Here is a 72089-nt window from a genome sequence, read left to right as displayed (position 1 = left end):
AGGACTCGACTCACCTCATGCATAGTCTGTCGATCTGAGGGTTGTTTCTTGGTGCAGAGAGGATCAAGCTGGAATACCTTCTTTACTACTCCAAGATCTTTACATATACTACTGATATCCGGATTTCTCATAAATGATATCCAAATTCTTCGAGTGGGAAACCGCTTTACGATAAACCAAAAATGGAATTCTGGCATTTGGAGCATTCTCTAGGTGACAATAAATTGCTTTGAACTTAACCTTTCAAAGCATTCCATTTTGGGTTACACCTGATCTACTAAACCCATTATAGAATCACCCCAGGAAAAAATCATAGAAAATCGAAACAGATCATGTTGGACTGTGGAATTGCAGAGAGATTGGATTTTAGCTAAGAGAATAAAACCAAATCAAAATGCCTCTAAATTCTAGGTAAAAGTGTAAACCAGTTTAGCAAAGGGAGTGACCTACTGTTACCGTAGCCCGTCTCCAATAAAATGAGAGAGTAATGAATCAACGATTCAGATTTTATGTTATTAAATCGAGGGTTAAGAATAAAGAACGTCTTGCCAACACATATTTTGGCACATGCACCATGACAATTTAGCCTTCCAGCCAAGGTTCTAAAATTTGGTTTTCGATTAGGTTTCGACCAACCAGACAACGAGTTCGTCTTGGGTTCGACCATATCTCGGTTGAAACTTGGGACTTTTTCCAGACTAACTCGAACCTTGGTTTTGAGACCCAAAAGTTTTTTTTTTTTTAATTTTTATTTTTTATCCTGATTCGTATTGTACTGCCTATTTTTGACATTTTAAACTCAATCCATGCATTAGTTTCACATAGAGAACACAAAAAATATTACTTGTGGTTTTGATCCAAGTTTGATACTGTATATTGTTCTTGGACATGGTATCAAATAAAGTTTGACAGGAACATAACTCCTTCAATATAAATGTGATTTAAGCATATTTTGGATTTGTTAAAAAGCTTTGTTTTGATAGCTTTCCAAAAAGTCCAAGATTGCTTAAATCTGATTTATATTGAAAGAGTTAAGTACCGATCAAACTTAATTTGGTATGCGCGAATGCTGTCAAAATCGCTCTGAATGAAAATATTTTTTTTTACATCAAAACAAATGAATATTTTACCTCACTTTTGGATTTTAGCAATGTTTTACCATATTAAGATTTATGGAATTTTTAGATTTGAGAAAAAATCTCAGCATTAGAAAGTTAAAAATTACACTTACCATCGAAAATCCAGTTTTTGTTCTTAAATTGGGTGGTTGACTTTTTTTCCTTTTGGAATTTGAATTTTTAACTATTTTCATTGGATTAAAATAGGGGGTATTTGCCTATTTATTAATAATATCTTAAGAAATGAAATACAAATACAAAAACATTTACTTGTCTGTCCTGGTTTCTGGCATAAATACTTGTCTGTCCTTCTAAGTTTCCTCTAGTTTTGATGGGCATATGTATCGAAACCACCGAAATATGGTCGAAACCAGTTGAAACCATCGAAACCCGATCGAATCCATGAATTTTATAAAATCCCCTTTCAATTCATCTCGAAAACCTAGGAAACCGAGTTAATTCGGTGGTTTCGATCGAGTTTTTGTTCCATGCTTCCAGCAAAGATTGATAAAGAAAGATGAGAAGACCACCAAACATATTAACTGCTTTCTTCTTTAAGTAAGTCCTTTTTTTTTTTTGGTTCAAAGATGACTATTCATTAACACGTGAATTGCTCATAGTTGATGAGTACATAGACTCAACAAACCATGGAGTGGTACCCTTGGTTGCTCCAATGGTCAAAACCTTTGTGTGGTACTTTGGAAACCAAGGATCAAGTATTGGTATGGTGAAAACCCTCTCCTCTCAAAACAAACCATGGAGTGGACACCGGCCAATCTATCGTACACGGAATAGACAAGGCCTTCCTTGCTAGAGTGTCTGCAATGCAGTGAACAACCCTAGGAACATAAAAAAAGGTACAAGAACAAAAGAAGGAAGAAAGAGATACAATGTCTTCGATGATGGTCTGAACTTGGATTGAAGAAGAGGACCCAAGCTCCAATTCCTGCCCACTGTAATTCCCTCCAATCCCTCACATAGGAGTAGACATGACCACCTTACCCACTGCCCGAACACACTGCCCAAGGTGGGGTAGGGTGCTCATTTCTGTTCCTATGTGAGAGATTGGAGGGAATTGGAGTGGGCAGCGAATTGGAGGTGATAAAAATTCACCCCAGAGTGGGTTGATTGATCAATTGGATGACCGTCTCATTATCAGATTCCACTAGCAGATCATCGATACAGTATAAGTAAGTCCTTCACTCACGCGTTTGCAATTTATGAAAAGAATAAGTTACACATTATGTACCTGTACCTCTACTACTATGGCTACCTGGGTAAATATGGACTATTCAAAAAGATTACGTATTATCTAAAACTACATATTTATCCTACCTAGAAGAGTAAATGGGAATCTACCAAAAAAAAAAGGAGTAAATGGGAAAGCCCACTTATCCTTACCCTCCATTTTTTTCTTGTAATCTGCGTGATCCCTAACAGAATATGACATGGCAAATAAACAATCAGCCTTTACCAATGCTGTGGAGGAATCAAATTGGTAATTTTTTTGGGGGGAAAAATATAGGGACACCCCCTCAACTATGACCTGTTTTCATGTACATCCCCTTATTTTTTAAATTTTTCAAACACACCTCTTCTTCATCTATGACACCGTTATCTAACTAACAGAAAAAATAAAGTTACTAAAATACCCTCTATACTTTAATAGATTAAAAATCAAAAAGACCAAACTACCCTAAATCCTCCCACCCTTCCCGTTACCCTATTTCCCGAATCTCTGACAAAACCTCTTCATCGCTGCTGTCACCTCGACCCCCCACCTTCATCTCTGATCGCCTACGGTCCTTGCATCTTTGGTAGCCGCTGCTACTCTTCAGGTTAGCTCTCTCTCTCTCTCTGCTACTCGCCTCTGCATATGAGAAAATTGCACAGTAAAAAAGAACAAAATAGATGACCAACAATTTGGAAAACCAGTAAGGGGCCAGGCTATGTACACAAAATATTTGTAAATGGGAGATTTAAAGGTGATATGGTATTCCAGAAAAATAGAAGGTACCCTGTTATGGAAGCATAGATCACAAAACTCTCCTCCTTCAATAGTCAAGATAGCAGAAGTTGCACTTTCTGTTCGGCTTTGGATTCACCCATTCTCACCTCAAAATCAATTCAGCCTAACAGAAATCAATTCAACCTCTCTACCCATTCTGTTTGGTTTTGGAAATTCCCTTTGCAGTTGCTGAAAACACTTCCCATTTGCTATGCCTTTGAATCCTGATGTGTATCAGGATCAGAAGAAAAGTGGCACCTGAGCCCCTTTATATTTCTTGACCGGAGCTTGTTAGCAGTCTCTTGAGTGGTTTATATCTTCAAAATGATAGGTATGTAGAGGAGGCAAAATCAGATGGACCTTTCCCTTACAGGATTATTGTGCAGTTCAATTGCCTTGTTATTGTGCTACACTTTATTGTATGGACTTGTTATATATCCTTGTATGCTTAATCTTAGCTTTAGTGTAACTGTATTTCTTTTCTCTATTAAATTAAATTATTTTTTTTGGGAATATTAAGTGTGTTATTACTGAAAAAATAGTAGATGTAGAATGCCAAAGTTATGATCTCTATTCCCACTCCCACAAAGTGGATGTAGAATGCCAAAGTTATTACTGAAAAAATAGGCGCTGCTGTGTGCATCGTGCGGCACAGCAGCGGCCATGTATGCACAGTGGGGCCTGCTGTGCACACATAGTCGCTTCTGCACCGCACGATGCGCACAACAACACTCCAATTACAGCAGCAGATAAAAATTCAAAAAAATAGTAGATGAGCGGTACAAGGGAATGATGGGGAGTGGTGAAGTAAATTAATAGAGGTGGGTGGGGCAGTACAGGGGAGTGATGGGGTGAGGAAGATAGTAGAAATGGGGGGGGGGCGTTACAGGAGAGATGTGCCCAACCCTATGGCAAACTAGGGGGAAAAAAGCATGATTTGTATTTAGTATTTACCCCTAAACGGTATTTGTGTCTTCAAACTTTTAATTTGGTCAATTTGATCCTAAAAAATGCTTGGGTGGTATTAACGTTTAAAACTAAACGGCAATTAGTTTGATGGATTAATTTACGTACTTTCAATAGATGAGGGGGTGTGTTTGAAAGGTTTTAAAGATGAGAGGGTATATATGAAAAAAAGTCATAGTTGAGGGGTATCCTTATATTTCCCCCCCCCCTTTGTTTTTCATTTTGTAAATGTAGGCCATGATGTGGACATGTCCACTAAAGAGAAATCAATCAATAATGAGTATACCCATACTATTTTATCCACGTGGCAGCCCATTTAACAAACTAAGGATAGGGGTGGGTGGTGGCTTGATTTATGCACTCTCATACTACTATCCCTTCCCCACCACCAAGATTTGTATCATTTTGGTCATTTTAGTGGAGAGCATTGCCTTGTGTTTCTTATTCTTTAGAATAAATTTCAGTACTTATTCATGCCTGATTTGGTATGATTTCTATTTCAAATTCAGGTGGTGATTTGTATTTCGAAAATTGTTTGGATTGATTTTTGCACCTTATTTTAGTGAAATAGAAATCAAGTAGAACAAAAATTTTGAAATAGCTGCAAAGTGGTTTTAGAATTTCTATTTCATTTGATTTCACTCTTGCTCTTTGTTGCGTCAGAAAATCGTTCAAGGGTCCTTTCGAGTGCCTTAACCTGCAAAAGAACCAGGGGATGACAAAGGAGAACCGGTGTGGTTCCGCCCTAGGACTCTCCGATGCCAAAGTCAGATCTCCTGAGCAAATAGATGAATAATAGTATTCAAGCTGAGTTTATGGGGTAGAGTACCTTCCCTTTTATAGTGGAGTGCGGCGATGTGGAGAGTCCCGGTTGATGGTGAGTAGTCTCCGTAGTTGATAGAGTCCCTGAGTAGTAGGGCTCATCCTTGATTGGTCGTCTTCCAGTGAGACGTAGTATCATGATAGACTTGGTAGTTGTCTTCCCGTGAGATGTAGTGTCATGATAGACTTGGTATCCTTGATGGATAGACCTATCTACGTGGTAGCTGAGGTTCCTAGTGTATGAGTCCGTCCAGACTACGTGACTGGTAGGTGGTGGCCTAGAGTCCTGGAGATGGTGCGTGTCTTGTAGATGGTGATGGTGGTACTCTAATCTACTTCTGCCTGGAACCAGCGCCTCAATCCATGCGTCTGTGAGTGCACATAAGGGTCCGCGCCCAAGGGAGGTCGACGCCCAAGGGGGGTTGGCTCCCAAGGGTGGTCCACGCCCCAAAGGGGGTTGGCGCCCAAGGGAGGTCCACGTCCCAAGGGGGTTGGGGCCCAAGGGTGTTCACGCCTGAGGGGGTTGGCCCCCAAGGGTGGCCGCACCCAAGGGGGTTCGTGCCTGTGGATGTCGGTGGTCGGCGCCTGCGCTTGGTCTTCTCTTGGCCCCGATATGGTCCACCTCCTTGGGCTAGGCACATGGCAGCCTCTGATTGGTTGGTGTGATTTTGGGTTTATCATTTGCCCCCCACTCTCTTGGATCAGAATGTCCAAGAGAGTAGATTTTGCATTTTTGCTTTGAGCCTTGGTGGTTGTCAAACCTTGGTGGCTTCGAGCCTTGGTGGTCTATGAACCTTGGTGGCATTGCGCTTGATGGTCTACGGACCCAAATGGCCTTATGCCTTGGTGGTCAACAGACCTTGGTGGCATTGTGCCTTAGTAGTCTACAGACCTTGGTGACCAACGGGCCTTGGTGGCATTACGCCTTGGTGGTCTACAGACCTTAGTGGCCAACGGGCCTTGGTGGCATTACGCCTTAGTGGTCTACGGACCTAGGTGGCCAATGGGCCTTGGTGGTATTACGCCTTGGTGGTCTACGGACCTTGGTGGCCAACGGGCCTTGGAGGCATTGTGCCTTGGTGGTCTACGGACCTTGGTGGCCAACGGGCCTTGGTGGCATTACGCCTTGGTGGTCTACGGACTTTAGTGGCCAATGGGCCTTGGTGGCATTGTGCCTTGGTATTCGAACCATCTCAAACTCCATGAACTTCTCATACTCTGCCTCTAAACCTCGAACTCGTGACAAATATGATGTCTCGTACTTCCCATTTTTTTTTTACTCGAATTGGTCTTTGGCCACAGACACATCTTCGCTCGAACCTCGACTTCGAACCTTCGCGAACTCTGACGTTGGACCTCGGACCTTGATCCTCGATCTTGAACATTCGCAAACTCTGATCTCGGACCTCGAGCCTTCGCGAACTCCGACCTCGGACCTCAGACCTCGAACCTCATCCATGCCCATGGTCTGTCGATCGCGATCCTTGGCCGTGGCCAAAGACCCCCGACCCTTTTTATGTTTCTTTCTTTCTCTCTTGCTTTTCCACTTTTGCTTTTTGAGTCTTCTCCTCTGCCTTGCACTTGGTCTTCATCTTTTGTTGCCCCCAAGGTGTTTGTTTTTGGGTGGCAAAGAGTTGTGTGCCACCTCTTTGTTTCTTGATTGTTGCCTCTTGTTCTTGCCCAACCATTGGGCTTTGGCTTGTTTTGTAGCGTGCATGCTTGGTGCTTGGCCTTTTCTTTGTGCTTACGTTCGTGCTCGTTGGTCTGTGCCTAGCTCACCCTGGTTGGTCGATCAACGCGTTCGCGGTCCGCGCCTGTACTCGATCGACACCCGCGGTTTGCACCTGCACTCGATCGACGCCCATCTGTCCACGCCTGTACTCGATCTGCGCTGTCCCTATGGTCCGCGCCTGCTCGATCGATGCCTGTCTGGGGTCTGCGCTTGGGCCTCGATCCGCACTCGAGCTTTGACCGCGCCCTTGCTTCGACCGCGCCTGTGCTTTGACCGCGCCTGAGCCTCGATCTGCACCTGGCCTCGATCTGTGCCTGGTATGTTCTCTTTCTTCTTTTTCTTCTTTTCTCTCTCCTACTTTTTCTTTCTTCTCTCTCTTCTTCTTTTCTCTCTCCTGCTTTTCTCTTTTGCTTTTGGGCGGTGTCCATTGATGGATGGCGCCCACTCATGATTTTTTTTTTCACTCTCTTGCTTCTCTCTCTTCTCTCTCCTACCTTTGCTCTCACCCAAGAGTCCGCGCCCATGGTCTTTTGGGCGTGGACCCTTGGCTTTTTTTTTTCTTTTTTTTGCTCTCCTTGCCTAAGGGGTTGACGCCCTAGGCCGTGGCTTCTTGGCCTTGGTCTCTTGGCCGTGGCCTCTTGGCCCAATTTTTTTATTTTTTTAATAGGTGATGCCCATTGATGACGACCATGGCCCTTTGGCCGTGGCCTCTTGGTTGTGGTCTTTTGGCCGTGGTCTCTTGTCCGCGGTCATTGGCGATCGTCCTCGGACCTCAACCTCTTGCTTTCTTTACAGTCGTCCGACACTGATCTCTTGTTATCCTGTGGCTTGGCATTGATTACCTTCTTCTGAGCCTGTAGTGCCTCGGCCATGTTGGCAAACTCGTTACAGCGCTGCAGAAGCTCCTTCATGGTCCTGGTCTCATGTCGCGATAGGTCCTTGATCAAGTCCAGGTCTATGATACCCCCAGCCAAGGCTACGTGCTGGGTCTGGTCGTCTAAGTCTCTAACCTCCAAGGACTCCTTGGTGAACCTGGTGACGTACTCCCTGAGGGACTCCCCAGGGTTTTGTACCACGTTCAATAGATTATCTGTGGTCCTCTTCTGCTTGACGCTACTTTGGAAGCGGGTGATGAATTGTCCACATAACTTTGCAAATGAACTTATCGACCTTGGTCGTAGCATGGAGAACCAGGAGGTAGTTGCGCCCTTGAGGGATGTAGGAAATGCTCGGCAAGAGACCACGTCTGATCCACCATACAGTGTCATCATAGCATTGAAATAGTTGATGTGATCATTGGGGTCCGTGGTACCACTGTAGAGTTCGAAGGTGGGTAACCTGAACCTAGAGGGGAGTGTGCCTGCCATGATCTCTGCCGAGAATGGATGTTGCCTGGGTGTCGAGTGTGTCTCACTGTTGGTCTGTTTCTTCAATCCTTCCAGCTTCTCATCTAAATCTCGAAGTCTCTTGTCTAGCTCCTCTTCTCGTGACTGTCCCTCACGTCTGGCTGGATGTTCACTGCGACCTCGCTCTCGACCTCTCCTTGAAGTTCCCTCCAGTCTTGAGTGTTGGCGGGATGGCGAATGGTCATGTTGTGATGACCCCTGGCGTGAACGTGAGGGGCTTTCTTCTCGATAGGTCTGGCTCCGCCCTGGTGTGTGACTTCCTCCTAGTCGACCTTGGAATGCCGACCTCCTAATTGAGCCTTCTAGACTGGGTACCACGGATCGGTGTGATGGTGTTCTCCCATGGTCTGACGGTACTGGGAGGTCTGTTGTTCTCCTAAGATGCTGGGAGGGATCTCCCCGCTGTCTGGTGTGCCTCTCTGACCTATCACCCCTGGGAGGTGTCCTCCTAGGGCTCTGCTCCCGTCGAGGATCTATCCTACGACGGTGGGATGTTGCACGCTGCCTCAGGTAATCGCGGAAGAGTTGTTGGTCACAAAGGATCTGGCGCTGCAAGTCGTTGATCTGACCTATAGTCGTCGGTGCATTGGGATCAGGTAATGGCTCCGCGGTGGCTTCGATGGCTGCTTCGGGGTTGAGGTTAACTGCCTCAGCCTGGTGGTTCTCTGGGATCTCTTCCTCATGAGAGATGTGGTCATTGACCCTGTGACGTGAGCCCTCTGGAGGAGGTGATCTATTTCCCTCCCTCGGGGCATTGTTGGTGGAGGGAGCGGTCTTCTTGCCTCGTGGTGCCATTACTGAACAGGTATGGAAACAAGCTAGTAGATATGATGGCTAGCATCGTTCCCACAGATGGCGCCAATCTGTTGCATCAGAAAATCGTTCAAGGGTCCTTTCGAGTGCCGTAACCTGCAAAAGAACCAGGGGATGACAAAGGAGAACCGGTGTGGTTCTGGCCTAGGACTCTCTGATGCCAAAGTCAGATCTCCTGAGCAAACACATGAATAATAGTATTCAATCTGAGTTTATGGGGTAGAGTACCTTTCCTTATATAGTGGGGTGTGGTGGTGTGGAGAGTCCGGGTTGATGGTGAGTAGTCTCCATAGTTGATAGAGTCCCTAAGTAGCAGGGCTCATCCTTGATTGGTCATCTTCCTGTGAGACGTAGTGTCATGATAGACTTAGTAGTTGTCTTCCCGTGAGACGTAGTGTCATGATAGACTTGGTATCCTTGATGGATAGACCTATCTACGTGGTAGATGAGGTTCCTGGTGTATGAGTCCGTCCAGACTACGTGACTGGTAGGCGGTGGCCTAGAGTTCTGGAGACGGTGCGTGTCTTGTAGATGGTGACGGTGGTACTCTGATCTACGTTTGCCCTGCACCCGCTCCTCAATCCATGCGTCTGTGCGTGCACATAAGGGCCCGTGCCCAAGGGAGGTCGACGCCCAAGGGGGGTTGGCGCCCAAGGGAGGTCCACGCCCCAAGGGTGTCCGTGCCCGAGGGGGTTGGTGCCCAAGGGTGGCCGCACCCAAGGGGGTTGGCGCCTGTGGATGTCGGTGGTCGGCGCCTGCGCTTGGTCTTCTCTTGGCCCCGATATGGTCCACCTCCTTGGGCCAGGCACGTGGCAGCCTCTGATTGGTTGGTGTGGTTTTGGGTTTATCACTCTTTAATGAGAATAAGGTTAATTCCATGGACAAATTTACAAATAAAAACATTACCCTTCTTCTTCTTCTAATGTTCTCATGACCACCATGCTGCCACCAACACCACCACCCCGGCCACCGCCACCATTGCCACCACCACCCCACCACTGCTACCACCACGACCACCACCGTCACCACCACCACTACGACCACCCTTCCCAAATAAATGTAGAGAATCTATTCTCAAAAATTGAACTACCAAAGGCATTTTTTTATTTTTGAAATATTTCATATTGATACAACCAAAACAATTTCAGTTTTTTGACCAAAATTCTATTTGTTGATTATTTTATGAAATCAATCCGTAATTGAAATATAAATCATACCAAATCTGGCTTGAGAAAGCAGAAGTTTTTCTTTAGCATGGAAATCCTAGCAAACCATTGAGGTATCTCTATTTCCGTGGCCCCTCTAATGTACGAGATCTGAAGTGCCCTCATCATTATTTTGAGTTTACACCATTGAACAAGAGAAGGCAGTCAAGGTATGATGGTTTCTTACTGTTTTAGAATACATATTTACTATTTTATTCGACTCAGTTTCAAAGTGAACCAGCTTTATAGTCTTTTAAGAAAAGGACTAAACTTGCAAAGATTTGTCATGACTGAGATAAAAATTTCAAGTCATAACTCAGGGCGACTTATGACCGAATCTCGTCATTTTTTTTTTACCTTGCACATATATGGAGATGAACTGAACTCGTCAAGGACTATTCTGCACAATAATTTGGGGTATTAAGGTTTAAACATACATATAAATCACCCAACAAACTAATGCTCTCTTTCTCTCCCAAAAGCTTTCACGTTTTATGTTCACACGGTCTCTACTCTAAAACAGTCATGTGTCTGAATTGGAATTGGGAATTGACAGATTTCTACCGTTTCTAATTGTTATTACCTGAATTAGAATGGGATTTGATTTATGAATGGAAATTAATGGCCAAATGTTCTTTGTGCCTAGGGCGTAGGCTGCGCCCAGACACATGGGGGTGGGCGAAATGAACACCCCACCCCCCTGATGGTAGAAATACCCAGCCCATGTGTCTGGGCGCAACCTGTGCCCCCACATAGAACATTTGGCCATTAAGATAAGCGCAGGTTACACTCAGACACATGGACTGGGTATTTCTGCCATTCAGGGGCATGGTGGTCATTTAAGGAAATTAATACAGCCGGGAGATCTTTTTATAATGTCATGAATAAAGTAACTAGCAAGTAAGTGGGATTCCATTAAGGTAAGATTAAGAAGGAAAGATTTTTACCAAAAAAAAAAAAAGATTCAGAAAGAAAGATGAGAAGACCAAACATATTAACAGCTTTCTTCTTTAAATAAGTCCTTTACACGTTTGCTATTTATGAAAAGAATCCATAATATGTACTTCTACTACTATTGGGCGCAGCAGTATCTTTTTTTTCTTCACAAGTTCACATCTTTTCTCTCTCCCCCATCTCACCGCTGCAATCCTTGGGCGCTCCATCTCCTCCTCTCTCCTACCATAGTTTACCAAAAATAAAAGGATTGATCGAATACAACTACCATATTTCTATTTTTTATTCTTTGGGAGTTACCTTTTATATATAAAGAAACTTTTCATCCTTGTAGACTGTAAGCTTATTTTGTTTGCAAGAGTTCCACTATCTCAATCACGAGCAAGGCAAACATTTGGGTTGATCAATAAAAACTGTTTAAACAATTTTCATATGACCTCTTGCTGATGCCAAATGAAGAGGAGAGTGCCTTTGAAAGTCGAACTCACCATCAAGTTTGGACTTCCAACTCAAAGTTTGTTTAGCAAAAACAACATGTCCAAGCATTGCACCAATGTGCAATGGAGTCTCCACAGACCCAACAACAACTCTATCAAATATAAGGTGATCTTTTAAAAACATTTCTAGCAAAGAACTTACATTTCCCTCCAAAACCGCATCATAAAGTCTTCTCTCCATTCTCCTTTGTGTGCTCTGCAACTAAAAGAAAATGCTCACAGTGGAGGGAGGCATTCAAACTCAAAAGAAGATGCTTTTAGAAGACGTTGAACCAAAGTCTGAAAAAGAGAGAAGCAGATGCTCTTAGAAGACGTTGAACCAAATTATGGAAAGGGAGAGAATAAAATGCTCTTAGAAGACTGGCATTCTATTGCTTCCTTCCAATTAGGCCTACTCTAAAAAAGACACAAGGACTTAATGTAACATTACAGTTAATTGTGTGGATATGGAGGAAACATTTTGATTTTGTTACTTTTAAATGAGTCAATGTCATGCTGCATATAAAGAACAAGGACTAGTGAAAGAATTCAACTCTTAACTTTAATAACCTATAAAGTTTATACTAAAGAGCAAGGACAAGTTATCAAAAATGAAGGTCTTTTAACGGCTTCGATCCATTCTAATGGCCTAACATCTGTACCCCATGTTCCTGCTATGAGAAGTGCTGGTACAAATTCGGATATGGAACCAGCGGCTACTATGAGGGCGTTGGAGTCTTATAATCCCCATTTGCCATTTTTGAGGACTGATGCGTCGCCTGAAGACGTTGAGGTCAACTCCGTGTTTTCTCAAATGTGTCTGAACTACTCCACAACGTAGCTTTCTTCCCCCAACATCTTCTTTCCACTCCAAGGACCTGTCACGCAATCTGTCCCATTAGTTCCTATTGTTAGGTATGTTGTTGTTTCGGATTTGGAACCTATTCCAAGTCTTCGGATATAGAACCAATGGCTACTACGAGGGCGCTAGAGTCTTATAATCCCTATTTGCCATTTTTTAAAACTGATGCGCCACCTGAAGACGTTGAGGACAACATTGTGTTTTCTCAAATATGTCTGAACAACTTCACAATGCAACTTTCTTACCCCCAACGTCTCCTTTCCATTCCAAGGACATGTCACACAATCTGTCCAGTTCATATAGTTAGGTATGTTGCTATTTTGGATTTGGAACCTACTCCAAGTCTTCCAATATGAAACCAACGGCTACTATGAGGGCATTGGAGTCTTATAATCCCCATTCACCATTTTTGAGGACTAATGGGTTGCCTGAAGATGTTGAGCACGACTCTATGCTTTCTAAAATGTGTTTGAACAACTCCACAACGCAGCTTTCTTCCCCCAACATCTCCATTTCATTCCAAGGACCTGTCGCGCCATCTGTCTCCTTAGTTCCAATTGTTATGTACATTGCTGTTTCGGATTTGGAACATAATTCAAGTCTTACCATATGGAACCAGTGGCTACTACGAGGGAGTTGGAGTCTTACAATCCCCATTTGCCATTTTTGAGGACTGATGCGTCGCCTGAAGACATTCAGCAAAACTATGTGCTTTCTCAAATGTGTTTGAAAAACTCCACAACGGAAGTTTCTTCCCCCAATGTCTCTTTTCCATTCCAAGGACTTGTCACGCCATCTATGTCCTTAGTTCCTATTGTTAGGTATGTTGTTGTTTTAGATTTGGAACCTACTCCAAGTCTTCGAATATGGAACCAACGGCTACTATGAGGATGTTGGAATCTTATAATCACCATTTTCCATTTTTGAGGACTGATTTGTCGCCTGAAGATGTTGAGGTCAATTCTATGTTTTCTCAAATTAGTGTGAACAACAACACAATGCAGCTTTCTTCCCCCAATGTCTCCTTTCCACTCCAAGGACCTAGCACACCATCTGTCCTCTTAGTTCCTATTGTTAGGTATGTTGTTGTTTCGGATTTAGAACCTATTCCAAGTCTTCGGATATGGAACCAGTGGCTACTACGAGGGCATTGGAGTCTTGTAATCCCTATTTTCCATTTTTGAGGACTGATGCATCGCCAGAAGACGTTGAGGATATAACTCTGTGCTTTCTCAAATGTGTTTGAACAACTCCACAATGTAGCTTTCTTCCCCCAACGTCTCCTTTTTATTCCTAAAACCTGCCACACCATTTGTCCACTTAGTTCCTATTTTTAGGTATGTTGTTGTTTTGAATTTGGAACCTATTCCAAGTCTTCAGATATGGAACCAGCGGCTACTATGAGGGCATTGGAGTCTTATAATCCCTATTTGCCATTTTTGAAAACACATGCGCCACTTGAAGACGTTGAGGACAACTTTGTGTTTTCTCAAATGTGTATGAATAACTCCACAATGCAGCTTTCTTATCCCAACGTCTCCTTTCCATTCCGAGGACATGTTGCACCATCTGTCCCCTTAGTTCGTATAGTTAGGTATGTTGCTATTTCGGATTTGGAACCTACTCCAAGTCTTCGGATATGGAACCTACTCCAAGTCTTCAGATATGGAACCAATGGCTACTACGAGGGCGTTGGAGTCTTACAAGCTCTATTTGCCATTTTTGAGGATTGATGCGTTGCCTGAAGATGTTGAGGACAACTCTGTGCTTTCTAAAATGTGTCTGAACAACTCCACAATGTAGCTTTCTTCCCCCAACGTCTCCTTTCCATTCTAAGGACTTGTCGGGCCATCTGTCCCCTTAGTTCCTATTGTTATGTACGTTGATGTTTCAGATTTGGAACATAATTCAAGTCTTACCATATGGAACCAGTGGCTACTACAAGGGAGTTGGTGTCTTATAATCCCCATTTCCCATTTTTGAGGACTGATGACGCCGCCTGAAGACGTTCAGCAAAACTATGTGCTTTCTCAAATGTGTTTGAACAACTCCACAACGTAAGTTTCTTCCCCCAACGTCTCTTTTCCATTCCAAGGACCTATCACACCATCTGTCTCCTTAGTTCCTATTGTTAGGTATGTTGTTGTTTCAGATTTAGAACCTACTCTAAGGCTTCGGATATGGAATCAGCAGCTACTACGAGGACATTGGAGTCTTATAATCCCCATTTGCCATTTTTGAGGACTGATGTGCTGCCTGAAGACTTTGAGGAAAACTCTGTGCTCTCTCAAACATGTCTGAATAACTCCACAATCCAGCTTTCTTCCCCCAATGTCTCCTTTCCATTCCAAGGACCTATCGCGCCATTTGTTCCCTTTGTTCCTATTTTTAGGTATATTGCTGTTTCGGATTTGGAACATAATCCAAGTCTTAGCATATGGAACCAGTGGCTACTATGAGGGCATTGGAGTTATATAATCCCCATTTGCCATTTTTGAGGACTATTGCATCGTCTGAAGACATTGAGGACAACTCTGTGCTTTCTCAAAAGTGTCTGAACAACTCCATAGTGCAGCTTTCTTCCCCCAACGTCTCCTTTCCATTCTGAGGACATGTCACACCATCTGTCCCCTTAGTTCGTATAGTTAGGTATGTTGCTATTTCAGATTTGGAACTTACTCCAAGTCTTTGAATATGGAACCAGCAGCTACTACGAGGGCGTTGGAGTCTTATAATCCCCATTCGCCATTTTTGAGGACTGATGCGTTGCCTAAAGACGTTGAGGACAACTCTGTGCTTTCTAAAATGTGTCTGAACAACTCCACAACGCAGCTTGCTTCCCCCAACATCTCCTTTTTCATTCCAAGGACTTGTCGCGCCTGTCCCCTTAGTTCCTATTGTTATGTACATTGCTGTTTCGAATTTGGATCCTACTCAAGTCAAAGTACATTTTCTTGGCTACTTCAATTCAGCTATAGTTTTTATTGCTAATGTTGGTTCGGCCAATTGTGAATTCTTCAATTAGCTAGCTTACCTCCTCCACCTTAGTGGTTATGTTTTGGGTAGTAATAGTGAAAAACATCTAAGTCTCGCAGGAGCGACCAAAATTCGAAGGTCACTTCTCTTCTAAGGCCTTTGCTTTTAGAGGAAAGCTAAGCCGCTAAGGGCACTAGTGAGGTAATTTTAATGGAACTTTAGACTTTGGTGGTTTGAGGAATCAGTATTGAGTGGCTTGAATCAGGATATTCATATCAAAATTAGTAGACAATGATATCAATTCCAAGGTAATCCCATCTCGTTGAATTAGTACGGACAAAGAGTAAAATGGCACCCTATGAAGCCCTATATGGGAGGAAGTGCCGCATGCCCCTATACTGGGATGAAGTTGGTGAGCAGCGTATGATAGGCCCGGAGATAGTTCAAATCACTTGTGAAAAAGTGGATGTGATCAGAGAGAAGATCAAAGCGGCTTAGTCAAGAAAGAAGAGCTATGCCGATAATAGGAGGAAGGATATTGAGTTTACAGTTGGCGAGAAGGTATTTCTTCGGATTTCTCCAACCAAAGGAATCATGCGCTTCAGCAAGAAAGGAAAGCTAAGCCCAAGGTATATTGGCCCATACGAAATTCTAACAAGAGTTGGACCAGTGGCGTATCAGTTAGCTCTGTCGCCATCATTGGAAGGTGTTCATAATATGTTTCATGTGTCAATGCTAAAGAAGTACATAACCAATCCAATCCAACACATGTACTTTCAGCCGAACCAGAACATCTTGACTCGGACATGACCTATGTGGAGCAACCTGAAGATATTCTGGATCGAAAGGAACATAAGCTTGGCAATCGCACCGTTGCCTACGTCAAAGTGCAATGGGGAAACCACACTCCTGAGGAAGCATCATGGGAAAGTGAAGAAGAAATGCGTAAGGAATATCCTCACCTTTTCAGCTTATAAAGTACGTCAATTTCGAGGATGAAATTTCTGTAAGGGGGGGAGAATGTTATATCTGTACCCGAACTCCAAATGTAGGTCTGGAACTCGGAGAATCCAAGGTCATATCCATTAGCAACCCGTGGTGCATTGACCAGGTAATCATCCGAGAGGAAGGCAATCCAGTGGTAACATCTTATATACCAACTTGGAGGCAGACACCACCCCCATGCAACTATTCTTTGCATCAACTGATGCACAACCCAAGGTAAATTCCTCACTTTGGATGAAATAAGGTTATAAATGTTTGAACACTATGAGTAGCTAAACAACCATGAGTGGTAAGTGTCCAAACCATGGCATAGGCCTCTGTGGGGTTTAAATGCAAAAATAGCAGAATTTCACCCACTGGTCGATTGGATCGACTAGTGCTGCTGTCAGGTATTTTTCAATTGCTTTAGGGGCCCAGTGTCTCGCACCCCGAATCATCTCCCCATACTCCAACCAACCCGTGGAAACATTGCCTCAGCAAATGTGACCATGTGGGGCCCACCTATTAGCTTAATGAGCACTTTAAATAGATATAAAATGGGTTTTAGCCTAAAGGGCCCCTTGCCAAACAGGCCTTAATGGCACTTAGTATATATAGGTTGAGCTCAGGTCTGAGCTCATTTCCTTGCTAAAACTATGGGTGTTTGGGAGAGAAAGAACAGAGAAAGAAGAAGAGAAAGAGGTGGGAAGGAGAAGAAGCTTTGGAGCCTTCCTTGTGCCTAGATCATCAAGGTAACACCCCCAACACCTAGTGTTCATAATCTCTAAACTGCTCCTAGAACTTGAGCATGATCAGACCTAAACCATCTACTGATTCCTCTTATATAGCCATGATCCACCATGCCTACATGTGGAATTGCTAGCTTAGGAGCTAGGATCCTTACATGCATGTCATGATCTGCCATCCTTGACCCTTCATCTGTCTTCCTTTTTGTGAATACATGTTGCACCTATTAAATCCCAGCCTTGATGCTTAATCCTTATGTTTATAACAAGCTTAGAATGTAGTTCTATGTGTTGGACATGTTTTTCCTTGAATGCATGTCCATTCCAAGACCAATCTAGCATAACAGTGTTGGTTTTAAGATAATTGAACTCTTCTCAACTTGAATTCTATTGTTTCATATGCATGTGGGCCATTGATTCCAAACCCCAATGCATGTCGGATAATTACCTTGGATCATGTTGGTTGCCATAGGTGTAACCTACTGGTACCCCCTGATCATCCTTGATGGCCATTGATCAGTGGAACCAAGCTCAAACTGTGCTGGCTTTTTTAATCTTGAGCTATATAGTCACTGGTCGATTTCCACTGGTCCATTGGATCAACCAGTACCACAAACTTTGACCAGATGCAGACTTGGTTAGCCCAGGGCCTGTGACATCATGTGGGAAGCCTTTTTGTGTGAACCATGTTGAAACCCATGCCATCCCAGCCCTACACCTACTGAATGGAAACAGTTTGACTCCCGAAAATGGTGGTTGGCCAACCAATCCAAGTTGGGGACAATACCCTGACCCTTTTGGAACCACTTATCTAACACCCTGGGACCCCTTGGTGTGAAACCATGTCCCTTCCCCTAAAACCCTTTCTAGTTTTGTAGCTGTGACCCTACTGGTCGATTGCCACTGGCCCGTTGGAAGGACCAGTACCAATCGACCACAACAGAAACTTGATCCAGGTCTAAGTCTAATCTATCCCTTGGCCTGAAACATCTTATGGGAGACCATTCATGTAAATCAAATGGGGAATCATGCCTTGTTGCTGCATTTGAGCAATGGGTTGATTGCCACTGGTCCATTGGATAGACCAGTCCAATCAACCAGTACAAACCTTGATTAAAAAACCTGACCATAGCATATGGAATTGCTTAGAATAGTACCTAGGGAACCCTTGGGTGAAACAATGAACCCTTTTTCAATTTTTTCTGCTGCATCCCTACTGGTCCATTGCCACTGGTCGATTGGAACGACCACTGGGAATCGACGACTGCTGTCCTTCCCAGATTTGAGTCTGGCCTTGGTTTGGAACCTAAACCAAGGGTACCCCTAATCTCCTTAAGTAATTTAATACTTATTAATGTGTAATTTTTATTTACTTACATTAGGTTATAGAAACTTGTTCGGTGATGCGTGTCAGAGTGCGGTTGAGAGCCAAAAATCTTTCGAGCAAGTAGACCTTAGCCAAGGTGAGTGGATTTGAATCATTCATGCGGGTGTGATGCTGCTGAATACTGTAAAGATAATTAAATGCTTTTATTTCTTTTAAATTGCTTTGGAGTTATGAATTCAATGATGTAAATGTGGAATAATCGTGTTATGATTAAATTGCTGAATTATGATGAATTGCATGATATTGAACTGCTAGATTAGATGCCGTAGTCGGCTTGAAAATGAATAGTATAGTGCGCCGTAGTATTGGCTGCTGAAGCACTGTACACTTCATACTTGGAAATGGGGAGTGTGGTAGCCTGTAGAAAGGGATTCGGTTGACACCACTCAACTCATACTTACCATGTAGATCATCTGGTTAGGTCAACCATACCCTTATGGTACAGCCCTTACCAACAAGGGTGCATGTGTTGGGTGATCATGGCCTCCTAAAAGCTGAGGAGGGTAGAATCTGGGATAGGTTGTCATGGTTATCTTGGGGTCCACCAAGGGAGGGATTCGGTGCTCCCGGACCAGCATGGGTTCCATTCACAATGATTGAAGCTACAACCAAAGTGATGATAGGAAGAAGCGGAGGTTGTTGCCCAAGTCATTGCAAGTAGCATATACCTAGTGACTTAGTTATGTTGCTTGGTGGACTAGTGTAATAAAATTGAATCCAAGCATATAGACTTATGATGTTGTGTTGCATCTGCATGCATAATTTATCATTTACTTGTTGGGCTAGGTGGAACTCATCTCTCGTGGAATATTCTTTTAGTTGATTTTGTAGGTGGATATTTCCCTAAATGGGAGGATCATCTTGGACAGGATGGTGATGGTGATTATGACTATCTTGGTGTGGACCCCAACAATGGTGATCCCTTTGATGCGGGTGCATAGAGTTGGGTTGGAAGAGATGACTTGATTAAGGGTTGTCTTTATTTTGATGTTCCTAGAATATTCTTTTAGTGGATAGCCTGAGGGCATTTCTTTTGTAAAACTTACAGATACATCTTTTGTATAAATTCTGTATATGTTGTAAAGCTAGGAAAATGCCATGTATATGATACAAGCACAGTTAAGTCTTGTGGTCTACTTCAGAAAAATGTATTGGAAACCTTTATGTATAAATCTTTAGTTTTTCCGCTGCACTCTGATGTTATAATGGTATATTGTGAATGTTTGTGTGCGTTTGTGAGTGGCATTTGCTTCTAGATGCTGGAGATTTAGCGGATGTGGTTTGACATCTGTGTCACCCGCTCAATCCTCCTAGGGGTGGTTTGGGGTGTGACAAATTAAGAGGTACTAAGTTCCTCTTAAGGAAAGCTCATGCCAACAAGCTTAGCAATATGAAAAACTTAAAAAAGTAGAAAGGCTTCAAGTTAAAAAAAAAATAATTATATTAATTGGAAACCCAAAGGGAGTTTTTATACAAAAAAAAAAAGAAGAAGAAACATGGGAAGAAAAATTCTTCTAAGTTAGTACGATGGATGGAGAAGTAGCATCAGGTTCGGTGAGGCCCTTCAGAGGACTAACATGAGGTGGCTTTGGTGTAGTGAGCACCTTGTTCACGACTTCATGAGGTAACCCCAGTTTTTTTATATCAACATAGGGATACATGTTGAGCACATCTAGGATCCCTTTCTTAATGCAGTCAAGATAGGCACCAAAGCCTACCTGCTCCACCTCGTCAGTGAAGTCCTAGGAGGCCTTTAATGCTACAACAGCCTCAGAAGCAGCCTTCTCCTCCTGGGCTTTGGCCTTAGCCACCACCTTAGATATTTCTGAAGCTTTGATGGCCTCCACCTGATCAAGATCTACCCTAAGGCTCTTCACTTTCTCCTCAGCATAAGTTAGCTTGCTTTCAGCAAGTTGTTTTGCCTCAGACAAAGCCTGCATCTCAGCCTCCTGACGTATAAAGCCCCCAAAACCACCCTAGCGGTTTAGGGACATTGACAGTCCACAATATCGTTTATGTCAAGGAGATATGATCCGGAGTAGAACCAAAACACAAACACATGTCAAGAATGTATAGATTAAGACTTCAGCTGAAGTAGGGTAGTTAAACTAAGTTATTACAACTTCCAAATTAAACTTAAAATTTTTAACTAAAGGTTACAATCTCCAAAATTAAATTAAACTCAAACAAATTATAAGTTTTTCTAAAATTGAAAAAAATTGTAAAGTTTCTAATAATAGTTGTCCACTTCTAATCCAAACGCTTCGTCCTCTTGTACCTCCTCCTCTAGTACATCTTCACATTCAAGTTTGCATTCATAAAGTTGTTCATCTGAAAAGTGGTGAGGGTAAACTTTGGGAAAAGCTTAGCAAGTAAATCCACAATAACTATACAGGTGTGAAAACATGCACAAGTAATACAAAATGTAAAGACATATAATAATATATATATATAGATCCGAAACAAAATAAAACAAAATGATCAAAATCATATTTTCTTATCACCACTACCATAATGAAAAGTATATATGACAACAATCAACAAAAGATTCATCAAAAGAACGTAAAATAACAAACAAATCACTCCCTAATAGACTAGTGTGAACTAATTACCCTACACTGGTCAATGCCCTCATGATAGCGGCGTATGAATTCCAGTTATGAGTAACTACAACACCACTATCCCCTTTCAACATCAAGAAACTTATGGAGAAACTAGTGACCAAACTTGCCCTAGACCGAGTCAAAGCCCCTGAAGGTTTTACCAGCAATGCCCTCCTGGAGAGTTTTTGATCATCTCCCTCTTTCTAGTAGTCCATGTAGTTCCAATAAAGATAAGCCCGTAGCTCAAAAACCAGCCAACTTATCCTTACCCCAACATATTCACCATTGTCGATAAGGTAAACAACAAAATAACAATCAAGGGTTTGCTTATAATTTAAAGCTATACATTCAAGTTCGGAACTTAGGGGTCATGACTCTCCAATTCCACCCTAACACATGCTATTGAAAAGAATGAAAATAAAGTGTGAAAATAGTAACTTTCATCAACATATCAATGCATAAAGTGAAAAACAATAATAGTGAAGATTGGGCATAATCTTCGCAATCACTTATCCAACAATAACATCAATGAAAATTTCAGGGTAAACTCTAAACAAAATAAGTTTTTTATGCATCATCCAAAAACATCATGCATTAGGTTATAATCATGAAGAATCATTCATAGACCTTCCTCATACTATCAACAATCAAGCATTGGATTCATTAGTCTATAAATATGACATTATTAAAATTTTTGCACACACATGTGAATTAAATCATAAGGAAATCACCATTCCTTACAAGCAATCATGTGTGAACAATTTAATTGAGTAAAAAGCATGAATGAAATATGTTTTTGGCATGGTAAATCTCAATCTAAAATTAAATTCCAGATTTAAAACAATGTTTAAAATAAATTTTAAATATAGGAAAAATATCAAGTATAATGGTTGAAGATCTACTCACCTTGTTTTGAGTAATGAAATTTCAATCGGAAAAACCTCAAATCTGAAAATAAATCTTCAATTAAAGCCCTACTGATGATGATCCTCCTCTTCTAAGGTTGAGAAACTTCAATGGAGTCCAAGGACCAAAGGTACTGATGAAATCAACCCTAAGGTATTGCTTAAATTCGGATTTGGGAAACACAAGTTTTCAACAGAAAAACTTACCTTCAGTAAATTTACAATATCTCTCTTCTCCGATCTCCGATTGGGGTGATTCTAGTTGGTTTACGAATCTAAGAGACGAGGCTATATATTATTGTGAAATAGTATTTTCTCAATTCAATTCTGAAAATGGTCAAAATTAACTATCAAGTAGCTAGTTCGCAAATCAATCCCTTCTTCTCTTCCTCTTGACAGCCCACTAATTTCTCTCTTTCTCAATTCAATTCTGAAAATGGTCAAAATTAACTATCAAGTAGCTAGTTCTGCAAAGTCTGAATCCCCTTCTTCTCTTCCTCTTTACAGCCCACTAATTTCTCTCTCTCTCTCTCTCTCTCTCTCTCTCACGTTTTTGATAAGGGGGAATGAAGTTTGCTATTTGGTTATTGGGATAAAATCCTAACAAGAAAGAGGAAGGTGAGAAGAATCTGATTTAGTCTCTAACTAGTATTCTTTACTTTCCCTCCAATGAAAATATTTTAAAAGGAATCTTGACTTAAGGTTTTAAAGTTAAAAATTTAGATTTGGTAGTTTAATTTTACTTAAATTCCTAACTTAATCAAATCTCTCTTAGATTCCTACCTTAATTCAATCTCTCTTTCTTACTTTCTTTATTTTATTATTATTACTTATTTTTCTTTCAAGTTCCCTCGGCTTCTCGTGGAGAGTGAAAATCCTCTATTTGGTAGTTAACAAGTGGGGTCCACTGATGATTAGGATTCAAAATTATTAAACCTTAAATAAAATTTACTTATTGTGCAAATGGGGTCTTGAACCTCTAATCTCTCACTAATTAAGTCAAGTTCAAACCACTAGACTACATTCCTAGTTATGCATCAATTTTCAAATCAAATTATCTAAATTGTTTTTAAATAAAACCCTAATTCTATAGTTAGGCAAAGAATAAATCCAATTAAGAGTGTTACACTTGGATACACTGCTTACCATGCATGCATGTGTACACCTCCAGCTAGTCCAAGCTCTTACATAACAGCTTGGCCTAATCCTGTATTAGGTAAAAAAAAAAAATTACCCCTAGTTCAAAATCAGAGCATTACATGGCGAGACTTGTCAGCCAGCAATGCCTTCTCAGACTCAAGCTTGTCCATAGCTGTCTTCCTTAACACCATCACGTCGTCAAATTGGACTGAGAGTTTCTTGTTCTCAGCCGTGAAAAAGTCACAGCAGTCCACAATATAATCTAGTTGATTAAGAGCCTTAGTGTCGTGAACCATAGCCTAACAAAAAAGATGGTCAACAAGAAGTAAAGAAAGAATATCAATGAAAAAGACAAAAAAGGGCTCACTGAAGCAAACGTCTGATAGGCCCTTGCGATGAGCTGCTTGTCACCAAGCACCTAGACATGCATGGCATCTATGGGAAGGCGACACCTGTATAGGAGCTGTTGGACAGCATTTGCAGACTCCAAAGCTGAGTGGTCGGTGTAGACACCTCATTTTATCTTTCCCCTTGGAGGTTTCCCGTAATGATAATGAGTACCCTCCAAGGCCTAAAGCCATTATATCTATGGATGTAGCGTCAGTGTGCACTGCCCGAATTCGTTTACTAATCGTCGATTCCCCTTGCCCAAACTAGAGCCTCTAACCCCTCCAAGATCCCCTGGAAAGACTAGCCCTGACCCAGACCCCTTGGAACCAACCTGGCCCAGCTCAGAACCTAGCCCAAATAGCCCAAACCATCCCTATCGACACTGAAACCTAGGTCAACACTTAAAAGACCTTGAGTCGACATTGATCATACCTTCCATCGACATCGAGCCATCCTAGTTGACTGTCAGGCAGAACATCTCTACTGTCTAACTTACCTTGACATTCAGAATTTAAACATCAAAAGCCGAGCCATTTCCCTCGATGTCGAGTATTGTTTATTAACAACCACTTGATGTCGACCTTACACCTCCTCGATGTTTACTCGACCCCAGTTCATTGTAGAATCTGTACAAATCTGGTAAGCCAAAACTTGCCATGTTTAGCTCCGATTTCAATTCCTTTCGTGACTAAGCCTATTTTTTGCATCTTGGATGCGTATATTAGCTTCCTTAGGCCCCAAGAAACACTTCTTAAGGCAACTAACCACTTGTCCAACCCCATTGTCTCTTACCTTGACCAAACATCCACCATCGATGCAAAGACACTAACTTTCGACGATCCGGATCAAACCAAAGATCCCTACATGAATTTTGGAGTGCACACACCCCTCTACATCTATAAATACACCTCCTTTTACATTGAGGAGGGTCTAGTCTTCACTTTACATAAGGTCCCTAGTTCAATCACACACTATTGGTGCTTGCTTGTCTGAATTTCAATTTCCACATTCAAGAGCCTTGAGTCCTTAGCCTATGGCCCCCTACTTGGCTTTAGCCTATTGCTTCCATGATTCCTTGAGTGCTACTATCCATTTGAGACTTCAAGATCAAAGTCCGAAGACATTCACCCGATGATGTCAGATTGACAAAGAAGAGTTGTATACAAATAGACAAGAGATGCCACCACAAGAGGCGATACTTGCTCCATGTGCAAACCCCATGAGTTACAAAAAGGAAACCTCCACACCTTTGTTTCATTCGTCTTCAAACTAGGTATGTGGTTTTCATCTAATTTACGATTGTTTTCTTATCAATTACTTCATTTTGCATCTCTGGAGGAGTGTAATCCCATCTGTTTAGATGGTGATCACACATACTCATTGCCTTTATCCTTTCTTTCATGTTGTATTCGACTTGCATGCATGCATCTCTCCATGGTCCTCATCCCCCGTAGTCTAAGACTCCCCATGCTTGCATTCATGTTGTAGATTTTATGAATATTCACACATGCATATGCCGTCATGCTTTAACCCTATTTTTAGCATTTATTTTCATGCTCTTCATGTGCACATGTTGAACCATTACTCTTTAGTTTTCATGTATATATTCGCCCAACCCAATTTAGTTAGGGTCGATCATGCTTAGGTTGCCTAGGTTTTGAGTCCTTTATTTTACTTCCCCAAATACTAATCTTTGCCTTGCAGCTGAAACTCCGGGTATGTGTTTCTTCACTTTCCTTTGTATCTTATTTACTTTCATTACCTTTGTATTATACATTTTTTCCCCAAAATCATGTTATGATCTTGCCCTGCCTATCAATAGAAAGACAGGAAAGTCTAGGCAGACTGGGGTGCCTAATACCTTCCTCGAACCGTAACTTAATCAGTACCCAGACTAACGGACCATTTGTCCCCATAAAGGCATTTTTATGAGAGTCGTACATTTACAATTCCGGGTCCTAGACCCTCTTCTAGGTGATGACTCCCAACGTCCAATTCACCTCTCTCCTTCCCCCAAAGAGGGACGAGGTGGAGGACGCGTCGCGATCCCTTGCCACGTCATCTATTCTCACACTTGGTGTGAAGACCTAAAGGAGGGACAAAGAGAGTTTTGTCCACAAAAGAGGAGGTCATATCCCCAGGGCAGTCACCTCGTCGCTTTCCTCATGGGAGCCTTTACTCCCACCTTTACGTCCCCACTTTATTGTAGCTGCTCCGGGTTTCACAGAGGAAGGGGGAGCATCAGAAGCAACTTTCTTGCTCATAGTGATGGTGATGCCCTTGCTCTTATCGACAAAACTAGGGTTTGACCCTCAGTCAGGCTCTAGAAGAAATTTCCTTTTCTTATAAGAACTCCCCCTTGCTGGACGTCGTTCGTACGACCTGAGCCATGAAGGATATAGGAGTGGTCGTGACATCATTCCTCTTCTTCAATCTTGCCTCAAACCTATCTGGGTTTACTCTCACTGAAAGAAACAGAATACGGGTCAAAAAATGAAAAACAAAATAAAAATAGATGAAGGCAGAGGCAACTAGGGCTCACTATGATCTACCCCAGCTTAGCTCAGACTCAAACTCTTGAGAACACGCTCATAACTAGGGTTCTATAAGTTGAATGTCTTACCATTTAAGACCATTCTAACAATTCTAAGGCCTCCTCATTGAGAAAAGGTTTTACATTGGCAACCAAACTCTCAACATTTGACCACATCAATCCAAGATAGAACTGGTTGGTCTGAGCGAAGAAGAACTTATCCTTCCAATTATGATTAAAGGACAGTGAGTGTGTGAGAACTTTCACCTTCAACCTAGATGGCAGCGAAATAAAATGACCCCTGATCAACGTTATGCTTCTTAATGACGATGAGGTGCCAAAAGACCTCTGGAGTAGCATGCTTCCCTAAATTGGCAAAAAAGGCAGCGAAACCCATGATGAACCTCCACCCATCAAGTGTAACTTGGGCAGGAAGCACCCCATAGTATCTCAATACCTCATTCGCGGCATAGTGAATAGGGAACCTGAACCCTTCTTCAAACATATGCTCGTACAAACAAACTTCTCCAAGCCTGGCCATACAAGCATTTTCTTGGGAACTCGGTTTCCAGAGAATAATACTCAGAGGAATGGAATATACATCCCTAGACCTGAAGAGATTCAACAGTGATAGAACTGAAGACACAAAAGGCTATAGAGGACCTAGAGGCAACGGACAACTTGGGCAACCCCAAAACAATGGGGACCCTACTCTGGTGACCCACCGCCGGGTGTTTCACTAATACACTCCTCTCTAAGGTTGGTCGAGGATTATTAGACACTTCTGTGGAATAACTACTACCGAATGAAATTGAGGACAAGGCTCTTGCCCCTGACTCTGAATCTACATCCATACCCTAGACCTAACTAGAAGAGCCTTCGCCCATACCTTTACTGGATGCAGACTCAGTGGATTTAGACATTCTAAAGAAAAAAGGGAAGAAAAACTATTTGGCTGATATAAGGATAAGAAGAACAGTGGAAACAAAGTGGACTTCATCACCATGAGAAGATAGAACTTTGATCTTCAGAAGAGAAACAGATATGGGCAAAGCAACTAAAGAAGACGAAGTAGCAGAAATGGAAACTATAGCCGAAAAGCCCCACTAAATAACCATGATTGAATGGTCTAGATGTCCTCGCACATACAGCATAACTATATATTTTTAGATTTCAAGGGATCTCGTCCAACGCGTCATTGTCCTTTCGACTGCTCGAGGCAAATTGGAAGCGTGCAGAAGCAATAGGCGTGAAACTTGAGAACCCGCAATATTTAAAATGTCACGACAGCATAAAAGGAAAGCTTTACAAATTCCCTAGAATGCAATTACCATGTTGCCCTCCTTTAAGAAGAAGACCTCGAGGAAGCTTGTGGATTTCGAAGCTCTTACCCCTAAGGAGAACTACTCTCGTAGCTCATAACAAATATGAGCTGAGGGAGTGGGGGTGCTCTTTTATGGGTAAAATATCTCCACCACTCGTAACGAGACATGTGGATACATAAAATGGAAAACATGATCCAAAGAATCTTCGGCTCGACTTTCCCCATATGGAAGCCCTCCAAGAACCAAATACCAAGAATTGGAAGCGCACTCCAAATAGGAAAACAAGGAGTCCTGCACTTCCAGCTCCCACAGGATATAAAAGCTTTCCTCAATTAGACTTTCCAGGAATGATCCCCACTCATAAAATAAACTACTAATTTGGGAAGGATGCATATCAAAGAAGGACTCTCTCCCCTCGACTTAGGCTACCAGACACCCAATATAAATAGAACCTCCATCACAGGGCAAGGTATGATACAACTTTGACTGGTCTTCACTCTTGTGATATTGCTTTGCTATTCCTTTCAGTTGCCAGAAAGTTGAGTAAGGTATCGGAGAGTCTTTGTTGGACATAGCTCTGGTCCTCTCACGATGTCTCATTCTTTGTGTTCCACAGGTATCTCACATAGCGCAGCTCGTATCTGCAGAAAGTCAATTTTCTACCGCAACACCTCCCTATTTTAATTCGGCACAATGTAGACCAATACAGTAATATGGGGTAGTGTAAATTATTATAATATGAATGTGGGGATAGGATATAGTTCCTCTCTTTATGCAATAGTATATAATAGTCTATTAATGTTAGCTATACATGTTGGTATAGGATATGCTATTTTGGAGAATGTTTAAACTTCAACATCTAGTAGAAAGATCGATTTAACCGGGCAAGGTGGGTACCTAACACCTTCCCACTCTCGTAACCTAACCTCTTACCCAAACTCTAACCTGACCATGTGGAATCAAATCTAGCCTTTTCCACACACCATGGATAGGGCTACTACCCTAATGGGTCCTAAACCCTTATGAGGACAAGCGACAATGGGTTTTGGGGAAAACCGGCCCTATAGTTCGCAATTGACAAGGATTATCCACCTAGATTATGGTCTAGGATCCTTACTAAACCAATCTCTGATCCAATCAAAAGGTTGGGGTCTATGTCAGGTTGCAGTCCGGGGAAGGTGTTAGGCACCCCGATCCAACCGGTAACAACTTGACTTCTACCCTTTGTTAATGTATTATGAATGAGCCAAAATTAAATAAACAAATATGCTTGGAATCACGCACATATTTCACAAGGACGAGTGGGATAACAGACATACCTTAATCCAGATTTACCTACAGGGTTAGTATACTGGAATTTAAAGCATACATGGCATAATGGAAATGGAAACCTATTCTAAACATGCTAGAGACATTCAATATTTATGCTGGAAATTACAAATTTGCCACTCATTTCATGCATAATATCAAAGCATAGAAGTAAACATTATAAAGCATTACATTCACGGGAGTCATGGCAAGCATGGTGAGGATAAATTAAAATATCCTAAGCATGGTTAAAGGACATATAGTATATTAGAAATGAATAAATAAATATGTAAAATTAGTGCATAATGGAAATTACAAAAATGCCTATGACTAGCCTAGTCTAAAAAGGGTGAAAATGTGAAAAGAGGTTGGGAATGGATCAAGAACTCAAAGCAAATATAAAATGATTAAAAAAGAGGCAAAAACATCTAAACTAGATCTAAATAGATGAAAATAATCAAATAAAAATAAAAATAAAGAGATTAAAATGACGAAAAACGGCGATTTAAGAAAATAGAGAGAATAGGTGAAATTAGCCTAAACTAAAGAGAAACAAATCTATTAAAAATGTTAGAGCAAATTACTTAGACTTCCTCTGACTTTTCTAACAATTGAGGGAATCTCCCGTCCTTCTGAAAACTACTTAAACCTCCCCTGCTTTTCAAACTGGGCTTCAATTAGCCCCAGTCCGTTAATTTTTTAACGCTAGGTAACAGATAATTTTGAAAAAACTAAAAAAGCTGCCAATTATAACTTTTTGACCTATAGAAAGTTACCCTATTGCCCTTACACCCTTTTCGTTTCTTCTTCTTTTTCTTCAAATCTCAAAAAACGTAGACAATGGCATCTAACGCCATAAAACTTATCTAACGCTGCCATTTGAACCACCTTAGCTCATCTACGCAAAAGAAAAGTAGAACTCCAGTCTTGGATATTCCATAAATGGACATCCTCTTCGCTCAGTTCTAGGCGGATCTACGTTCCAATGATGCTCTTCATTAGTCCGGTGCCCTTCTACAAGCTCTTCAATAGTTAGCCGCCGACAGAGACATTTCCGTCATTGTAAAATCCGCTTGCGAAGAGATAGTTGCATCTTCGGCCTCCGCTATTTGTAAAAAAGCTCACTTTCGATCTTATTCGTTCGACTAGACTCACCGCTGATTTATGGGAGACTGTCTGCACCGGTATCCGTGCCAATCTCGACTTCCCAGATCCAACTGTCACTGCCACTGCTGTTTCCATCCTTGCTGCTATACCTTCCTATCGTCTCGACAAGCCTATTGCTGATTGCAATATGGAAATCTCCAAGTGCTTTGATTCTTATAGTGATAATCTTCGATATTCAATCATTGAAACGCTTGGATGCATTCTGCTAGGGCTGGCTTTCGATTTTCATGGACAACCCTCCTGGAGGGGCCATGCCGTCGACAGGGGGTTCTGCCTTGCCGCGTTCGTATGCTTTTGCTGTGTCAAACGCCCTTCTCTAGGGCTTGAATGGGTGGACGTGGAGCTTAAGAAGCTGTCTTCTTTCTTTGGAGCCCCTGCGGTTTTCTTCAGCAAAGAGGACATTGCGATGTTAGAGCAGGGATTTAAATCAACGCTCATAGCCAAGTGCAGCTACGGTCGCCCATCTTTGTTTGATATCAAGACTCATATGCAGAAGGCTCTCTTCATCATGGGGGAGGTGGTGATCTCCTCTCTCGGTCCCAGGCATGTTCTGTTTAGGTTTGCTTCCCACGAGGACTTTGTTAGGGTTTGGATGAAGGCGCAGGTGTCTATTCAAGGTTTCTTGTTCCGATTCATGAAGTGGACGTCAGGGTTTACGCCTGGCTGGGAGTCCCCCGTCACTCCAGTTTGGGTGTCTCTCCCAGGCCTTCCTGTGAATCTCTACCAAGGAACTATGCTTCTGTCAATAGCAGGGACGATTGGAAGGGTTCTTCGTGTTGATGGCGCAACTGCGAACTGTTCAAGCACAGTGGCTGCTAGGGTTTGTGTGGAGCTTGATCTTAGGGATCAGCCGCCGTCCAAAGTGTGGATAGGTTGCGGAGAGGAGGGTTTCTATCAGAAGATTATTTATGAAGGCCTTCTGAGTTACTGCATTACGTGCTCTAAATTAGGGCACTCCAAGGAGGTCTGAAGGAGGGCATTAGAGAAGAAGCAAATTTCAAAGGAGGATCCAGGCGCGAAGGAAGTGAGGGACGGTCCAGCCCTGGAGGAGGGTTCTCTCAGGCAACAGGTACAGCAGGAGGTGTGCTCAGGTTTGGAAGGGGCTGCGGCGACATGGCGCACGGAACAACAGGGCCGAAGGAAGGGTGGACGATAGACTCTTGCACAGCGTTGGCAGGCGCGTGGTGCTGGCCAGGCCATGGGCTCAGACCATGTGGAGGGTGTCACAGCTAGACCTAGAGGGCAGCAGGGTTCTCTTTGTTAGGGTTTAGGGTTTAAGCACAAAGTTGCTTAAAGCATTACACCCTGAGTATCTAGTTTGGAATACCCAGACTGCTGCCTCCAGCTAGTATATATAGGAAAACTAGGGTTTAGGTCAGATGGACTAATTACTAGATTGCCCCTCACAGCCTGGGCATTAACACAAGTAGGATTATATGAGAACATATAAAGGGATATTACATAAATACCCTTACAATCTCCTCCTATGTTCTACATATATCCATTACACATGTATAGGAACCATTGTTCAATCAGAATTGAATCAATATAAATTGAATATCAATAATCCAATAAATCAAATAAGAAATAAGTAGACTTCAAGAAATAAAACTAGGGTTTTAGATCAAAACTAAACCCAACAATAAATCCGAAGTTCCACATGCAAGTGGCTAAACCAAAAGAAATAATCAAAAGAAAAAGTCCTTGCAATCCATGTGACTTTACTCATCAAGTAAGTCATCCTCATCGAGATCCAGATTCAACCGTTCTCCTCCATCTTCGCCATTCTCTGTAATTTGTCAAATATGAATTTCATAAGATATTATGAATTCAATCATTTGCACAATAGTATCTAGTTCAACAATAAGAACTTAGTACATTTCATATATGGCTGAAGGTAAATCAAAAAATAATAAGCATCATCATCAAGTTTCTTTACAAGAACTCGATCCTATATAGTCTCTATCATAAGGACCATACCATGTTTCCATTTGGAATACTGTATTCATCATATCAGTCTAGATTTATGTTGTATCATCAAATTTGGAATGGTACACCATACTATGAAAGACATGTCATCAAATTTGGAATGACATAAAGACTAGCACAATATCATTGAAACATATCAGACATTTTTCATATTCCTTTGTGGAATAACAAAGTAAGGAGACTTCACATGAAAATTTGCTACACCATCAAGTTTGGAATGGTTTCACAAACCCCCATACTTAGTAACCTAACTAAGTTATCTCAAACATATAAACTGTCCCGAATGCTTACCAAGGCTAGATGAGATTCGAATAATTCAAAATAATATTGGGTTAGGTTAAGACCTAACTAAATGGTCTTTAACCCCATCTCCCTGTAGTTTTGAATGTTCGATCTTTGTTCAATCCCTTTGTAAGGGCATCGCGTATTATCCTTCGATCTCACATCAATCAAAGTGATAATCCCTTGTTCGTTCTATAATTCAGCATGGCCTGTTTTAGCCTGATGTGTCTCCTCTTACCATTAAAGAGTGAGTTATTCACAATCGTCTTTGTTGCTTGATTATCACGAATATAGATATAGAGTTTAACTTAAAACTCCTCAATGAAATATCCATAATCGGATCCTTTATCCACTCGCTTCATCTCTGCGAAGCTAGAGCATAAAGTTCCGATTCCATAGATGACAGAGCAATACTAGTCTATCTTTTGGATTTCCATGCTACACTGCTCCTCCTAGTGTAAATACATAACCACCGTGGATCTGTTGCTCTCCAAATCTGAGCACCAAGATGCATCGAATATCCTTCCAAAGTTGGAGGATGTCCATTATAACATAAAGCATAACCTTGAGTACCCTTAAGGTATCTCTTCACCCTCGATAGGGCATCCCAATGCTTCTTTTCCAGGATTACTAGTGAAACGACTCAAGATGCCTCTTGTAAAGGCTATGTCCGGCCTAGTGCAACTCATTGCATTCATGAGACTACCAATCGAGTTTAGAATAATCTAACCGATTCATGGTGTCACTGTGTTAGGTTTCAACCGTTTGTTGTAGTCATAGGGTGTCTCAATCGGTTTACAATCACTCGTATCTCCAACTAGAAAGTAGCTTCTCAATGTAATGAGTCTGATTAAGGGTGATCCCTTGCTCACTTGAAGCTTACTCTCATTCCAAGAATGGTGTCTACCACACCAAGATCTTTCATGTTGAATTCTTTGGACAAGGTTTCTTTAATGTCACTCACTACAGAGAGATCGGAACCTAGAATCAACATGTCGTCTACATACAAGCAAATAATCGCGACCTTGTTTGACTCGGACAAAAAATAAAGGCACTTATCCGAGTTGCCGGTTTGAAAACCAAAGCTCTTTCTGTCTTGTCAAACTTCTCATGCCACAATTTAGGTGCTTGTTTAAGACCATAGAGAGATTTGTTTAATTTACAAACTCTTTTTCGTAACCTTCCATGACAAACCCTTCAGGTTGGTTCATGTAGATTTCTTCCTTAGGTCTCCATTAAGGAAAGCCGTTTTTACATCCATTTGATGCACAACATAGTGCTCAATAGATGCTATGGCAAGAAGAATCCTTATTGTTGCCAAATGGCAGACCGGAGAGTAGATGTCAAAATAATCTATCCCTCTCACCTGTTTATAGCCCTTAGCTACTAATCGTGCTTTATACCTGGCTATAGACCCATCCGGATTAAGTTTCTTCTTCAGTACCCACTTACACCCTATTGTCTTGGCCCCTCTAGGCAGATCAACAAGGTGCCAGGTCTCATTCTCGCATTAAAGAGCTCATTTCCTCATCAATGGCTTCTTTCCATAACAGAGGAGTCCCTAGATCTCATCGCTTCCTTATAGGTGGATGGATCAGCCTCTAAATGGTAGGTCACAAAATCCTCACCAAAATTCTTGGGTACTCGATCTCTAGTAGATACTCTTCTAGATTCCGATTCAAGGAGCATTGTGGGAGTAGTGTCGAGAAACAATTGGTTCGATTCCAAAGGTGATTTTGTAACCACTTCATCAAACCAGGCAAGGTCGGGCCTTTATCTCTAAGGAATTTATCCTCAAAGAATATAGCATCCCTAGATTCTATCACCACATTGGTTGATAGATCCAAAAACTGGTCTGCAAAGACTGCTTCTGCACAACCAAGATATACACAAGTGTTTGTTCTAGTTCCCACCTTAGGTCTCCTAGGGTCTTGTATCCTAACATAAGCTACACATGCCCCAAACCTTAAGAGTGTCATATCTACAGGGGATGATTATGCCATAGTTCATAAGGTGTAGAAGTCGAGTTTTGAATGTGGTAGTCTATTTAGAATGTGATTTGCGTAATCACACGCTTCTCCCCAATAGCAAGAGGGCATACCACGTTGTCAATAACATGGAGTTTAACATCTCTGTTAACGTCCCGTTCTTTCTTTCAGCTATGCCATTTGATTGAGGTGAGTAAGGAGCGAGTTTCAAGGATTATGCACAGAGGCACGAATTCCTTGAACTCACAATTTGTATTCTCCTCCCTATCACTTCTAAATCTTTTAATTTTCAAGTTCAACGATTTTCTACCCTATTCTTGAAAATTTTAAATTTTTCAAAAGCTTCATCTTTAGATTTTAACAGTATAAATGACAATATCTAGAAAAATCGTCTATAAATGTTATCAAATACTTCCACCTCCTCTAGTTGTGTAGCTTTTAAAGTCACAAATGTCGAATGTATAAGTTCAAGAAGTTGAGTGCTCCTAGAAACCGTGCCGAACGGTTTTCTAGTTATTTTAGTTTGAGCACACACTTCACATCTCATAAATCTAATTGAAGTGTCTAATGGTAAATTATGAGTTTTAGCTAGTTTGAGCATTTTCCTATAGTTCACATGTCCTAACCTACAATGTAGTATTTTGGGATCAAGTAAATTATGGTTAACCTGGTTTATTGTCTCATTAGCTAAACTCAACCTAAACATACCATTCAAATTATAAGCACATCCAAAATAAAAGGAGTTAACGACAATGTTACTCTACCACTACTAAAAGTAATAGACATGCCAAAGATCAAGCAAAATTCCAATGGAAATTAAATTCTTTTCAAAACCAGGAAAGATTTTAACATTTTTCAAAGTTAATATTTTACTGATGAGAGAACCAGTTCGCGTCCCTTGTTGAGCCACTTCCACGACGCTCCATTTGCAACGGTGGATCCTGCTACTTGAACAACATCGGTGAGCGGGTCCTTGCTATTGCAAACATGACAAGTCGCTCAGAGTCTAACCACCAATCAAGATGTAATCGCCAACCCCTTACCCTTGCCAATCATGGCAACAAAGTTAGTAGGCTCGCCTTGTCCACCAAAGATGTGAACTTCCTTCCAGTGGTGTGTCGGTGTTCCCTTTCTTAGGACCCCTACACTCGGATGCATAGTGACCCCACTTTCCACAGCTTCGCACTTGCCCCTCTTTTAAAATTAGGCTTTTGGCCTCCAACTGTTGGGGTTCTTTCTTAGGTGGCTTGGACTGCCTAGGATATTTCTTGGGTTGTGAAACCAAATTGGCGAGATGCCTGTTGTTGTTTCACCATCTCCAAGTTATTCCCGCTCGTTCTCATCTTCGATTCTAATGAACCGCTTGAGATCATCCAGCCCCACTTGTGTTTTCTTTCCAGTGCATCTCGCTTTTAAAGGAATGCCGTAGAGGGTAACTTAAAGATAATTGCACCCACTAAGAATGCATCAACAACGGGGATGTTTTCTTGGTTCAATTTTGTTCTCAAGTTCTCAAAGTCTGTTACTTGTGGAAGTATCTCCTTATCTTCTTGAAACTTGAAGTCCATAAACTTGTCAACCAAATGAGTTTTTGATAGGTCCTCCTCCTTTTTGAATTGGGCTTCTAGGTTTTTCCAAATCTCTTTTGCGTCTCATATTTACTATAGGTCTCTCACACCTATCGACGACGAGTTCAATAGGTAGTCTTTGCAAAAGTCTTCGTCACTTATCCATTGGGCTTCATTTAGGTCCGTACAATCGAAAATTTATTTACTACAAGGTGTAGAAAATATTGAGGTACTTCAGTCCAAATCGAGTCCTCCTTTTCCAAGAACTCGAACTCGAGCCACTAAAGCTTTCCAATTTGATCATCTCAATTGGAACAGCGTGTTTCTCCATATTAAGTGATTTGTTTATATGCCCAAACAAAAGATCAAATAAAAAAAATGCTCAAGGAACAGTCACACCCGAGATGGAGAACCCTGGATTTAGATGAAGGAGGAAAAGATCGCGACGGGCAGCGTATCGACACTTGTAATGTACACGCTAATGCGGATCGCTAGCGCGGATGTTGGCTGCTCGCAGATAATGGCCGAACCCAAAAAGATTTGATAAATTAAATCAAAAGTGTCCTTTTTTTTTTTTTCAATGAAGGACAGTCAATTCAATGCCTTGAAAACGACTTTGAGTAAAGAGCTTGCTGCCAAGTGCCAACGATCAAATCAATGCTGATTTTTTTTTTTAATAAGGCACCAACACCATAAAGCTTCTTTAGCTTTTGTCAAAAAGTTTCGACAAAACGAAACGAAGACTACGAAAGCTTCACCGTTTGTTTTTTTTTTTTTTTTTTTTTTTTTTTTAATCAAAAACAAACTTTCAACTCCTTTTGTCTCATTCACCTTCAATCAATCAAATCAAACTACTATTCTTTTGAATGATAAATCAAAAAATAATGCAATCAAGGCCAAAGTCGATTACACATATGGGCCCAAAGATCGTGACGATCTAAGAAATCCTGCAGTGAATGAAGACATCGAAGCGAAGCCGATCTCAGAATTCTACAAAACCCACGATCAACAAAGCCGATCTCTCAATTGAGGAGAAAAATTCTGCAAAAACCCACGATCAAACAGAGCCGATCTCTCAAAAATAAATTGTGAATTCGAAAATTCAAAGCCGATCTTGATCGCAGAGAAACAAAAATTCTAATGCTTTAAGATTGTTAGGGTTTAGGGTTTAAGCACAAAGTTGCTTAAAGCATTACACCCTGAGTATCTAGTTTGGAATACCTTGCATCCGCCTCCACTAGTATATATAGGAAAACTAGGGTTTACGTCGATGGGCTAATTACTAGATTGCCCCTCACGGCTGGGCATTAACACAAGTAGGATTATATGAGAACATATAAAGGGATATTACATAAATACCCTTACACTCTTGACACTGGGGTGAAGGCTAGCAGTGTTTTAAACCGAGAACTCCCACATGCGATGATAGAGGTTGATGGTGCTTCGATAGTGGATGCGGCAGTTTTGTTACCCTGTGCAGGGGAGAGTGCTTTGGTGCCAGCAGAGCACAATGTTGAGGGCATGCACGTCGATTTGGGAGCCGAAGAAGGAGGGCTTGCACTCTCAACACATGTGAAAATGACTAAGCAGGAGGGGCTGCCCATGGTTTTGGGTGAAGAAGAGAGAGCACAGAGATTGGAAAGGCTGGAGCTGGGTGCTAAGTTGGCTGGAGGTTCGCCTATTGGGTATTTCCAAGGTTCTTTTCGAGGAGGCAGGGCCATGGATGACGGCTGCATTCAAAGGGCGAATCTAGAATCTGACTTTGTACTTTGCAAGGAGAAGCTCAAGGAATTTCATGGAACCCTGCTGGAAAGGCTCCACCGTACTTTTGGAGTCGGGATCCGGTGGGGAAGAAGGTAGCAAGCAAGAAAGCCCTGGTGGTTTCCACGCAGATGCAGGGGAAGCAGCGGCCCTTTACTAGATCAATGAATCCAAAAAGAGCTGCCAAGGGTGTTCCTAAATGAACTGTATTTTTTGGAACGCGCGAGGCATTGGTAATAAGCCTACATCAAGGCGATTGAAGGCATTAGTGGTTAATCACAGGGTCAAGCTGGTGGGGTTCGAGGAACCAAAAGTAGGTTTTGTTAAGGCTACGAAAATTATGAGGAGAGTAGGAATGGATTGTGTGTTCCAATGGTGAGGAGTTTGGGGATAGGCTGTGGGTGTTTTGGAAGAGCGATGTCCAAGTAGTGGTGACAAAGGCTAATCATCAGTACATTACGGTTGAGTTCGTAGATACTGCCATTTCTTTCCATTGTTATTACACGTTTGTTCATGGTGATTGTCAGCTATCTGTTAGGAGGAGCTGTGGGCAAAATTAGAATGTTTCTCAAGGTCTTGCTCCACCCCCTGGGCTGTGGGAGGAGATTTTAATGCTGTCCTGTCACCTGCAGAGAAAGTGGGGGGTAGGCCAGCATGCTCCCAATCTCTCCAAGAATTTGGGAATTTTGTTAATCGGACTGCTCTGATGGATGCGGGGTATGAGGGCAACATGTACACGTGGTCAAATAAGCAGGAGGGGGTTTCGAGGATCCTGGCAAGGCTGGACAGGTTTTTGGTCAACACTGCCTGGATGGCGGCTCACCACAGGACCCAAGTTAGTAATTTAAACAGGGACTGCTCGGATCACTCCCCTATTTTGCTCAGTTTTTCTTTAGTTGGTTCTCTCCCCTTTCCCTCCCCTTTTAAGTTTCAACAGATGTGGCTGCATCATCCGGGGTTTCAAGGAAAGGTTAAGGAAATATGGAGAAAGCAGGTTGACGGGCCTCCTTGTTTGGTGCTCCACTTGAAATTGAAGGATCTTGGCGCTGCTCTGCGCACTTGGAACAAGGAGGTGTTTGGAAACGCACACCAAAATGTTAGGGATGCAGAAGATGAAGTCTGTAGAGTAGAGGCTGCTCATGACCTTTTGCCTAATTCACAAAACAAGGCTAGTTTGCAGGAGGCTCGGGAAAGGCTCAGAGGGGTTCTACTGCAGGAGGAAATCTATTGGAGACAAAAATCGAGGATAACCTGGTTAAAGGAGGGGGATCGAAACACAAAATTCTTCCACTCAATGGTATAGGTTCAAAGACAAAAGGATGCAATAAGCATAATCAAGTTTGCAGAGGGGGTGTGGTTGGAAGAGCAGGATGATATAAAGGGGGAGGCAGTGAGGCATTTTACCAATCTCTTCACATCTCAGAGGTGTGAGGTGGATGATTCTCTATTAAACGGTATCCCTCAATTGGTAACGTCAGAAGACAACTCAAGACTCCTTATGACACCCACCTTGGAAGAGGTGAAGGATGCAGTCTTCTCTTTGTCTAGTGATAGCGCCCCCGGTCTGGATGGATTCTCAGGGTATTTTTTCCCTTCATGTTGGGAGACTACAGGTGAGGACACTTGGGCTGCGGTGAAAGATTTTTTCAATGGGGGTTCCCTGCCAAAGAGCTATACATCTGGCAATCTGGTCCTAATTCCAAAAAAGGATAGCCTAGAGACCATGGCGGATTTCAGGCCAATAAGTCTTTGTAATATTTCGTTCAAGATTATTGCAAAAATTTTCACCACAAGGCTCACTACCTTGCTACCAGAGCCGATTGCAGAGGAACAAGGAACTTTTGTCCAAGGCAGGGGAGCATACATTATAGCATAGCCTTGGTGCAAGAAGTTGTGCAGGACCTAAACAGATCAACAAGAGGAGGAAATGTGATCTTGAAACTGGACATGGCCAAAGCTTACGATCGCATGAAGTGGACCTTCCTGTATGCTGTGTTGGAAAGGTTTGGTTTCTCTAAGGAATGGGGTTCTTTAATTAAAAAAATCATGGAAAATTGTTGGTTCTCTGTTGTTTGGGGGGGGGGGGGGGCTACCCACCGGCTTCTTTAAATCCACGAGAGGGCTGAGACAAGGGGACCCTCTATCCCCAGCCTTGTTCATCATTGCAGAAGAGGTTCTAAATAGAGGATTGAAAAATCTGTTTGTGGAAGGTAGGGCCACTTATTTTCAGCTCTCTAGAGGATGCCCGGGAGTGTCTCACTCTCTGTTTGCCGATGACACCATAATTTTCACAAAGGGTCTAAAGAGGTCGCTTAAACAGGTTCTAGGTTTGATCAACAAATATGAGAGGTACTCTGGACGGCTGGTTAACAAGCAAAAAAAGCTATTTTGTCATCAGTGCTAAAGCATCGAAGGCTAGGGCAGTGTTGGTTGGAAGTGTAACCGGTTTCCATAGGAAAAGTCTCCCTCTTACGTACTTGGGGGCACCGCTGTTTGCAGGAAGACTCAGGATCTGTTACTTTGATAATCTCCTTCGAAAAGTCAGGGCAAAATTGGCGGGCTGGAAGGGCAAGCTACTCTCTTCAGGGGGGAGACTTACACTAGTGAAGCATGTCTTGTCATCAATGCCGTTACATGTGATCTCAACTCTTGACTTACCAAAATCAGTGACAAGGGCCCTATTAGGTATGTTTGCTGATTTTCTTTGGGGACACTCAGAGTGGGGAAGGCGACATCATTGGGTTAGCTGGACAAAGGTGTGCAGACCGATGGAAGAGGGAGGACTGGGGGTAAGAAGACTGAAGGACATAGGCCTTTCCTTAAGACTAAAAGGTCTATGGTGCATTCTGTCTGAGCGCACGCAATGGAGCAGCTTCTTCAAAGCTAAATTTTTCAAAAATATCCATTGGATCCTATGTGATCAAGGGAGAATAGGGTCGAAGTCTTGGAGGAATATCCTAACCTGTAAGGAATTCATTCTCGCACGCTCAAGGTGGCTAATAGGCAATGGAAATGTAAACTTCTGGCTTGATAACTGGGTCGGCAAGTTTCCTCTTATAGATATGGTTGATAACGCCCTACAGGTGGACTCTACAATCACAGTTAAAGAAGTGGCTAGGCACAATGGGGAATGGGATATAAATGTATTGAATAGAATTGACAACATGAAGATCAGGGATAGCATAGCTAATTGGGAAATTTTATTCATAGATAAGGAAGATAAGCTGATTTGGACCCCAGTTAGTGATGGGCTTTTTTCGGCTAAGGCAGCCTGGAATGAATTGAGAGCTCATTCCCCTTTGGCCCCTTATGCTAGCTGGATTTGGAACCAGGCCTTGCCAACTAATATCGGCTTCTTTACCTGGCAGGTTGCTAATGAAAGAATCCCAACTGAAGACGCGCTGATGTCGTTGGGCATTCCACTGGCCTCTAAATGTGTTTGCTATGGAAGTCCAAACATTGAATCAATGAACCACTGACTGATGGAGGGAGTAGTGGCACGAAAGGTATGGGCTCACTTTGCCATGATTTTTTATGTTGTTTTGGTGAAGACCCAGGACATTAGGAGCAGATTGCGCCAGTGACAGGAATTGGCTTGTCGTAGTAAGCTCCACGGTTTCATTATGGGGATCACTCCCTCCCTGATTATTTGGGAACTCTGGCGTTAAAGAAACAACCGAAGGCATGACAAAGGAACACGAACCTCGGGGATAATAATTCGGGCAATTAAAAGATGGGTAAGTGGCCTTAATTTTCTGGCTAATCTCAAGCACACAGCGAACACCAGGGACAGGTTGATTCTTGAATGTTTTGGGCTTAAAAGCAATTCAGATAAAGCTAGAAGGCCTCAGCCAATCTATTGGTGCCCCCCGTTTGTTTCAGTTAAGCTTAATGTTGATGGTGCCTGCAAAGGGAACCCTGGAATGGGGGGGGGGGGGGGAATCATCAGGGATAATGAAGGGAGGATGAAAGTGGCATTTGCAAAATTTTACGGGGAATGCACCAACTCGATTGCAGAATTGAGAGCTTTGCGGGATGGCCTTAAATGGTGTGTAACTCTAGGGCTGACTGAGGTTGTAGTTAATACAGACTCAGCCATGTTAGCCTTAATGGTAAAAAATGGGAAATGCACTCTTTGGAAGGGCTGGTATCTTTTTAAGGAAATCACCCAGTACTGCACAATGACTAGAGCATATGTAAGCTTTGCGTATAGGGAAAGTAACAGGGCAGCAGATCATCTTGCTAACCAGGCTTCTCAAACCTCAACCTCCATCTCTTTTCATGAGGAAAGTGCTCTCCCTAGAGAGCTAAGTAGAATCCTCTGGGAGGATAAGTTAGGGTTCCCGGTTTTAAGAAAGTAAGGTTTTTATTCTCTTTTCCTGATTTGATTGAGTTTATAGTGTAATACCATTGTAAGGGTGGATGAGAAAGAGAGGAGAGGAAAGTCAACTTGTACCCTTGGGTTGGGGTAAGGCGGATATGGCCCCCTGTGTATGTTTGTTTTCTTTCTAAGCAATAAAGCTTAGGGGCCGCCCCCAGGTCCAACGGAATATTCGGGGTAAAAAAAAAAAAAAAAAAAAACGCTTGGATGCATTCTAGCATGGGATGATCTCGTCACTCTGTGCGAGAACAATGTAAATTTGCTCGATAGGGTCTCAAATAGGTGGAGGAGGATTGGCAAGAACATTCTTGATCAATCTGATGCAATTTCAAAAATTAACACAAAGATGAAGATGATGAAGAGCTGTTCAATCTGTTCTTCTTCTCTGATCAGTGGTGGTGGTGGTGTTCTCTCTTCTGGAGTCTTCGTCAGCGGCCGGGAGAACAACATTGGTGGATGACTAGAGGCCGATCAAAGATGTGAATGAAACTCACGTCCAAGAGATCGCTCAGTTTGCGGTGGGAGAACACAACAAGGAGTACAAGATAGAGTTAAAGTACAATCGTGTGTTTTAGGGTGAAACTCAAGTTATCGCCGGTGCAAATTATCGCCTCATCGCTGGAGACGGTGTCGTCTCCAACAATTACCAAGTTGTTGTCTATGAGAGGCCATGGGAGGGTTTCAAGAATCTCACTTCCTTTAAGCAACTCTAGATTCCATACCATTTATAACTTACTGCAAACCCCAAAAACCCTGTCTCTCTCGCTTACTTTCTGTTTGTGTTTATGTTTGTAAGAAAGATGCCTTCCCTTCCCCCCCATCCCCTTTCTTGATTCTCTGAATAAATTCTAACCTTTAGATTTTGATGAAGGGGAAAATCGAAGCATTTACTATATGTGATGTAATTGGGTCATGGACCCCTGCAATCGAATATTGTGAACGTCACAAGCTTGAAGAAAAGGTCGGTGACAGTAATGGTATATCCATGAAAATCCATTTTTGGATTTGGATGTCTCTTCTAGCAGGCGTAAGGGAATTTTCAATTTAGATTTGGATCTCTCTCTCTCTCTCCTTCTCCCCCATCTTTTCTAGTGGATGGGTTTAATCTGGTTTTGGATCATATTTTTGTCATTGGTGGGATGGAGTTTGCAGATAGAGGGGGTGAGTTGGGGCAGGGAGAACATGGGGGGCGGTGGCTATGGTAGCAATACTGGCAGTGGCAATGGCAGTAGCAGGAGGAAGAAAAAGAAGAAGAAGAAAAAAGGGAAAGGTGTAACGGCATTTTGGTCACAACAGGTAATTTACTAACACCGTTAATGGACTTGGGTTAAGTGAAACCAAGTTTGAAAAGTAGGGGAGGTCTGAGTAGTTGTCAGAAGGGTAGGAAGTTCCCTGAATTCTCAAAATGTTAATGTAAAAACCACGATAAAATTGGAGGACGAAGGTAAAGGGTTTAAGGGAGCATGGTAAAAAGGGATCCTTGCGGAACCCATCAGAGGGGGCAATGTAACTGTGTACAGCACCATTGCCCTATGGAAGGCAGCAGTGACACGTGCTCTGTAGAAAATAAATATAAAATCACAAAAAATAAAAATAAAATGAAGTAAAGACTAGAAGGAAGAGGACTTACCTTCCTACAACTTTTGTGAAGGAAGGGAAGTGGTTTGAGTGGCTTTGACTCAGGTTAGAGAAGCTTAAAGTCGGAACTGGCGCAATATAACAAGAACTCGAGCTCTGAAATATGCTCCAATGCACAAGTATATGAGTTGTTGGAGAATTTTCCAATCATAAATCTCACATTCCCAAGTTGTCAAAAATTTATTTTTGATGATAACAAATACTTGAATGTATTTAACATTTATGTGAAGCTTTGTAGTCATTAATACTACATCATTGAGTGCAACAAGACTTGAAGATAATCAAGATTGTGAAGATAAGACAAATCAAACTTAGCAAGTCAAGCCTCTCAAGACAAGACGAGCTCCTCAAGTAAAGTCAGGTTAAGAACAAGATAAAGTTTTAGGATAAGGTCTCAATACTAGTCATGACAAAGATAAGAACAAGACAGTACGAGACAAGTCAAAGTCTCAAGGCAAGACATGCTCGTGCGCACAAAGATCATTTTTAGAAAATTTGCGAACGCACTTGATTTGCATGCATACATTTTTACATGTACATTACCTAGACTACCCAAGGACCAGTGAAAAGACCAAAAATATGTCTAAAGATCATTAGTGCAAAAGCCCCAAAGACCCATGCCAAAATAGGCAAAACAGGGCAAGAAAAGCATAGACCGATTTGACTAGTCCAAGAACTAGTTTGACTGGTTAATGGTAGAATGCACTGCCTTCTATCGGGCTGACAAAGCTTGGGAACTAGTCTGACCAGGTGCCCCAACTAGCTGGAGAAAGTCTAGCTGGTATCAAGCCAGTTTGTCTATCAGGATCCCCAATGGCTAGCTCAACCGATCTAATTGGTTCATGAATAAATCGACCGGTACAGCTAAAAAGTGACTGTTAGAGAATCAAATTTCTCACCACTTTTGGCTATAAATAGGCTACAAAAGCCAAACTTTATACACTATTTAAAACATTGAATACCACTCTTGAGAGAGGCATTGAAATAGCCCTTTAATTATTATTCTATTCATTTGAGTTGAGAGTCTCTATTATAACATGTTGATTGGATTCAACTCAATCCATTAAAGGTTTGCATTAAAGCGATTGACCCTTCACATTGAAGAAGAAGCATGCCAAACCCAAATATGGGTTAGTAAGTGTGGGCATAAAGTTGATCAAGTTCTAGATTGGCCCATACATCAAAAACCACACAAAAGTGAGGTGGGCCCAAGATGGGATTATGAATAATTAGGTTGGTTAAGAGAAAAGTCAACAGTGTGCTAGTTCGGTTCTCATACAATGTTACAGTTAGTATGTTGTCACCTAAGTGTCGGACTCTTGATCCTTACATGATGCTTGTTGGTTAAAGGATAATAGGATAAAAAAGGGTTCCCTTAGCAAGGTGTGTCGATATATCTCTCACCACTCCTATGAGTAAAATGATCTAGCAGTACGACAGCACCAACATATTTTACATACCCAAAGGTATGGTGCTAAGAGTTATGGTTTAACTAAGGGTAGTCGTGTGTCTACAAACCGGGCCTAGGGTTACGCCAGGAGGTGTAATTTGGGGTTAAACCATACAGTTGTTGGCATTACCAATGGAGCATGAAAGTGTACGTAGATTGGGCATGAAAAGGAAGAGTTTCTTAGGGCCTAAGGAAGCCAAAATTTGCATCCAAGTTGCCAAATATAAGCTTGGACGTGAAAATAAGTGAAATCGGAGCTTTACATGGTAAGGGTGTCTCGGATTTGCACAGGGTTGACAGTGAACTGAGGTCGAGTCGACATCGAGTTGTTGTCGATGAACAGCTATCGTCATTGATAGAAATGCTTCGGGTTTCAACATGAATATTCTAAGTGTTGAAGGGAAACAAACATTGAAAGGGTAGTGTTCGACATTAAAAGCGGATGGGTCGATGTCGATGAAAGGTAGGTTCGATGTCGACTCGGGGCCTTTCAGTGGCGGCTTCAAGTATGGGTGTCGACAAGGGTGCTTAGGCTATCTAGTTTGGTTCTGTGCTGGACCAGGTTGGTTCCAAAGGGATCTGGATCAGGGCTATCCTTTCTAGGGATAATTTGAAATGTTTTGGGTTTGGCTCTACTAGGGATTTGGGTGTAATACCCCACACCTAGAACTGTCGATTTAATAATTGATTATTGTTAAATTGACAGAATGACTATACTGGATGGAAGGGGACTGATCTTTAAGTATGATATTACTCGATTATGGTAATATTTCCATGTGTTTTTTATTTTCCATGATTTATCATGATTATTGGGCATATGTATGATTAATGGTTCTATATGGACATTTATGTTAATTTATAGCCCAGGTTCTATTTTATAGGCTATGATGTTATTTTATACAATATGGTTCTATTTTCATAGACTATGGTTAATGATAGTTATATGTATGAATGTGACCTAAGTATATATGATATATTATTGGGGTCACTTATGACTATGGTTTAATGTTGGTTCTTATTCGTCCAATGATTTTGTTCAATTTAAGTGATCTTAGTCTAGTTCATTAATAAGCTAAGGATCTAAGGACACGATAGGAAAGGCATGAACTAGATATCCTATAAAGGATTACTATTGGTTGAGGGATTTAGGGTAATGATTATTGACATGAAGGGCATTTTCTTAAGAAGCCCAAAATATTACAAGTTTACCACTGAATATAAATATTCTTCATGGAGAGGTTATTCTCACAACAAAGGATTCTTCACAACTTTACCAAATTAGGGTAAGATAGTGAGAGGAGAGGGAAATGGCTTGAAGATGAAGAAACAAGCTGAAATTAGTCGATTGAAGACTTATGATCAAAGATTGAAATGATTAATTAAGGATTGTAGCAATGGAATGAAAAGGTGAACTCATTCAAGGGATTTTAGGTAATAAAGCCTTGATTTTCGTTTGGTTTCACCATAGGAAGTTAAATCATGTTTTAGTCTCATTGATTGATGTTAGAATAGCTTATTAATGATGGTTATTGGTTGTAATTGATAGGTAATACAATTTAATAGAAGTTAATCCTATTTTTGGAAGGATTTTGCATATTTTTATGGTAAGAAAGCTTAGAACCAAATTGGTTTGAAACTAACCCAAGATTAGTATAATAGATTATTGATTTGCATACTATGTGATGTGTTTTACTAGAACCTAGCTTGGATTGAAGAGATTTCACATTTTGGTTGAGGATTCAAGTGAAGAACCTTAGGTTTTGGGGTTTCTTTGAAGGACAAGATACATTTTAATTTGGTTTCATTTATCGTTGATGCATGAGTTGATTGAGCATTCTAGAGTGTTTAGGATGCATATATTGAAGGTTTTATATAATGCTTTTTATGCATGAAGGTTTGAGGATGAAACCCCCATGTTGAGGACAAGTTCCCATGGTTGCTCGACCTTCACGAGCTTAATTTTCCAGGAAACGATCGACAATATGATGTGGCGATCGACCAGAGCAAGCCGGTTTGTCTGGTGGTCAACCAGGCATCGATCGGAAGATGTTCTAGAAGCACCAGTCGACCGGCAGTCTTCAACTGATAGGAGTAAAATTGGGGTTTTCAAAGTTTGTTTGCATGGTTTTGTTCCCCTATGTGGTTAGTCTTTGGGCACTAAAAAGAACCTATTAATTTGGAGTTTTGATGCCCCGTAAGAGTACTTAAAGTAGCTTAAGATTGAAAGCTTGAACGACAAGTGCAAGGTGATTGGAAAGCGATCGGAATGTGAGTTAGGATTCTCAACTAATGCATTATGATTAGATATGAAATAGAAAGTTATGCTCTATTGTCATTACCATGATTCTCATCCTCAAGATTTCATGTTTATGAAGACTACATGTGTATCATTGCATAGTTGTTTATCTTTCTCACTGGATTGTAAAGCTCATCCCATTATGATCGGGTTGTAATTATGCATTGAATTTCTATTTAATTGTTGGTTCCAATTTAATATCTTTGGTTTAATTAATTCCATTTTGGTATGTAATTGTGATTACAGGGTGTTACAGGATCATGCGCATAAAAGATGCTGAAGGAAGGATTTGATGCAATCTAGGACCGGTTTACCCATGGATCGACTCACATGTGATCAAGGGCGAGATGGGAAGAAGTTTCATTGAAGACCCAAGGGTATTGAAGAGGTTTCACCTCAAATTAGAAATATGACCAAGAAATTGGGCAACAAAGGAAAATCAAGCACAAGGGCATAATCATAATTTTAGAAAATTGAAAAATTTTCAAAAGATATCCGATGTTGGGCTCATATCGTCTGAAACATTAATTGGAGCAATTTTAATTCTCGGATTGAGTCCATCCAGGTCAGAATGAAGAGATATTTTCAAAAAGAGAATTTTGACCAATTTAGAATTTAGATTGATTTTAGATTTAAATAAAAAAGAATTCTCTCTCTCCTTCTCTAATTCTATCTCTCTCACAGCCCTTTCACTCTCCTCTCTCCCAACTTTCTCTCACGACTCCCTCACAGACTCTCTCCCTCTCGTTTTTTTTTTCTCTCCATCTCTCACGCTCTCTTTGGTTTTTCCCTGATATTTCCTTTTAGGAACGGCTCCTCCCTCCTAGAATCCTCTCGCCAACATCCACAACTGAGCACAGTACCACTCACCACCATTCCATCCTTCGTCTCATCGTCTCATCTTCTCTTTTCTTCTTCTTCTTCTTCTAAGGATTTTCCTAGACATCATTTCGCAAGAAGACCAACCTCACCATTGCAGCGCTCCTGTCGATTAGCCCCATGAATGGCTAAGTATCTTCTGTCTTTAGGTGCAGATGAAGCATTGAATTTTGTTAATTAAATTTTTGGATGATACATTTGATTGCTTGATGCTAAGACTCATAATTTTATTTCATTAAATGGATTTGATTGCTAAATCTAGTTTAGGGAATTTGTTTCTGCGATTCATCTTCTCTATTAAAGAAATGGTATTCCTGTGATTGTAATTGATACCAATGATAGTCTATAACTGACCGAACTAAATGTGCAAAGCCAAAAGCGAAAGATGATAGTGATCGGCAAGATAGGTTACACCTGGGTCGAATTGCAATTTATCATTCTGTGGTGTCATTAGGCTTGTAGCTATAATGAACCATACGTGTATGCCATAAATTAACTAATGAATCAATGTGAATTCGAAACCTGAAGACAATCTCTCTCTTTCATCTCTTAAATTGATTTTTAGTATCCATTATAGTTAATTAAATTACTATTTTTTTGTTTAGTTTAATCAAAATCCGAAACGACTATATTTCATCCTTAGCATGTTAGCCTTCCAATTCCCCGTGGATTCAATCCCTATTTACCACTGTTCTATTAGTTCTAATTAGGGTTTATTTTTTTATCTCTTAACGACACGATCAAATTTTGGCACCGTTGCCGGGGAACTGAAGCATAGTTTGCTAAGATTGATTTAGTTGTTTCTTTTTCTATTTTGTTTTTGTTTTAAATTTTGATTTTTTTTAAAAGAAAAAAAAAAACACAATCAGAATTTTTCTTTTTAATTTCTTCTTTAGTTTAATTTTAGTTCAGTCTAAGTTGCTTTTATTTTGTTTTGCAAGCAGCACAGTTTGAAGAGCAAGAACGAGTGTGCCATGTTCAACCCAACTTGTTGAACTTGCATTCACCCCCTTGCCACTCATTATTGTTAAAACAGAATTTTATTCTTCCTTCCCCTTAAAATCATGTGTAATTTTATTTTTTTTATTTTTGTAATTGGTTCTTCGTTCATGGATGCGGCAAAGTTCAAGTGATGATCGATCTTCATTGGAGCTAGGCATTTCAGGTATATACCCTATCTCTTCTGTTTGATTTGCTTAGTTTTCTTTCTTTTCGTAGTTGTTAGTAGTTAATGCATGGTCATCGTTCTTGTCACCCCAACTTGACCAATTTGGACCTTGAAATTGAGAGAACTTTGCGTCTAATTCGGAAAAATAGAAGGATGGCAGAAGAACGTCCATTGATTGAGCACTTCACTCCCTTGACTTATACGTCGGCCTCATGTATTAGGGTTCCTGCTGTTCAGGGAGCCCAATATGAGATTAAGTCTAATGTTATTCAAATGCTCCCATCTTTTTATGGACTTAGCAATGAGGAACCATATAAGCATCTGGATGAATTTTTAGAGATATGCTCAACTGTTAAAATCCAGAATTTTTCTGAAGATGCTCTTAAATTGATCTTGTTCCCATTTTCTCTCGAGGATAAACCCAAACAATGGCTCAATTCCTTGGACACTGTAGTGATTACTACTTGGGAACAAATGCAACAAGAGTTTCTGAAAAAAGTATTTCCCCATAGGTCGGACCAATCAAATTAGGCGAGCCATCACTAGCTTTTCGCAAGTTGATGGTGAGCAATTCCATGAGACCTGGGAAAGACTTAAGGATTTAATTCATAAATGTCCCCATCATGTTGTACCTAAATGGCAGTTGGTCTAGTGCTTTTACGATGGACTGACAGACAAACATAGGCAGATGGTTGATGCATCTTGTGGTGGGACTTTTATGCACAAAAGCGAGAGCGAGGCATGAACATTGTTTGAAACATTATGTGAAAATTCTTTGCACCATGCCTCGGCCTCTGGATCTGAAAGTTCCACCACTAGACCCCAAAGAAGATGTGGCATTTATGAAATAGGTCAATCTGTTGACATTAATAACAAGGTGGATATGCTTTCGTAAAAATTGGACTGACTGTTATCTCTAGGTCAACCCCCCAGGCAATCGACCTCACCTCCTAACCTGCAGGAGGTGTGTACTTTATGTGCTAGCCAGCTCATTATATAAGCGACTGCCCTTTAGCTGCGCAATTCCCTGAATATATGCAAGAGCAAGCGTAGGCTACCCAAGGTTTTTCCAAACTGGGTAATGATCCTTTTTCCAATACTTATAACCTGGGATGGAGAAATCACCCAAATTTCACTTGGAGACAACCCAACGTCTCCCAAAATATCCCTTATAGGCAGAATTTTTCCAATCCTCAGACTGCCTATAGGGATATGTCATAACCAACTTCATTTGAGGACAAGGTGTTGCGTGCATTAAATGGGTTAGAGCGTAACACCCAAATCTTCACTCTCACACTCAATCAATCACCAAGCTAGAAACCCAATTGAGACAACTAGCTGATGCCATAAGTAGGAGAGAAGAAGGTCAGCTACCTAGTCAAGTGGTAGGAAATCCTAACAGCCAGCCTAGTAACCGAGTTTTCCATGAAAAAGCTAAGTCAATAATGACTTTAAGGAGTGGTCGAGTATTGGAAACCCCTGAACAGAGTTCCCCCGCAGAGAATTCTGAGAAAGAGGTGAGTCCAGAACCCAGCCTTAAAGCTTCCCAAGCTTCCAAGGACCATAAGATTGAACAAGTTGGGAAGGGTAGCAACCCTGATGTTTACATGCCTAGAGCCCCTTTTCCCTCTTGTTTAGAATCTCCATCTTCATCTGCATTTGGTAAGAAGGGTGTAAAGATGGAAGAAATGGCGGAACTGTTTAAACAAGTCCAGATCAACCTTCCCCTTCTTGATGCCATTAACCAAGTCCCAGCTTATGCTAAGTTTTTGAAAGATATATGCACTCAAAAGCATAAGTTGAAGACCCACATTCCTAAGACTATCCATCTTACTGAGCAAGTGAGTGCAGTACTTTCCAATCGAGTTCCCCCTAAGCTTAAGGATCCAGGAGCCCCTCTTGTATCTTACACCATTGATAACCTTCCCATTGAGTGAGCACTCCTTGATCTAGGGGCAAGTGTTAATATTTTACCTAGCTCAGTTTATGATCATTTTGGGTTTGGAGAATTGAAGCCTATAGAGGTTATTCTCCAACTTGCTGACCGTTCATTAAAGTGCCTAGAGGTTTCATTGAGGATGTGTTGGTTAAAGTAGATGAGCTCTATTTTCCTATGGATTTCCTAGTCCTTGACATGGAAACACCAACTATTGGGAAACCACAGTCGATTATCTTAGGACGTCCATTCTTGGCTACTGCCAATGCTTGCATCAACTGTAGAGATCAGGTGTAATGGATATTTCTTTTGGTAATAAGAAGTTTCGATTGAACATCTTCAATGCTTCTTTAGGGCCCCAACGTGAGGAAGAGTGCTTCTCCGTTGATGTTATAGATGAGGTAGTAACAGAGTGCACACTAGTGATGTTAGCAGATGATCCATTGCAGTAGTGTCTGACCTTCTCTGGAGGTGATGATTTTAATATTGATGCGTATATTGCTCAGGTCAATGCGTTATTAGATGTCCCTACTCCGGATCGTCCTTCATGGACTTTCAAGTATGAGTCACTTCTTCCCTTGATTGAGACGCCACCATTGAGTTCTATTGAGTCACCACTAGCGTCAGAGCTTAAACCATTGCCAGAATCTTTGAAGTATGCTTTCTTAGGATTAAATGAGACATTACCAGTCATCATTGCCTCTAGCTTAACATCTGATCAAGAAAGCAAACTGTTGGGTGTCCTTAAAGAACATAAGGCTGACATGGGGTGGTCCATGGCTGATTTGAAGGGTATTAGCCCAACGATTTGTATGCATCGTATCTACTGTGATGATGGGGCTAAACCTTTTCGAGATGCGCAAAGGGGATTGAATCCTAACATGCGCAAAGTTGTCAAGAAAGAGGTGGTAACATGGTTAGATGCAGGTATTATTTACCCCATCTCGGATAGCAAGTGGGTGAGTCCCACTTAGGTTGTGCCTAAGAAATCAGGCATCACTGTCATTGAAAACGACCAGAGTGACAAGGTCCCTACTCGTACAACCACAAGTTGGCGGGTATGCATTGATTATAGGAAATTGAATGCTATCACCCGCAATGACCACTTCCCTCTCCCTTTCATAGACCAAATACTTGAGAAATTAGCAGGCCATAGCCAGTACTATTTCCTAGATTACTATTCAGGTTATAATCAGGTGTCTGTGTGCCCAGAGGACCAAGAGAAAACCACTTTCACATGCCCCTATGGTACATTCGCTTTTAGGCAGATGCCCTATGTGGATGGTATCATAGATAGGCAGGTCATTGAGTCTATTGACTTGATTGACCCAATTTATGAGTTTTCTTGAGTTCCCACTCTTTGTCTGACTGAAGACAGTAAACTTAACGCTTGTGGGAGGCAACCCACCATTTTACTTTAGTTTTTGTTTTTCATAGTTTTTCAGGTAGACACTAGATATCCATGGCAAGTGCGGGTTGATGGTCATAGTGCTCTACTTCACAAGGTTGTATTGCTTCTTTCCTTTGTTTTTATTTGTTCTCCCTTATTTTCTATTGCTCTATTCTTTTGCATGCCATTGGGGACAATGTCATTTAAGTTGGTGAGGGAGCACAATGAGAACAACCCTGAATTTTACGAATTCATGCTGAAAATTTTCCAATCTAGAGCATATGTAGTTATCAGGGGTTATAGCAGGTGATTCTAGAGTTTGTTGATGTTTCTACCAGTTATTTAAACTTAGAACATTATTTCTCTTTCATTGTTGGTTAAATTTTTGCTTGAGATATGGATTTTCATCTTTAGTGAATGTTTATGATGATTCATGTGTAACTATGCAAGCCTTTGTGGTTGAAAATTTTCCAAAATCATGCATTTATGACTTCCTCCTTAGTAATCGGGCCTCTTTGTCACAAGCATTGAGCTTCGCGTCAAATAGTTAGAATGTCTATAAAAAAAATAAATAAAAACTTCCAACTCAGTAACCGGGTCTCTTTATCACAAACATTGAGCTTCGCGTAAAACGGTTGGAAAGTTGAAAAAAAAATTTGACTTTTTAATCCAGTCTTGACTTGTAGCCTATTTGGGTTAAGTATGTAAGTCTGAGGGGTGTTTTTACACCTGATTCCTTAAAGCCCTCTGGCTTGAGACTAATTGACCCAAAGCTCACTACATGATCCATCTAGAAAGCTTAAGGGGTCAGGACATTGCACTGATTGAAGAAGTTTAAAAAAAAAGAAAAAAATAAAGCATGATAATGAGTAGTGGGCTTGTGTAACACTTGGACATTATGACATAGCTTAAGATGAGTGATTTTGAATGCATGAGTAGAAGTTGGCTAACTGGGAAGAGTTTCTTGTTCTTTGTTTAGATTTCTGTTGGATTTTATTGATATGCTTAAGGGATCTTGTTATTGATTCATTGATGATGATTTTACTTGCTTCTGAGTGGTTAAATTAAGCTGAAGGAGTGATAAGTAGAGTAGTTTTTGTTTTCTTTCACTCGAGGACGAGCAAAAGTGCAAGTTGGGGAGTGCAATCGGGTTGTAATTATGCATTGAATTTCTATTTAATTGTTGGTTCCAATTTACTATCTTTGGTTTAATTAATTCCATTTTGCTATGTAATTGTGATTACAGGGTGTTACAGGGTCATGCGCATAAAAGATGCTGAAGGAAGGATTTGATGCAATCTAGGCACCAGTCTACCCATGGATCGACTCACATGTGATCAAGGGCGAGATGGGAAGAAGTTTCACTGAAGACCCAAGGGTATTGAAGAGATTTCACCTCAAGTTAGAAGTATGACCAAGAAATTGGGCAACAAAGGAAAATCAAGCACAATGGCATTATTGTAATTTTAAAAAATTGAGAAATTTTTAGTAGATATCCGATATTGGGCTCATATCGTATGGAACATTAATTGGAGCAACTTTAATTCTCGGATTGAGTCCATCCGGAGTCAGAATGAAGAGATATTTTCAAAAAGAGAATTTTGACCAATTTAGAATTTAGATTGATTTTAGATGTAAATAAAAAAGAATTCTCTCTCTCCTTCCCTTATTCTATCTCTCTCATGGACCTTTCACTCTCCTCTCTCACAACTTTCTCTCACGACTCCCTCAGGGACTCTCTCCTTTTCGTTTTTTTTTTCTCTCCATCTCTCATGCTCTCTTTCATTTTTCCATGATATTTCTTTTTAAGAATGGCTCCTCCCTCCTAGAATCCTCTCGCCAACATCCACAATCGAGCACAGTACCACTCACCATCATTCCATCCTTCGTCTCATCGTCTCCTCTTCTCTTTTCTTCTTCTTCTTCTAAGGATTTTTCTGGACAGCATTCCGCAAGAAGACCAGCCTCACCATTGCAGCACTCCTATCAATTAGCCCCATGAGTGGCTAAGTATCTTCTGTCTTCAGGTGTAGATAAAGCATTGAATTTTGTTAATTAAATTTATGGATGATACATTTGATTGTTTGATGTTAAGACTCATAATTTTATTTCATTGAATGGATTTGATTGCTAAATCTAGTTTAGGGAATTTGTTTCTGTGATTCATCTTCTCTATTCAAGCAATGGTATTCCTGTGATATTAATTGAAACCAATGATAGTCTATAACTTACCGAACTAAGCGTGCTAAGCCAAAAGCAAAAGACGATAGTGATCGGCAAGATAGGTTATAACTAGGTCGAATTGCAATTTATCATTCTATGATGCCATTAGGCTTGTAGCTGTAATGAACCATAAGTGTATGTCATAAATTAACTAATGAATCAATGTGGATTCGAAACCAGAAGACAGTCTCTCTCTTTCATCTCTCAAATTGATTTTTAGTATCCCTTATAGTTAATTAAATTATTATTTTTTTGTTTAGTTTAATCAAAACCCGAAATGACTATATTTCATCCTTAGCAATTTAGCCCCCTAGTTCCCCATGGATTCGATCCCTACTTACCACTGTTCTATTAGTTCTAATTAGTGTTTATTTTTTATCTCTTAACAACACGATCACATTATTGTTAAATGTTTTCATAAATCAAGGGGTAAAGGATAAAAGAATAGTGATCAAGCAGGATCAATCGGACTAAAGAGGACCTTTCTATTCTTATAGTTTAGATAAGGTTGTTATTAAGGATGTTTAAACTGATGTTTTAAACAATGTTTAAGGCTGTTTTATGGATGACTATAAATATACAGGTTAGATGCCATCATTGTTACTACCTAAAGGATGGGTTTATGTGGATATTGAATGTTTAAATGTTTTTAATGGATTCAAGTTTTATGCCCCTAACCATTGAATGTTTCCGTTGGACTTTGATGGTTGTTATGTTCATGGATCTTATGAATGATAGATAAGTTTTAGACTCTAATGACTGTTTATGATCCATGCACATCATGCGATTTATGTTTACATTAAGTTAAACTTGCACGAACCCCAGCTAGATCTTATGTCTTGGGCCCCTAGGTCTAAGCGTTCTGGGGGTGTGACATTGGGGGGTTTTTCCCTCTGAGGGGTTTTGAGGGTGAATGATCTGTGGACAGATTTGAGAAATACACACTTGCGCTACATCTACAGATATATCGACTCTATGCTTTAGAGGATACTCATCATTGTCACTGGAAGCCTCCGAAGAGAATGGCAAAATGAGGTGTCTACATGTGCTATAGCCATGAGCCGGACATTATTTACCCAAGTGCTACGGCCCTAAGCCATGCATAACCCACTGGGATGCTACGGCCCTAAGCCGAGCATAACCTATCGGGATGCTATGGCCCTAACTAGGCATTACGGATTGAGGTATCCCTCAAGTCCTTACCGGGCATTATGAACCGAGGTATCCCTCAAGTCCCAACCGGGCATTATAGACCGAGGCATCCCTCAAGTCCAAACCAGGCATTATAGACCAAGGTATCCTTCAAGTCCTAATCGGGCATTACGAATCGATGTATCCTTCAAGTCCCAATCGGGCATTACAGACCGAGGTATCCCTCAAGTCCCAACCAGGCATTATAGACCCGAGGTATCTCTCAAGTCCAAACCAGACATTACAGACTGAGGTATCCCTCAAGTCCTAACCAAGCATTACAGACCAAGGTATCCCTCAAATCCTAACCCAACATTACAGACCGAGGTATCCCTCAAGTCCTAACGGAGCATTACGGACCGAGATATCCCTCAAGTCCCAACCAGGCATTAGGGACCGGGGTATCCTCCAAGTCCAAAACCAAGGACCAAGGTCAGAGGTCCAGCCAAAAATTGAGTCCCTGCCAAAATGTTAGCCGATAAAAAATTCTCTCTTTCACTCCCTTACGTCCATTCTATGCTCAAGGGAGTGGGGGCAATTGATACACATAAAAATGGCCATCAATGGCCGCTAGATATAAGGTCACGCCGTAAATGGATGACTACTAAATTGTAGGGAATAACTTGTGGATGTAAGAAATTTAATTGCATCCTTATCTTATACAAACCCTAGGTACCCTGATTGTCTCATCCGTCCCCGCACGAGTACTATTCGACTCGGGTGCATCCCACTCTTTTATTTCCACCACCATTGCGAGTAGGATGACTGTTCAACCAAGGGACATCGGGCATGATTTAGTACTCAGTATGCCGACTGGTAGTGTCGTGACCCTGAAGAAAGTCTACGACCCTTGTCTAGTAGAAATTTATGGGAAGAACTTGGCCTCATGTCTGATCAAGTTCGATATGAGGGACTTTGATGTGATACTAGGCATCGATTGGCTATCCGCCTATGGAGCAAACGTCATATGTGTGGAGAGGAAGATCACATTCAAGTTAGATGATGGCTTGGTTTTCACTCACCAAATTGAACCGATGAGGAAGTCCAAAAGCATAAACTTAACCACCCTCCAGGCACGGAAGTTGCTGGATGATCGATGTCAAGGCTATTTGGCCACGGTAATGGATACCGAGGCAAAGATAAAGCCCTTGGAGGAGCTTGACGTTGTTAGAGATTTTCCCGATGTCTTTCCAGAAGATCTGACCCAGCTATCGTTTGATCGCGAGATAGAGTTCGTAATCGATCTGATTCCTAGTGTGGCACCAGTATCCAAGGCACCATACCGAATGACACCTATTGAGTTGAAAGAACTGCAGGTCCAACTACAAGACTTGCTAAAGAAAGGTTTCATTCGACCTAGCGTGTCTCCCTGGGGAGCACCTGCTCTATTCGTAAAGAAGGATGGTAGTATGCGTCTATGCATTGACTATCAAGAACAAAATAAACTGACAATCAAGAATCGATACCCGTTGCCACGCATCGATGACCTATTTGATCAACTGCAGGAAGCAAGAGTTTTCTCCAAGATTGATCTTAGGTTCGGATACCACCAACTGAAGATCAAGAGTGGTGATATCCACAAGACGACATTTAGAACTCGGCACGGACATTATGAATTTCTTGTACTATCGTTCAGGTTAACCAACGCCCCAACAGCATTCATGGACATGATGAATAGAGTGTTCCATGATGTGTTGGACAAGTTCATCATCGTATTTATCGACGACATTCTGGTGTACTCTAAGAATGGAGAGGAGCATGCTCGACACCTTACCTTTGTGTTGCAGCGATTATGGGAGCACCAGCTGTATGCCAAGTTCAACAAGTGCGAATTTTGGCTCCACCAGATTGGATTCTTGGGGCACATCGTCAGCAAAGATGGCATTAAAGTAGACCCAGACAAGGTGAAGGCGGTTCTCGAGTGGGAGACTCCGAAGAATGCCACTGAGATCTGAAGCTTTTTGGGATTAGTCGGATACTACCGCCGATTTATTAAGAATTTCTCACGCATCTCGGCGCCCATGACAAAGCTGACAAAGATAGGCACAAAGTTTGAGTGGAACGATGCTTACGAGAAAGGCTTCCAAGAGTTAAGAAACCGATTGGTGACGGCGTCAGTTTTGACTATTTCTGATGGCACCAGAGGAATGGTGGTATACATCGACGCTTCCCGAACAGGATTGGGCGGCGTATTGATGCAGAGAGGTAAAGTGATCGCCTATGCCTCAAGACAACTAAAGGAACACGAAAAGAACTACCCCACTGATGACCTAGAGTTGGCTGCGGTAGTCTTTGCATTGAAGATATGGCGGCATTATCTCTATGAAGAAAAAAGTGAGATCTTTAGCGATCACAAGAGTCTGAAGTATTTCTTCACCCAGAAGGAGCTGAACATGAGACAGAGACGGTGGTTAGAGTTAGTGAAGGACTATGACTGTGAGATCCAATACCACCCTCACAAGGCCAATGTAGTAGCTCATGCGTTAAGCAGAAAATCTAAACCGCATCTCTCGCTTCCTTGGTTGTAAGTGAGCAATTGATAGAAGAAGCCTGAAAATTTGATCTGGAACATACGATCGAAGAAACGGCTATACAGCTAGTAGCTATGGATCCGGGAAGAGATTATTGAAAAGCAGCCCAATGACCCCGATCTAGCCAAGATAATCTGGGAAGTGCAGTATGGAGTCCCCAGGGACCCAAACTTCTCACCGGTCCATGACGGGGCATTAAAGTTCAGAGATAGATTGTGCGTGCCTGACAATTATGAGGTGCAGGACCAAATTCTTAAGGAGGCACATAATTCACCCTATTCGATCCACCCTGGAAGCACAAAGATGTACAAGGATCTGAAGAAGTACTATTGGTGGATTGGGATGAAGTAAACCATAGCTATATACGTGTCCGAATGCCTCACCTGCCAGCAAATACAGGGGGAGAGACACCGACCATATGGATTGTTGTAGCCACTCCCTATCCCCGAGTGGAAATGGGAAAGGATTACCATAGATTTTGTACCTAATCTACCCAACACCAGGAAAGGGATGAATGTAATCTGGGTGATTGTGGACGGACTGACGAAAGCGGCTCACTTTATTCCCATCAGAATAAATTATTCGATGAAAAAACTCGCCCAACTATACATCGAGAATATAGTCCGCTTACATGGTGTGCCTATCAGCATTGTATCTGATAGGGATCCCCGATTTACCTCAAGGTTTTGGAAAAGTCTGCAGAAGGCACTGGGATCTCAACTAAATCTCAGCAAGGTTTTCCATCCTCAGACGGACGAACAGTTCGAAAGAACAATCCAGACTCTGGAGGATATGCTCAGAGCCTGTATATTGGAAATGAATGACAGTTGGGATGCCCACATACCCTTGGTGGAATTTGTATACAACAATGGTTACCACTCCACCATTAGCATGGCACCATATGAAGCTCTTTACGATCGAAAGTGCCGGACCCCGTTGTATTGGGACGAGGTCGAAGAACGAAAGTATCTTGGGGCCGAAATGATTCAAGCAACCTATGAGAAGGTGAATATCATCAGAGAGAAGATTAAAGCGGCCCAACCCAGGCAGAAGAGTTATGCCGACAATCAGAGGAAGAACATAGAATTTGGGGTTGGAGAGAAGGTATTCCTCCGAGTATCTCCAACGAAGGGATTGCTACGCTTCAACAAGAAAGGCAAACTAAGCCCAAGATTTATTGGTCCTTATGAAGTCCTCAACAGAGTGGGACTCATAGCATATCGACTGGCATTACCGTCATCCTTGCAAGGCGTCCATGATGTTTTCTATGTGTCAATGCTAAGGAAGTACATCAACAAACCGACACATGTGCTCTTTGCTGAACCTGAACAATTGGATGCGGATATGACTTATGAAGAACAGTCTATGGAGATATTGGATAGAAAAGAACATAACCTCCATAATTGCACGGTCGCATGCGTCAAGGTTTGATGGGGAAACTGTCTCATATAAGAAGCATCGTGGGAACGCGAAGAGAAAATGCGGGAAAAGTACCCCCAACTATTTGAGCTACAAGGTAAGCCAATTTCGAGGATGAAATTTTTGTAAGGTAGGGAGAAATGTTAAGCCTGCCCCTAACTAGCTGGAAATTTTGTATGAATGACCGAGACCTCTGACCAGTTACCCAAACACACTGTGGAGCATCACGCCAGTAGTTGAACCTTTGAGGATGTCCTCCTACATACCTGCCAGAAGGTGGCTTGCAGCCCCATGCAGTTGCACTACACACAGTATAATGTACTGCATAAACCCCAGGTATTCTCTCTCCTATGCATAAATGTGGGGTCCACACTTGTAAAGATGTGTATTAAACCCTGGGTGTGGTGTTGGTGCAAAGCCCAAGCCCTGGGCCAAGCACCTGTGCAAGCACAGAGCTTATACAACATTGTTGTATTCTCTGGGTGATGCACTGGGCGATTGGCCCAATCACCTAGTGAATCACCCAGAGTGGCTAAATGCTGTATTTTGGACTCCAAACATGTGGGAACCACCCATACAGACCATGAACACCCTCTAGGGGTAGATGGGAATTTTAGGAACCATTACCTACCCCTGGTACCATGTGGACCCCACCTAAGCTACCAGAATGCCCCAGAATTAGGTTAAAAATGCATTCTGGAAGTGGGGGGCTGGCAGCAAAACAGGCCTTAGTTATGGCTGGCCTATAAATAGGCAGGCCCCAGCCTAAAAACAAACTTCTTACACTGTTCAAATCATGGAGGGAGAGAAAGAGAGAAAGAGAGGAAGAAAGGAGAGAAAGGGAGAGGAAGAGGGAAGGAGGGGAACACTGTGCCTTACATCCAGCCTCTGTTCCAGCAACCCATCCATCTCAAGTAAATAATTTCACCTCCATATGCTGCTGCCTTCTATGGATATCTGTTGACCTCTGCCTTGTGGATGGTGTTCCTGGCTAGTAAAGCCCAGGACACCTTGGGTATTGCCTTGGGATGCCTCAGATCTCTCATGCAAACCAGTTGCATGCAAGATCTGAGCTATATAACATGATTCCATGCTGTTTTACTACCCTGAGATCCAGACCGACCGGTCTGTGCCGACTGCACCACGCCCGGTTGCACCTGCAACAGGCAGTTTGGGCATGGATCCTTGCATGCAAGTTGATCCTTGCTTAGATCTATGTAGGAACAGCTCCCTACCATGAATCCATACGTAAAACTTCCCTTGCATGCAGCCCAAACCGTGGCTCTGAGCTGTAACACAGCCTGGGCTACTGTACTCTGAGCTGTCTGGATAGCTCCTGGCTTCGTATGGATGAACCAAGCCATGAACCATGGGAACCATTGGATTCCACTCCAAATGAGGTCCATAATCACCCTACATGCATTCCAGATCGACCCCATGGCTGCCCATACAGCAAAATCAAAGAAACAAGGCCTATTTTCGTCTCAAACAGGCTTTGGGCTGTAATGTTGTCCAACCTCTGTGAGCCTTCACTAGTGGGCTATACACAGTGTGTGGAGGTGGTAAATGACCAAAATACCCCTCTTCACATCTGTTCAATGTTATCCATATCTTGGGTACCTAAGTGGGCCCCACAAGGCCTGGTAACCATGCCTGGGTTGGTCCAGCTGAACTGCTGATCTAGGAACTATTTTGTATGACTATCAAGACCATGTACAACTGACTATACTGTTATGAACCAAATCAGATCCTATTTCACATCTCTGGAGGATGCACCGGGACATGGACCCAAATGCCCAGTGCAAGACCCGGAGAATTCCAAGTAACACCAAACTAAACACCGAGTCTGACCAGTGAACCTAGACCAACACTAGGTCCTCCCACACAGTTTTGAATATTAATTAACACATTTTTTATTTAATAAATTAGTGTTTAATCCCACGCTCGAGGTGCACAGCCAGACGCCAACCAGAACTGAACCAACAACTGAACCAGTAGGACTAGACCAAGGTGAGTGAAATGTCATCATTTATGTAGGTGTAACATAACTAATATGTTGAAATGAATTATAACATAATGATATTGTGTTGTATACTTGTTTCATCAAATCTTAAAATCTAGAAACAACAATGTGTGACTGCTGGAATCTGTGAATGAGCATTGTATGTTGTATGTGATTTGTTAGACTAGATGCCGTAGTCGGCTTGGAAATGAGGCCTGTGGTAGCCCGTAGAATGGGATACGGTTGACACCACCCGACTCATACGATGCCATATAGACATATTGGGCTAGAGTTTCATCACCCGTGCTACGCACCCTTGCCAACAGGGGTTAAGGTGTTGGATGCCTGTGGGAGTGACCATATGAATGAGAAAAAGAAAAGAAAAGAAAAGAAAAGAAAAAGAAAGAAATGTTATTGCACCGAAAAGGTGAATTATGGGCTATAAGCAAGAGAAAAGAAAAGTGATAAAAATGATGGATGCCTCACAGGTTAATCCCAGAGGGCTGGTCAGGCTGACCTTGGTGACTGATGCGGGAGCTGATTGGTCTTCTCTGATAACTCAATGGGTGTATCGCGGGAAGGGGTTAAAAGCCCGTACCAGGGATACATGCATTGGGGATTGTAGTAGAACTAACCTGTCTTAGTTGTGATGTTAGGTGGCTAATAAATAAAATGAACTACACCTCATTTAGGACTCATATGGCTGTGACTACATGTGCATGCATGGTGATGTATTTCATTCATGGGCTCGGTGGAGCTCACACTCTATTATATATGTTTTTTTGTTAAATGATCCTACAGGTGGATGTCACTATGGCGGGGAGACTTATTACCCAGAGGAGACCCATGGTGGATATGACTATATTGGTGTGGACCCGGATGGAGGTCATACCGTTGGTGCGTGTGTTCTCGGTGATAGCTGAGGATGACCCGTGAAGGGTGTTGTTGCTGACTCTTTTTGTCTTGGGGACTTCTTTTTGTTTTTGATGGAGTTTTTCCCCGTTTTACTTTTCAGTTTTCTTTTTGGGGCTCAGGTTACCCTGCCCTGTATATATTTCTTTTGTTTAAAAGTTGTATATGGTAGAGATAGGTACTACTATTTTCTCTATGGGTGTGAGAGAGGGAATGAACAAACGCAGTATTGTATATATTTTTATTTTCTGTACTGCTACTCTTTCTTTTAAATGTTTTAATGTAAATATAACTTTCTGCAGCACTCTACGTATTACATGGTGTATTATGGTAGATGTGTGTGTCTGTGAATAGAGTAACTGCTTCTAGATCTGTGGGATTTGGCGGATTGTTGTCATGCAATTCGGGTCACCTACCTAATCCCCCCAAGGGGTGATTTGGAGTGTGACAGCATCTCTTGTAGCAAGACCTGAAGCACACGATTGCCATAAGAAGCTGAATTTTTGGAAGAGTGTTGCTAAACCAAAAAATCTGTTATACTGAATCAGGGATGCGCCTTGATGATAAGCTTGAAGAAGTAGAGGCCCTTTGCAATTCCATATTAGAACGTTGATTGGATAACAAATGATAGGTGCTCTTAACTGTAAAGATTCCATTACGTGAAGCACACCAATGCAGTTTATCCTCTTGCGGTAAATTCAAAGATCATTGTTGAATATGTGTGTCCATCAAATCCGGTTCATACCAATTCGACCTGGCTTATTATGTATTAAACATTTCATACATTTTTGTTTAATATGATCACATGCGATACAAACTTTTTTGAGCAATGTATGTCCATAAGTTTACACTTTAAATTGGTAGTCACGACTAGGGTTTGGTTGGGCAACCCTTATCATATGGTCATCGCTTTGGGTATGCCTAGGCATGTCGATGTTAGGGTACGAATGTGAGTACGCACATGGGTATGTATTGACGAAGAATCTTGTTTTGTCGATTCTCTCATGTATTACTGCTAGATGTAGGTTTGGGATACACATGTGTCACCGAGACCCAGTACCTAAGAGGGCCTTGTCACTACATGATGTGAACGTATTCTTTGGTTCACCAATGAGTGTGGTTCAAGAGAACTAAAGTCGGTGTGCGCAAATATTATGTGAGTGAAAGAGTCACTCAACATGGTCTTCACTGCTCGATTGAGGAACATCAAGGGGAGTTAGTCTGTGGATGGTCGGATAAGAATCAGGATCATGTACCATTTTTTGTAAATGGTTTTGCAAATTGTATTTTCACATAAAATGATAAATTATATTTATTTGTATTTGATTAAATTGTTTAATCGTGTTTTGTGGATTCCCATCACGTACACTGACGCTTTGATATGGACATGTACCATAAATGGGGTTTGACAGACTAGTGTACATGCCCTAGATTCCATGACGATGATGTTGTTTAGTGGAAGGTTAGTGCATAAGTGTTTGCAGGGGTATTTTTGGGATTTGCTAATTAATAATTAATTTGTTTAATCTTAAATGGGAATGATGCAATATTTAATTAAAGGCTCATTATAGATTAAAATTTTAATTATTTTATTTTCCCTTTTAGATTCTACTTCTTCTTTTTTGCTAAAGATCAGCAATGTATATAGTATTAAATTATGAAAATATGGTACATAGTGTTTTAAAAATTCCACCAATCTCTGGGAAATCTAGGGATTACTCCATCCTAGAGACCTCCAACCACATGTAATTCCCCTAAACAAACTAGAGAAATCTTTAATAAGGCCTGCTCTGCATATCATAAGAGATTGTCGCAACAATGAAGGAAGGTGGAGTGTTCCAAAAGTTTTGGGTCTTTTTCTTTGCCGCATGATTTGCTAAAGCATCTGTGGCACCATTAGCTTCCCTGTAACAGTGGGTGATTCTCCACTGTATGTTGTCCATAAGGGACTTGGCTGACCACCATCTCTATAGGAAGGCCCAAGGGATTTTGGAAGAGAGAACCACGTGTACCAAGGCCGTTGAATCAGTTTCAATCCATAGCTTCTTGATGCCTAAGGAACGAGCTTCATCCACTCCAACCAAAAAGGCACCCATTTCTGCCATGAAATTGGTTCCTACCCCTTGATATGAAGCAAAGCACCGAATTGCAGCACCAAGGTGATTCCTGATGAGTCTGCCTACTCCAATGGCGCCCGGGCTCCCTAGTGAGGAGCCATCAACGTTTAAAGCTCATTAGAAGCCCATCATTAAAGCTCATTAGTGTTTTAAGTCAAACATGAGAGATAGTGTGAGACTTTCACTAGGAATAAAGAGGCTCATAAGAGCCTCACCTATTTAAACACACCAATGGGGGACGACCTACACCCTTGGGTGAATTTTCCCCCTTGAAATCGTCTCTCTCCCTTTCTCTCCTCTTGTGCTATCTTGAATGTTGGGTCTGATTAGGGTTTTTGGGATTGGATCATGTTCTTGGAGAAGGAGCTTTGGTTTGACTTGTTGATCTTTTGCTGCATCAAGAAGATTAGAGTTTGGGCTTTCTTGAAGTGCTCGTTAGGGGAAGAACCATTATCTGGAGGAGGAGCAACACTTGAGGCTCTACATGTTAGCAGATCTTAATGTTTGATTTATGCATTAAGTGGTTTTTTAATTATTTGATAATCATGGAATGTGAAAGAAACCCGAATCGATCTATTTTCCATTGCACATTCGGGTATGGGATGGATCCTTCTTTCCATGGGATGGAAAGGAGATGTTTTCTGTATTCTTGTTGACCCCATAATTTTAAGGGATAAGAAAAGAGAGGGTTTGGCAAAAAAAAAATTATACCAAACCCTAATTAGGTTACATTAGGGTTCTCATAGACAACCATGGGAAACCCAATTTTCAAATAGGGTTCCATTGGGCAACCATGGGGTGACCCAAATTTCCATAACATGTGAACCCAAGAGATGGTCCCATGACTATTCCTACAATCACATCATCTGAATAAAAATATTGATCTAATAAGTCCTTCCTCCACGTCATATTAGATTGATCAATAAAATCAGCAACAAGCGATAAATCCAGATTTAACTGACAAGAAGTGGCAGATTCCATCCCAACTTCTTGGCAACCACTTATCCCTCCATAGGTTTGTAGATGACCCATTACCAACACACCAACCGAGACCAGCAACAAGGACTTCCTTTCCAATTAATATACTCCTCCAACCCCTACTAGGATCATGTCCAGTAGTAGATTGAAGAAAATATGATCTTGGATAATATATGGACTTCATAAAACATGCTAATAAATAGTCTGGGTCAGACCAAAGTCTAAAGGCAAACTTAGACAATAAAGCACAATTATGAGGAGAAGAGTCACGAAAACCCAAACCCTCCTTTTTTCTTTGATTGACAAAGGCGATCCCATAATATCCAATGTACCTTTAGTTGTCCTTCATTGTCTCCCCAGAAAAAATTTGAAGCAATCTTTCTTACATGCTGGTAATGAGATGAAGGCATTTTAAAATGCATAGATGCAAAATTCCCCATAGGAAAAACAACTGATTTCAAGAGAACCTGCTTCCCTACAAGTGACAATAATTTATACTTCCAACCTTGTATCCTCCCTCCAATTTTTGTAATAATCTCCTTAAAGAGTATAGCCTTCGAGACACCAAAGTCAATTGGTAACTCCAAATATTTTTGGGGGGCTGAACCATAAGGAATCTTGAGTGTCCTTGAAAACTAACGCTTCAACTTTGGGTGACTATTGGGAGTAAAGGTGATACAAGACTTTGTCATGCTTATAGATTTTCCAGAGGCTTGACAATAAAGTGATAATATATCTTTCAAATAATGTATTTCATCAATGTTTACCTCTGAAAAAATTAGGCTATCATTGGCAAAGAGGAGATGTGTCAAAGTTGGAGCCCGATTTCTTACCCCGATTCCATGAATATGTCCATCCGATTCAACCTTTAACAACAAACAACTCAAGGTATGTGAACATAATATGAATAAAGACGGTGACAAGGGGTCACCATGACAAATTCCTCTGCTAGGAATAATACTTCCACTTAGAGCATCATTGATTAAAACTTGATAAGAAACATAGTGTAAATAGCTCATCACCATCATAACCCAATGATTGCAAAACCCCATACGTAAGAGTAGCTTCTCAATAAATTCCCACTCCATCCTATCATAGGCTTTCTTCATATCTAATTTCATAGAAAGATACTTCCTTTTGCTCTTCTTTTGCTTCCGTATATAATGAAATAGCTCATGAGCCATAAGTATATTCTCTGATATTGAAAGTCCAAGAACAAAAGCCGACTAGAAAGGGTTAGTTACAGCATGGAGGATCAACTTCAAATGGTTAGCCAAAATTTTTGTAAGCACCTTACACACCACACTAAATAGAGCTATAGGCCGAAACTGATCTGTAGATTCAGGTTTAGCTACTTTCGGTACAAGACATATTAAGGTATCATTCATCTCATAAATCCAGTTTCAAAAAAATTGCAAACTAGATTAAAGAGATCAACCTTAATAATATCCCATTACCTTTGAAAGAAAGTAGGAGGGAAACCGTCCGGTCCTGGAGACTTTAAAGGATTCATTGCAAATAGAGAAGAACGCATCTCTTCCATGGCTAGAGGACCACATAGCATAGTGTTGGTGTCTTCAGAGATAATCGGTTCCATAGCCATAAGAACACTGTCAAGAGAAACCAAATCTACACCTTCATAAGTGAATGCCTCATCAAAATGAGATAGAATAGTACTATAAATTTCTTGTTCATTTTGTGTTCAAGAACCATTCTGCATTTTTAGACTCAAAATCCTATTTTATTGTCGACGCTGGATGGTGGTAGAATGAAAGAATTTTGTATTCCTGTCACCTCCAGTCAACCAATCAACTCTGGATTTCTGCCTCCATAACCCTTCCTCATTTGCAAGAGCATCATTCAAATCGGTCTTTAGAAAAGAAATTTGTGATAGAACAGCCTTGGTAAATGGTAATCGTTATAGGGCCTCAATATCTTAGACAAGAAAATGAATACGATGATGTAAATTCTCGAATTCTCAAAAACCTCCATATTCCATAGCTAATAATCAGTTCTGCATGTATTTAATTTCTCATGAATAATGGTTGATGCATCACCAATACAAGGAACTAACCAAGCTGTTGCTGCCACAGATTTACAATCCGGATGGCGGAACCACATGGACTCAAATCAAAAAGGGTGACACCCATGGAATTTACCCCCATCTGTATCAATCAGAAGTAGAGAGTGATCAGATCCAATAGCAGATTTGAAAAAAACAGCAACATTGGGACTGTTAAGTCTCCAAGCATAATTAGATAAAGCATGGTCCAATCTGATTTTGATATTTAAATTACCAACCCTCCTATGGGACCAGGTATAAAGTGGGCCATGACTTCCCAAGTCCATCAAATAACAAGAGTCCAGCATGGATTGGAATGGAGATATGCCAGGTGCAGATGTCGGCTTACCCGCCCCCCCTTTTTTCTCCTTCCATTTCAAATGGAAATTAAAATCTCCAAACAGAAGCCAGACAAATGACCAATTATAACCCAGTGTTTTCAATTGATTCCAAACCTACTAACGCATAGACCGTATAGGACCACCATACACACAACTTTCCGGTACATAAGTTTATTAGTTCATAGAATGGTTTAGTTAAGAAAAAAGAAGACCTCAGTGGCTTGGCTCTGGAGCCTGCCTATACAAATTGGGATCGCTCACTACATTCCTCTATATAGCCGCCTAATCCCTTCGTTGTTGCTCACTGCATCTCGTCTCGTGATAATGGAAGCCATTCTGGAAATTATATATGAGGGATGAATCTCACAGATCCAACTGGCACTTGTTTTTCAGCAAAGTCATTCGTTCTGGCTCGACTACTTGTGTTTCGGGCACTGCTCTTTTCCTTCGTGCTGTGCCACTTTCTGGCATATATCAGTGATAGGGACTCGTTTTGTGTACTTCTTTACTGCAAGGGTCTAGTTGTCATTCATAGTAGCATGAACATCCATAATACGATTTGTATTTAAACTAGGTACCACCATGATATAGTGCTTCCAAATAGAGCTAAGCCACCAGATGACCCTTCCAAATCAACAGAATAAACAAAATCCATCTGTAAACGGTGACATAGCCGTTTCAAATGTTGATACCCACACTTCGTCTCCATAAGAAAAATCATATCAGGATGAAGAGTTCAACCATCATACGAACTGTCAAGAGTCTCCCCAAACCCTGACAATTCCAGCTCAAGAACTTCATTGCGACCTATTGACCAATATAGCCGTTACCATTCCAGTAACGCGCTATATTGGGTTTCCATATGAGTTCACATCTCCTCCCATATCTACCACATACGATAATAGGAACCTTCCATCGTTATCGCATGTGGTAGATATACCACCTACCATATTTATCCTATTATCACATGTATATCTCTCAGTATATTCTCTTAGAATCCCAAAGATATTGGGTTACCTTGTACACTTTAAATATCACTCTTGTAATCTTTACAATCAAGGAATACAATTCACAATTGCAATGTCAACATGGTAATCAGAGTCGATTAAGCTCACACAAGCATTCTTCATTTTTTTTTTCTTCCACTTCTCAACCTCAATCATGCCGGACGACGGCACCATTGAAGATAATTCCTCTGGCAGTCCATTTCCTGTTGTCTCTCCAACCACTGTTGGTGCGCCCTCTCTTCACCATGCGCATCATTACATATCTGTGAAATTGACTCCAAAGAACTATCTATTCTGGCGTACACAACTTGAACCATTCCTCAATGGCCAGGGACTTTTTGGCTATGTGGATGGTTCACATCCCTGTCCCATAGACAATGATGATGCCCTTCAATGGCGTCAACAAGATTCTCTCATTCGCAGCCTCCTCATCGCGTCTTTTTCAGAGGAGGTGTTTCCACAGGTTCTCGGCAAACGCAATAGCAAAGAAATTTGGGACTCTCTTCATACAGCTTACTCTTCTCCTTCTGAGGGCAGGCTGATGTCCTTAAATATGGCAATGCAAGATCTTCAACAACAGCCCAACGAATCCGTCTCAGCCTTTCTCAGTCGTGCTAAGCCTATTTCAGAGGAACTAAGTGCGGCTGGGCAGCCTCTTCGTCCCAGTGCATTCAATATGCATATGTTTCGTGGCCTCAAAATAGACTTCTCTGAGACTGTGTCCTCTCTGCTCACTAGGACCACACCAATTTCATATGATGATCTACACTCCATGTTGCTCAGTTATGAATTTTTACATGGATCACGGCTGTCAAAACTCTCTGTTACTGATTCGCCAAAGTCTACTACTTCACCATTAGCCAACAATGTACAACACAGCACCACCACTCACGACTCACGCTCCAATCAAGGGGGTGGGTCACAAAGTCGTGGCCATGGGGGGCATGGACGCTTTGGTCGCGGTGGCACTAGACCTTATAGCACTAGACTCACTGGTGTAACCGTGATACCCATGACACTGCCCAGTGTTACTCTAAACCTAAGAACCTAAACTAGCAAGCCTATCGTCCTCCACATCCATTTCAATACCAACCACCTTCGACCCCAACCGCCAATTTTCTGCAATACCCTTCCCAGTCTCAGCCGCCATTACTTCCCACTCCATCTTACCCACCATCATCTCATCTCACCTGGTACCCAGACCCTGGAGCTACCCATCATGTGATGCCAGACCTGCAATCCATGTCTTCTTATGATCCCTACACAGGTTCGGACACTTTACAGGTTGGGAACTGTAAGGGTATACCCATATCTCATGTCAGTTATGGTTCTATTTCTTCTCCCACTTCTAATCGACATTTGCTTTTATCTGATGTCCTACATGTTCCATCTATTACTAAACCATTACTTTCTATGCATCATTTCGTTATTGATAATGACGTATATTTTGAATTTCATCCTTCTTGTTTCTTTGTGAAGGATCGGAGAACCAAGGCCACCATTCTTTTAGGTCCGAGTAGTGGAGGCCTCTACACAATGCCTCCACCTGTGTCTTCCCCACCATCCGCTTTCACTGCCGTTCGCACCACCCTTGATGGCTGGCACAACCGTCTTGGGCACCCACACTCTCAATTACTGAATCGTCTGGTTCGTGAGTTCAATTTATTTACCTTGTCATTCTACCAAGCTGAGTTCGTTGTGTGCTGCCTGTTAGCTAAGGAAGTCCTATCATCTATCTCTACTTGAGACTTATTCTTATAGTTTATTTCCTTTAGATTTAGTCCATAGTGATGTCTGGGGTCTGTCCCCTACCCCCTCCCCTGATGGTCATAGGTACTTTGTAATTTTTGTGGACGATTTTTCTAAATTTATATGGTTTTATCCTTTGCTTCGTAAATCTGATGTCTTATCAGTATTCAAGGATTTTCAAAGTTTAGTTGAAAGTCAATTTTCAAGGAAAATAAAATCTGTACAAACTGATTGGGGAGGGGAATTTCGCACACTTTTCTCATATTTTCGCACACTTGGAATTTCACACACATGAACAACAGGGGGCAATAGAACGTCGTCATCGACACATTGTCGAGACCGGACTATCTTTATTGGCTCATAGTTTGGTTCCCCGTACATTTTGGCATTTTACGTTTGAATCTACAGTCTTCTTGATCAATAGGTTGCCTTCCCGTGTGGCCCTTAATGTATCTCCATTCCAGCTTCTTTTTCATCAACCACCAGACTATTCATTTTTTAGAGTATTTGGGTGCCTGTGCTTTCCATATATTCGACCATATAATACCCATAAAATTGATTATAGGTCTGCCCCTTGTGTCTTTTTGGGGTACAACCCTAATCACTTGGCCTATCGCTGCCTTGATCAATCCACTAATCAGATCAGGCTGGCTCGCCATGTGCGGTTCTCTGAGGATGTGTTCCCTTTTCAGACTTCTCCTACCACTGTTCCACCTTGTTCTCCACCCTTGCCCATTCCTTGGGCAAGTGTCCCTACCGTGGCTTCCCAGCCTATTATGGTTCCAAACCAGGCCCCTCACCCAATCAGCACGGCCACTCCATCATCTATGGGGCAGCAATACGCGCCCCCATCTCCTCACCTACCATTATCACCAACACTGCCACCACCACGGCTCGCTCCATCTGGGTCACCATCCACCCAACATCACAAAACCCGAACCCTTAAGGACCTCTATCAAATAACCCAACCCATTACCACTAATAGTGCCATGGCTTTGACTGCAT

At 41.6% G+C, this 72089-nt stretch overlaps 1 non-coding gene across 1 annotated transcript; it reads right to left on the bottom strand.

Annotated features, from left to right (window-relative positions):
• Positions 1 to 49749: 49749 nt before the first annotated feature.
• On the bottom strand, positions 49750 to 49856 carry LOC122663499. The gene has a single exon (XR_006333164.1). It is a non-coding gene; the product is annotated as a small nucleolar RNA R71 (small nucleolar RNA).
• Between the last annotated feature and the right edge of the window lie 22233 nt (positions 49857 to 72089).

The sequence above is a fragment of the Telopea speciosissima genome, chromosome 5 (assembly GCF_018873765.1).
Source record: "Telopea speciosissima isolate NSW1024214 ecotype Mountain lineage chromosome 5, Tspe_v1, whole genome shotgun sequence".
Lineage (NCBI taxonomy): Eukaryota > Viridiplantae > Streptophyta > Magnoliopsida > Proteales > Proteaceae > Telopea > Telopea speciosissima.
Note: the sequence above shows the minus strand (reverse complement) of the source record. Positions and strands in the feature narration are given on the sequence as shown.